The sequence below is a fragment of the Ornithorhynchus anatinus genome, chromosome 5 (assembly GCF_004115215.2).
Source record: "Ornithorhynchus anatinus isolate Pmale09 chromosome 5, mOrnAna1.pri.v4, whole genome shotgun sequence".
Taxonomy (NCBI): Eukaryota; Metazoa; Chordata; class Mammalia; order Monotremata; family Ornithorhynchidae; genus Ornithorhynchus; species Ornithorhynchus anatinus.
Window position 1 is genome coordinate 80,014,883 of NC_041732.1, and position 69,025 is coordinate 80,083,907.

The window sequence follows — 69,025 nt, forward strand, 5'->3', positions numbered from 1 at the left end:
AAACACTTAGAGCGTTGAATTCATGTTGCTTAATGCTACTACATTACTACTATTTCTAATCCCGGCGCCGCCACTTGTCTGCTGTGTGACCTTGGGCAGGTCACTTTGCTTCTCTGGGCCTCCGTTACCTCATCTGGAAAATGGGGATTAAGACCGTGAGCCCCACGTGGGACAGGGACTGTGTCCAACCTGATTTGCTTGTATCCACCCCCAGTGCTTAGAACAGTGGCTGCCACATTTTAAGCATTTAACAAATACCATCGCCATTATTATTATTATTATTATTATCATTATCATTATTATTGATAACACTCAAACCACCAGGGATCTGTTTTGCACACTGCCGCAATGGACTTGGTTGGACAAGAAGCAGCGTGACTCAGTGGAAAGAGCCCCGGCTTGGGAATCAGAGGTCATGGGTTCAGATCCCAGCTCCGCCGCTTGTCAGCTGGGTGACTTTGGGTAAGTCACTTCACTTCTCTGTGCCTCAGTTACCTCATCTGTAAAATGGGCATGAAGACTGTGAGCCCCACGTGGGACAATCTGATCCGTTTGCATCCTCCCCAGCGCTTAGAACATTGCTTGGCTCAAAGTAATGGCTTAACAAAATGCCATCCTTATTATTATTATCCCTGTGGATCATTATTATTATTATATGCAGTTGTACTTTTACTCTATATTTTTTAATGGTACTCATTAAGTGCTTATTATGTGCGAGGCACTGTTCTAACCCCTGGGGTAGAAACAGGTTAATCAGGTTGGATACAGTCCCTGTCTCAGAAGGGATTCACAGTCTACGTAGGAGGGAGTAGGATTTCATCTCCATTTCACAGATGGGGTAACTGAGGTTGGGTTAGGTTTCTGGAAAATGCTTAAATGAGGCTCTGTTCCAGAACCTCTGGAAAAGTCCAGAGTCCTTTACGTAAAAGTCCTTTACATGCTACACACTGAATTGATAAACATCACTAGACTATGGTTTCACTTAAAAGCACATCGCAGTGTTAAGTGAGTCACGGGGTTTCGATTATGAGTCAGTGAGACCTCGTGATTTCAGTCTATTCCCCTTGACTGTAAGCTCGCTGTGTTCTATTTTCTGTTGTTTATTTATTACTGTTTATCCTTCTATTGTACTCTCCCAGATGCTTAGTACACTGCACGCAGGAAGTGCTCAATAAATCTGACTGAGTTTTTGCCAGAGGCTGATTAAGTAGTTTGTTCTACTGATGTGATAATGGTTTGCAACTTCGGCGAAGAATTTTTACAGCTTATCTCGCACAACAATCGATTTGTATGTATTGAGCACCCCTTTACTGAACACTCTTTACCGTCAGCTTTAAAGCACTCAATCACCTTGCCCCCTCCAACCTCACCTAACTACTCTCCTGCTACAACCCAGCCGGCACACTTCGCTCCTCTAATGCCAGGCTTCTCACTGTACCTCAGTCTCGTCTATCTCGCCGTCGACCTTTCATCCATCCGCATCCTGCCTCTGGCCTGGAACGCCCTCCCTCCTCATATCCTACAAACCGCCCCTCTCCCCACCTTCAAAGCCGTATTAAAAGCACACATCTCCTCCAAGAGGCCTTCCCTGACTAAACCCTCATGAAGCAGCGTGGCTCAGTGGAAAGAGCCCGGGCTTCGGAGTCAGAGGTCGTGGGTTCGACTCCCGGCTCTACCACTTGGCAGCTGTGGGACTGTGGGCAAGTCACTTATCTTCTCTGGGCCTCAGTTCCCTCATCTGTAAAATGGGGATTAACTGTGAACCTCACGTGGGACAACCTGATCACCCTGTATCTACCCCAGGGCTTAGAACAGTGCTCTGCACACAGTAAGTGCTTAACAAATGCCAACATTATTATTATTATTCATTCAGTCGTATTTATTGAGCGCTTACTGTGTGAAGAGCACTGTACTAAGCGCTTGGAAAGTACAATTCAGCAACAAATAGAGATAATCCCTACCCAACAATAGAGAAGCAACACAGCATAGTGGATAGATCCTGCCTCCGCCACATGTCAGCTGTGTGACTTTAAGCAAGTCACTTAACTTCTCTGTGCCTCAGTTACCTCATCTGTAAAATGCGGATTAAGACTGTGAGCCCCACGTGGGACAACCTCATTACCCTGCATCCCCCCCAGAGCTTAGACCAGTGCTTTGCACATTGTAAGCGCTTAACAAATACCATTATTATTGGTAAGCATTACTATTATTGGGAAGCATTATTATTATTATTGGGAAGCAGCGTGGCTCAGTGGAAAGAGCCTGGGCTTCGGAGTCAGAGGTCATGAGTTCGACTCCCAGCTCTGCCACTTGTCAGCTGTGTGACTGTGGGCAAGTCACTTCACTTCTCTGGGCCTCAGTTCCCTCATCTGTAAAATGGGGATTAACTGTGAGCCTCACGTGGGATGACCTGATTACCCTGTATCTCCCCCAGCGCTTAGAACAGTGCTCTGCACATAGTAAGCGCTTAACAAATACCAACATTATTATTATTATTATTAACTTCTCTGTGCCTCAGTTACTTCATCTGTAAAATGGAAACTAAGGCTGTGAGCCCCACTGGGCCCCGATCACCTTAATCGCTTAACAGATACCATCATTACTATTATTATTACTAAGCGCTTGGCCCATGTGAGGCAGGGACTGCTTCCAGCCCAATTTGCTTTATATCCCCCAGCGCTTAGAACAGTGCTTGGTACATAATCCGCCCTTAACGAGTACCGTCGTTATTATTATTTCCTTTCCTCCCACTCTAGAAGGCAAGACCGGGGTGGGCAGGGAATGTATCTACCAACTCTGCTGTTCTATCCTCTTCCAAGAGCTCAGTATGGTGCTCTGCACATGGCAAGCCCTCAATAAATGGAGAAGCAGCTTGGCTCAGTGGAAAGAGCACAGGCTTGGGAGTCAGAGGTCATGGGTTCTAATCCCGCCTCCGCCACCTGTCAGCTGTGTGACTTCGAGCAAATCACTTGACTTCTCGGGGCCTCAGTTATCTCATCCGTAAAATGGGGATCGAGACTGTGAGCCTCACGTGGGACAACCTGATTACCCCGTATCTACCCCGGTGCTTAGAACAGTGCTCGGCACGTCGTAAGCGCTTAACAAATACCAACATTATTATTATTATAATATGATTGATTGATGGTTGGATGGATTGAGTGATGGATTGATTGATGGACTGATTAGAGCAGCAGCGCGGCTCAGTGGAAAGAACCCGGGCTTGGGAGTCAGAGGTCATGGGTTCTGATCCCGCTCTGCCGCTTGTCAGTTGTGTGATTTTGGGCCTGTTACTTAACTCCTCTGGGCCTCATCTAATCCCAGCTCCACCGCTTGTTAGCTGTGTGGCTTCGGGCAAGTTACTTAACTTCTCTATGCCTCAGTGACCTCATCTGTAAAACGGGGATTAAGACTGAGCCCAAGTGGACAACCTGATCACCTTGTATTCCTCCAGGGCTTAGAACAGTGCTTCGCACATAGTAAGCACTTAATAAATGCCATTATCATTATATTGAAATGGGGATGAAGACTGTGAGCCCCACGTGGGACCTGATCACCTTGGATTGCCCCAGGGCTTAGAACAGTGCTTTGCACATAGCCTTAGTAAATGCCATTATTATTATTATTAAAATAGGGATGAAGACTGTGAGCCCCACGTGGGACAACCTGATCATCTTGGATCGCCCCAGGGCTTAGAACAGTGCTTTGCACAGAGTAAGCGCTTAGTAAATACCATTATAATTATTAAAATGGGGGTGAAGACTGAGCCCCACGTGGGACCACCTGATCACCTTGGATCGCCCAAGGGCTTAGAACAGTGCTTTGCACACAGTAAGCACTTAATAAATGCCATTATTATTATTGAAATATGGGTTGAAGACTGTATTGCTATCTTGATTCTATTTACTGCTATTTTTTTTGTCCGTCTCCCCCGATTAGACTGTAAGCCCTTCAATGGGCAGGGACTGTCTCTATCTGTTACCGATTTGTACATTCTAAGCATTTAGTACAGTGCTCTGCACATAATAAGTGCTCAAAAAATACTATTGAATGAACAACCTGATGACCTTGGATACCCCCCAGCGCTTAGAACAGTGTTTTGCAAGGAGTAAGGGCTTAACAAATACCATCATTATTTTTATGGACTGATTGATGGACTGGTTGATGGATTGTGGTTCGCTCCCCTCCCTGCTAACGGTAGGGTAGCATGGCTCAGTGTAAAGAGCCTCGGCTTGGGAGTCAGAGTTCATGGGTTCGACTCCCTGCTCTGCCACTTGTCAGCTGTGTGATTGTGGGCATGTCACTTCACTTCTCTGTGCCTCAGTTCCTTCATCTGTAAAATGGGGATTAACTGTGAGCCTCATGTGGGACAACCTGATGACCCTGTATCTACCCCAGTGCTTAGAACAGAGCTCTGCACCTAGTAAGTGCTTAACAAACACCAACATTATTATTATTACTAACTGTGAGCCTCACGTGGGACAACCTGATGACCCTGCCTCTCCCCCAGCACTTAGAACAGTGCTCTGCACCTAGTAAGCGCTTAACAAACACCAACATTATTATTATTAACTGTGAGCCTCATGTGGGACAACCTGATGACCCTGTCTCTCCCCCAGCGCTTAGAACAGAGCCCTGCACCTAGTAAGCGCTTAACAAACACCAACATTATTATTATTACTAACTGTGAGCCTCATGTGGGACAACCTGATGACCCTGTCTCTCCCCCAGCGCTTAGAACAGTGCTCTGCACCTAGGAAGCGCTTAACAAATACCAACATTGGTCACACCCTCGATCTCGTCATCTCCTACCGCTGCACTATCTCCTCCCTCACCAACTCTGAAATCCCTCTCTCTGACCATAACCTTCTCACCTGCCTCATCTCTCACACTCCCTCCCCCTGCACATCTTCGCTACTGCCCCACAGAGACCTCCGCTCTCTCGATCCCATCCGTCTTTCCAATAGCATCTCGCCTCACCTTGCCGCCCTGTCCTCTCTTCCCACTCTCGACGATCGGGTCTCCGCTCTCAACTCCACCTTCTCTACTCATCTCGACTCTCTCGCCCCCCTTTCCCTCCGCCGCTCTCGCTCCACTAACCCACAGCCCCGGATCACCTCCTCCGTCCGCCTCCTACGCTCCTATGCTCGAGCTGCCGAGCGCCGCTGGCGAAAGTCCAAGCACCGAGCCGACCTCACACACTTCAAATTTATCCTTTCCTGCCTTAACTCTGCCCTCTCCTCCGCCAGGCAAAGCTTCTTCTCCTCCCTCATCGACACCCATGCCCGTCACCCCCGCCGATTGTTCCGGACCTTTAACTCTCTCCTTAGGCCCCCTGTTCCTCCCCCTCCCCATCTCTCACCCCTAATGATCTGGCCACCTATTTCCTCACGAAAATCAACACGATCAGGTCTGAGCTCCCCAAAGTCACCCCTCCGCCTCTCCCCTCCCCCCCAACAACCCCCTCCCCTACTTTCCCATCCTTCCCTGCAGTATCCTCAGAGGAGATCTCCTCCCTCCTCGCAAGTGCCACCCCCTCCACCTGCGCCTCGGACCCCATTCCCTCTCACCTTCTTAAAACCATCGCCCCTGCCCTCCTCCCTTCCTTAACTTCTATTTTTAACCACTCGATCTCCAAGGGCTCCTTCCCCTCTGCCTTCAAACACGCCCACGTCTCCCCCATCCTAAAAAACCCGCTCTTGACCCCACTTCCCCCTCCAGTTATCGTCCTATCTCCCTACTACCCTTCCTTTCCAAAATCTTAGAACGAGTCGTCTACAATCGATGCCTAGAATTCCTTAACTCCCATTCTCTCCTAGACCCCCTCCGATCTGGCTTCCATCCCCTCCACTCTACCGAGACTGCTCTCTCTAAGGTCACCCGTGACCTCCTTCTTGCCAAATCCAATGGCTCCTACTCCATTCTGATCCTCCTTGACCTCTCTGCTGCCTTTGACACTGTCGACCATCCCCTCCTCCTCCATACCTTATCTCACCTTGGCTTCACGGACTCTGTCCTCTCCCGGTTCTCCTCTTACCTCTCTGGCCGATCATTCTCGGTCTCCTACGCCGGAGCCTCCTCCCCCTCCCATCCTTTAACTGTTGGAGTTCCTCAAGGGTCAGTTCTTGGCCCTCTTCCGTTCTCCATTTACACTCACTCCCTCGGTGAACTCATCCGCTCTCACGGCTTTGACTACCATCTCTACGCAGATGACACGCAGATCTACATCTCCGCCCCTGTCCTCTCCCCCTCCCTTCGGGCTCTCATCTCCTCCCGCCTCCGGGACGTCTCCACCTGGATGTCGGCCCGCCACCTAAAACTCAACATGAGCAAGACTGAGCTCCTCATCTTCCCTCCCAAGCCCGGTCCTCTCCCAGACTTCTCCATCACCGTGGATGGCACGACCATCCTTCCCGTCCCGCAGGCCCGCAATCTCGGTGTCATCCTTGACTCGTCCCTCTCGTTCACCCCACACATCCTATCCGTTACCGAGACCTGCCGGTTTCACCTCTACAATATCGCCAAGATCCGCCCTTTCCTCTCCACCCAGACGGCTACCTTACTATTACGGGCTCTCGTTATATCCCGGCTAGACTACTGTGTCGGCCTTCTCTCTGACCTCCCTTCCTCCTCTCTCGCCCCGCTCCGGTCTATTCTTCACTCCGCTGCCCGGCTCATCTTCCCGCAGAAACGATCTGGGCATGTCACTCCCCTTCTTAAACAACTCCAGTGGTTGCCTATCGACCTCCGCTCCAAACAAAAACTCCTCACTCTAGGCTTCGAGGCTCTCCATCACCTTGCCCCTTCCTACCTCTCCTCCCTTCTCTCTTTCTACCGCCCACCCCGCACGCTCCGCTCCTCTGCCGCCCACCTCCTCGCCGTCCCTCGGTCTCGCCTATCCCGCCGTCGACCCCCGGGTCACGTCCTCCCGCGGTCCCGGAACGCCCTCCCTCCTCACCTCCGCCAAACTGATTCTCTTTCCCTCTTCAAAACCTTACTTAAAAATCACCTCCTCCAAGAGGCCTTCCCAGACTGAGCTCCTCTTCTCCCTCTACTCCCTCTGCCATCCCCCCTTTACCTCTCCGCAGCTAAAGCCTCATTTTCCCCTTTTCCCTCTGCTCCTCCACCTCTCCCTTCCCATCCCCACAGCACTGTACTCGTCCGCTCAACTGTATATATTTTTGTTACCCTATTTATTTTGTTAATGAATTGTACATCGCCTTGATTCTATTTAGTTGCCATCGTTTTTACGAGATGTTCTTCCCCTTGACGCTGTTTATTGCCATTGTTCTCGTCTGTCCGTCTCCCCCCGATTAGACCGTAAGCCCGTCAAACGGCAGGGACTGTCTCTATCTGTTGCCGACTTGTTCATCCCAAGCGCTTAGTACAGTGCTCTGCACATAGTAAGCGCTCAATAAATACTATTGAATGAATGAATGAATGAATATTAACTGTGAACCTCATGTGGGACAACCTGCTGACCCTGCGTCTCCCCCAGCGCTTAGAACAGTGCTCTGCACCTAGTAAGCGCTTCACAAATACCAACATTATTATTATTATTATTATTAACTGTGAGCCTCCCCTGGGACCACCTGATGACCCTGCCTCTCCCCCAGCGCTTAGAACAGTGCTCTGCACCTAGTAAGCGCTTCACAAACACCAACATTATTACTATTATTAACTTGGGCTTGGCAGGCCCTTGCGCAGGTCCTTCTGCGCCTGCGCGACCGCGGACGCCTACCCCCCCCCCAACCGTGGGCGTCCGCGCGCGCCCGAGCCCCGTGCGCGTTCTCGAGCGGCTCGCTCCCCCGCAGGCCGAGGCAATCGATTTCCGAACCCCCGATCGGCCGGTCCTTCTCCTTCCCCTCCTCCTTCCGCCGCCATTTTGCACCCGAGGTGGAAACCCAGGAGGTGGGAGCCACCTCGCCCGTGGGGGGCGGAGGGAGAGAGAGACGGGGTGGGCGGCGAGGGCGGGACGACGGCAGCTCCAAGGCGGTCGAAGGGGAGGCGGAGTTGGGCCCTGGAGCGGCCATTGACGGGGAGAAGACATTGGTCCCAGACGCCTTTGCGGCCCCTGTTGGGCCCCAGGCCTGACCTGCTTCTCCTCAGGAGGCCGCAGCCGCCTTCTCCCCCCCTTCGCGTCCACCCCAAGCCTCGGGATCGGTGGGAAAGAAAGGAGGGAATCAGTCGGGTCCTTCATGTGATATTAATTAAACGCCTTCCTGTTTTCTGATGTTCCCCCCCCCCCCCAGTTCTGCTGCGCTCCCACCCGGCTGTCGCCAGGAGCCATGGATCCGTCAGTGAGGAGGGAAAAGGCCAAAGCCAAGGAGCCCGTGAACCGGCTGGAGAAGGCCAAGCAGAAGTCAGCCCAGCAGGAACTAAAGCAGAGACAGAGGGCGGAGGTGAGACTCGGGAGGGAGGTGCACGGCCCCTTGAGTCTGTTGATCTTGGTGATGTTGTTTGGCTTCTCTTCTGCCGTCTGTCTCCCCCCCATTATTCATTCAGTAGTATTTATTGAGCGCTTACTAGGTGCAGAGCGCTGTACTAATAACAATGTTAGTATTTGTTAAGCGCTTACTAGGTGCAGAGCACTGTTCTAAGCGCTGGGGGAGAGACAGGGTCATCAGGTGGTCCCACGTGAGGTTCACAGTTAATAATAATGTGGGTATTTGTTAAGCGCTTACTAGGTGCAGAGCACTGTTCTAAGCGCTGGGGGAGAGACAGGGTCATCAGGTGGTCCCACGTGAGGCTCACAGTTAATAATGTGGGTATTTGTTAAGCGCTTACTAGATGCAGAGCACTGTTCTAAGCGCTGGGGGAGAGAAAGGGTCATCAGGTGGTCCCACGTGAGGCTCACAGTTAATAATAATGTGGGTATTTGTTAAGCGCTTACTAGGTGCAGAGCTCTGTTCTAAGCGCTGGGGGAGAGGCAGGGTTATCAGGTGGTCCCACGTGAGGCTCACAGTTAATAATAATAATGTTGGTATTTGTTAAGCGCTTACTACGTGCAGAGCACTGTTCTAAGCGCTGGGGAAGAGACAGGGTCATCAGGTGGTCCCACGTGGAGGCTCACAGTTAATCCCCATTGTACAGATGAGGGAACTGAGGCCCAGTGAAGTCCGCTCAACTGTATATATTTCCATTACCCTATTTATTTTGTTAATGAAATGTACATCGCCTTGATTCTATTTAGTTGGCATTGTTTTTATGAGATGTTCTTCCCCTTGACTCTATTGCCATTGTTCTTGTCTGTCCGTCTCCCCCGATTAGACTGAGCGCCCGTCAATCGGCAGGGACTGTCTCTATCTGTTGCCGACTTGTTCATTCCAAGCGCTTAGTACAGTGCTCTGCACATAGCGCTCAATAAATACTATTGAATGAATGAATGAATGACTTGCCCACAGTCCTACAGCTGACAAGTGGCAGAGCCGGGATTCAAACCCATGACCTCTGACTCCAAAGCCCGGGCTCTTTCCACTGAGCCACACTGCTTCTCTATTATTCAATAGTATTTATTGAGCGCTTACTATGTGCAGAGCGCTGTACCAAGCGCTCGGAATGGACATTTCGGCAACAGAAAGAGACAGTCCCTGCCCGTTGACGGGCTCACAGTCTAATCGGGGGAGACGGACGGACGAAAACAGTAGCAATAAATAGAATCAAAGGGATGGACATCTCATTAACAAAATAAATAGGGTAATAAAAATATAGACAAATGAGCAGATGAGCACAGTGCTGAGGGGAGGGGAGAGGGGGACAGGGGGCAAAGGAGATTAGACTGTGAGCCCGTCGTTGGGCCAGGGTGGTCTCAATCTGTTGCCCAATTGTCAATTCCAAGCGCTTAGCCCAGTGCTCTGCACATAGTAAGCGCTCAATAAATACGATTGAATGAATGCTGTGCACATAGTGAGCGCTCAATAAATACTGTTGAGCGAATGAAAGTGGGAGGCGAATTAAAAGTTTCCTTGCTGACCCCTCCCTTCGGGTGACAGGGAGAAGCAGTGTGGCCAAGTGGGAAGAGCACGGGCCGGGGAATCCCAGCGCTTAGAACAGCACTCTGCACATAGTAAGCACTTAATAATGTTGGTATTTGTTAAGCACTTACTGGGTGCAGAGCACCGTTCTAAGTGCTGGGGTAGATACAGGGTCATCAGGTTGTCCCACGTGAGGCTCGCAGTCTTCATCCCCATTTTACAGATGAGGTCACTGAGGCACAGAGAAGTGACTTGCCCACAGTCACACAGCTGCCAAGTGGCAGAGCCGGGATTAGAACCCACGACCTCTGACTCCCAAGCCCGTGCTCTTTCCACTGAGCCACGCTGCTTATACCAACATTATTATTATTGGAAGGACTTGGTTTCTAATCCCTGCTCTGCTACTTGTTTCCTCCAAGAAGCCTTCCCAGACTGAGCCCCCCTTTCCTTCTGCTTCTCCCACCCTCTGCTCTTCCCCCTTCCCCTCCCTTCAGCACTGTGCATATTTGTACATATTTATCATCCTATTTATTTCGTTAATGATGTGTATATCTCTGTGATTCTGTTTATCTTGATGATGATGTTTTGTTTTGTTCTGTTTTGCTTTGCTGTCTGTCTCCCCCGTTTAGACTGTGAGCCCGTCATTGGGCAGGGATGGTCTCTATCTGTTGCCGAATGGTACACTCCAAGCGCTTAGTACGGTGCCCTGCACATATTAAGCGCTCAATAAATACTATTGAATGAGTGAATGGAAGTGACCTTGTGCCTCAGCTACTCATCTGTAAAATGGGGATTAAGACTGCGAGCCCCAGGTGGGACATGGACAGTGGTCAATCGTGTATCTATCCCAGTGCATAGCACAGTGCCTGTCACAGAGTAAGCGCTCAACAAATTCCATTTAAAAAAAGAGAAAGCTGGAAGTGGAAAATCAAAAGAGAGTGTGTGTGCCTGGGGGAGCCTTGGAGAAAGGGAAGAGCAATAAGAACAAAACGTACGTGTTTTACATGTATCGAAATGTGTGTTTGTGTACTTCACCTGTGGTTGTGGGTGTGGGTGTGGTTGTGATCTTAACATCTGTCTGACTGTGGGCAAGTCACTTCACTTCTCTGTACCTCAGTTCCTTCATCTGTGAAATGGGGATGAAAAATGTGAGCCTCAGTGGGACAACCTGATGAGCATGTATCTCCCCCAGCTCTTAGAACAGTGCTCTGCACATAGTAAGTGCTTAACAAATACCAACATTATTATTATTAACATGTAACAGGTCAGTCATGAAATACCTCTGCCAGAAGAAGAAAAAGGTAGAGCTAAGGGACTCTCCCAAAGTAAAACTGTGCTGTCTGAGCTCTGTCAAATTAAGGGACAAAAAGTGTAAGTATAATATAAATTTCCTTAACAAGGACCAGCTAGGAAAACCGGGAAAGGGGAGAGTGCTTTGCAGAGGGCAGTAATGGTAGACCTAGTCATTTTTTTTCTAACTGAACCCCGTATAGTTTTTAAATGCTTTTTTTTTTCAGAATTTATCACCCAACGAAAGCCCGTTGGCCTTAAATACAAGTTAGCTAACGCTGGCAGCACAACCAGCAGGCATGCTTCTCCAGCTGAACAGTTGAGAACAGTTGTCCATTCCAGCAAGTGTTCTCGGCCAGGAATGTAAGAAGAGTCTCTCTAGGAGGTTTCATCAGTCAATCGTTGGTATTTATTGAGTGCTTAGTGTACGCAGAGCACTATTCTAAGCGCTTGGGAGAGTACAATATAATAGAGTTGGTAGACACAGTCCTACCCATAGTGAGCTTACAGAGTAGAGGAGCAGACAGACATTAATATAAATAAGGGTGATGAAGTACTAGCTAGGACTAAATGGTGTTTTTTGGAAAATGGGGAAGACTTAAGAGTGCTTCATTGTAGAGAATAAGTAGTTGGTAATGGTGAAGAAAAGGAAGTCGGTGCGGATGGAAGAAGGGCTTCCCGCCAACATGCTAGGCAAAAAACGGGTGGGCAGTTATTTTGGCTGGGGGTCACTTTGGCATTTTGGGGCCCGCAAAGGGCAGAATCCTCCTGGCCATCATGGGGGGAGTGAGGGAAAGATTTAAACCCCTGAAGTGCAGCCGCTTCCATCCACAACTAACTGCTCCGATCGTGCAGAAGATGTGATGAGTGACTCCAGCGTGCTGGCACCCGGAGAGCAACGCTGCGTGGGGGTTACCGACAAGCCACCGACGGTTTGGGGGCAAGCAGGTGGCGAAGTGGGAAAAAGAGGGTGCTCTGCCACAAAGAGGTTGGTAGCCCAGATCCAGCTCACGGGCCGAAGTCCATTGGTGGGTCGAATCTGGCCTGCCGACCCCCAGAAACAAGGGGAATGAAGTAAGAGGAAAATAAGGGGCTCAGGGAATGGAGTAACCGGGCAGGTCCAAGCCATGTGATCTTGATCTTTTGGTGGAAGAGTCTTCAGCGGGGAGATGAAGGCAAAAATGGAGCCAGTGGTTTTAGAAGGCTGCTGATAAGACCCAAAGATGACATGGGACAGACACCAGAGAATTAATGAGTAATACTGGTGTCTGCTTAATCACTGCAAAGGGAAATGAGTTCAAGTGTGTAATAGACAATAATAAACATTAAAGAGTAGAACTAGAACTTAAAGATCTTATCAGGACTGAGGCTCATCTGTCATACCTGATAGGAGGGAGACTCCCTCATCAATGCGAATCCAACACAAGTCCCGAGGCTGTAAACTCATCGTGGACGGGGAGCGTGTCTACCAAATCTGTTGTGTTATACTCTCCCAAGCTCTTAGTACAGTGCCTTGCACGTAGTAAGCACTCGAACACATAAAGTGATGACCAGAATGGAGGGAGGGAGTGGGATTATACTAGACCATAAGCTCGTTGTGGGCAGGCAATGTGCCTGTTCTATTGTACTGTCCCAAGCGCCGCACACAGTAAGCGCTCAATAAATACAGTTGACTAGTGGGCAAGAGGATGGGTGAGGTTAATGATGGAAAACTTTCTGGGGGGGTATGGATCTTAAACTGAGACAACTGATCAGGAGGGAGGTGGTGTGGCGGGCAGGAGGGCAGTTTCTGCATAAAGGGTGGCTTGGACAGAGAGGCGGCTTGGAGGCGGGGGGGAATGACTGAGCCGTGCAGACCGAACAGAACAGGAGCTAGGAGTAGACAGGTGGGCGAATCCAGCTGGTGGAGAACTTTGAAACATTTGAATTAGGAGCTGGAGTTGAATCCGAGCACAAAGAGAAAGACAAGTAACGTAGCTGCAGGCTCTAAGTGCTTAGTATGGTACTCTGCACAAACAGTGCTCAGTAAGTACTACTGATTGTAAATACAGGGGAGAGCGAAAGACCCACCAGGAGAAGAGTGGGGATAGGGAAAGCTAGGCATTTTGTGAGACATTCAAAATAAAACATTTTTAAAAGTCCATTCGGTAAGACTTTATTTTTCTCCTGCACCAGATTTTCAGTGACCGCTTCTCTCCCGGCCAATTCGGTCTGTGTTTATGAGGTAGATAGGCCTTTCTTTGTGGAGCGCTAAAATCTGGCCTGGAAGACAGTCTACCAGAACACATGCTTCCTCTCCTTCCCATTCTTAGAGGTCCGTCTGGTCCAGCCAACTCTGGCTCATCTCTGCCCCGAACCGTCCCCACCCAGAGGATGCCCAAGAGGCCGGGGGCCTTGGGTAACCAACCCAGACAGTTGGTCAATTGTATTTATTGAGCACTATGTGCAAAGCACTGTACTTAGCACTCTATAGTAGAACTCTGGGTGCGCCTGAGGGGCCGTCGAGATCTTGGCTGGCATCAGTGGAGGGTAGGACCTCCAGGACTATACCACAATAGAGCAGGCAACTGCCCCTCCGTCTGCCTCTGGACCTGCCCTTGATTAGACTCTCTCCGTGTCCCCACCCAGGACTGAGCCAGAGCCAGCCTAGGAATAAGAAGGCAAGGGAACATTTGCCCAGGTGACCTTCTTGAAAGACTGGATTTTCATTAAAGTGTGAAATGCAGATCAGAACATCTTTTACCAAGTATAGCCACCTATCTAATAGGATTTTTTATTTCTTTGTATGTTTTAATAGTATTTGTTAAAGCGCTTACTATGTGCTAGGCACTGTTCTAAGCTAAGCACCGAGGTAGGTACAAGCTACTCAGGTTGGACACTGTCCCTGCCAACATAAGGCTCATAATTTTAATGTGATTTATTACATATGATTGCCAGTAGATCAGTATAATCTACGTATTGATTACATACATGATGTGGGTGATTGCATATAGTGAAATAATCCTCGTTTGAATTTCAAATGTTAATTATTTTGAAGATAATGAATATGAGCCCGGGTGTATTTGGTTTCTTTGTGCCAGCTCTCAGATTTATTTCAAGCGCTGGCCGTAGGCTTTTTTTGCAAGACTGCACTAAGTGATCTGGTTTGAGCCCTCTGATCCCCATTTCAGAATATTTTGTCCACTCACAGGAAATGGGATCTCTGGATGCTTTTCTTAAGCTTTCTCACTCATCCAGAGTCTTCCCAGTCTGTCCGTCGTAGTTAGATTGCATGTGTTAGTTGTTTAGGCCACCTTTAAAATACAAGAAAAGGATCTAACTCCCTTTCCTAATAATCTTATTACCCAAAGATAAAAGAGGCAGCACGAAGAACAGATAGAACATGACACTTTCTGGGTACAAAGTGATGTGATGGCCAAAGAAACAGTTTTTCATATGCAAGTGAGGTGGGCGCAGCAGAAATATAATGCAGTGGGGTCTTCAAGAAGGCAACCCCGCTTTGTAGTCTCCCTGGCAGTTTTCTTCAAGCCTGTGGGTCAGCAGAAAATTCACCGTTCTTTTGCAAGCGTAGCAAAATTTGGAGAGCTACTATGCACAGTTTTCTGAGTAAGGAAACTATGGTGGGTTTCAGGTAGTCTCGTCTTATGCCGTCGAGTCGTTTCCGACCCATAGCGACACCGGGGACACATCTCTCCCAGAACGCCCCGCTCTCCATCTGCAATCGTTCTGGTAGTGGATCCAGAGAGTTTTCTTGGTCAAAATACGGAAGCGGTTTCCCATTGTCATCTTCCATGCAGCAAACTTGAGTCTCCGCCCTCGACTCTCTCCCGTGCCTCTGCTGCCCGGCACGGGTGAGTTTTGACTTGTAGCAGATGGCCTGCCACTCGCTAGCCACTGCCCAAACTAGGAATAATAATGTTGGTATTTGTTAAGCGCTTACTATGTGCAGAGCACTGTTCTAAGTGCTGGGGTAGATACAGGGTAATCACGTTGTCCCACATGAGTCTCACAGTCTTAATCCCCATTTTACAGATGAGGGAACTGCGGCCCAGAGAAGTGAAGTGACTTGCCCACAGTCACACAGCGGACAAGTGGCAGAATGGAATGGGTAGGCCTCTGCTTGACTCTCCGTCCTGTAGCCGAGACCGGTAGAGTACTGGAAACTCTCCAGGTGTGACCGGAGAGGGCGTTCAGGTAGTAGTAATAGTATTTATTAAGGAATTAATGTGTACAGAGCACTGTACTAAGCACCGGGAGAGATTATACAGGTGGAAGTGAGATACGGAATATGCAAAACACAAAAACGAAAGGCAATAGGGAGCTGAGGCTAGAGAAGCAGAATTTCTCATCGTGATTCAGCTGTTAGATCCAGGTGTTCGATCATATCCTTGAGAGTCTGTGAACCTGAAGCTTCTTGGCTTAGGTTTCCTGGACAACTCTTAAACTTGTGTTTCTCTCTCATTTCTTCCTCCTTCACCTTGGCTTTTAAAAACTTCAGCTGCAGTCTCCTCACTGGGTCTATCACTCACTCCTGCCCAACATCAACAAGCCCTGCAGAGTTCTCCTCGACTGTTTTTTCATAAGAAACACAATGCTCTGTAACCAGTTAAGCTCTCCATAAGTACCATCGATTGATGGTTTCATCTTTGTTTCTCTCTCCTGTCCAGATTTACGCTCTCAACCGAGTCATGACGGAATTGGAGCAGCAGCAGTTTGATGCATTCTGTAAGCAGATGCAGCCTTCCGGAGAGTAAGCCAACCCCAAGAAGGCCCCCGCGTCTTGGGACGAGCCCCATGGGCTAGTTTTCCTAATTCAAGATGGCCAGTTTGAGGCCGTAGAGAATTATAGGCTCAGATTCCTGAACTTTTAAAATCCGCACTCATTTCGTGTATCTACCTGTGATCATCAGACAGACCTCCTGCTCACCGATGGGTTTTATGTCATTCTCTGCAGATGATGGAGGTTTTTTTAAACATCGAACTTTTTGACTTTTTACACGATTGTTTGGATTTGAAAAAGGCAGCAGGAACTTCATCGGTTCTGCTTCTCCGGAGCGGCAACGAAAAAATCTCCTGCCCAGGCCTTAGCTTGGTTGCCCAACTGCAAAGAGTTGAGCCGAAACAAATTCTGGGTTAGAAAGCAGGTGAGGAAAACAGGGTCAAGTAGAGGGAAACTGAGGTGGCATTTTGCCCACCAGCCCTTCATTCCTGGGATGCTTCTACTTTCCCCACATTGTTGGCTCTGCGGATTTCTTGGGGGACGAGAATGTTTACCCCCCCCCCAACCCCCAAGCCAGCTGCAGCTGCTAGGGATGGGATCACTGACCGAAACTCCGGCTTAGAAACTCCAAAGCACCAATTCTTCTGTCTGCTTGGGACTCTAAATAAAGTGGCCACGGCCACAGACCAGTCATTAACACAGCAGGATAGATATTCCAGCTCTCACTTGTCTCTGCTTTTGGGATGACGGCAGCTGTCCCGGAAACCGGCCGGGGTTAGACGTCGTCGACCCGAAAGGAGGTTACAGGGGCGTCATTTTCAGGAATCCAAGCAAGTGTTGATGTGCATGCCCACCATTCTTTGTAGTAGAAACGACGTACTCTAGTTCATATTGCAACTTACAAATGCAGAAAGAAGCCAGCCCGGTCCAGATTTTCTGAATACATTATTGAAAATGGGAAGGCTGCATAATTAGCGTAATGAAAGGTATCGTTTAGCGTCAGGAGGGTGATTATTAAACCGCAAGGGACTAACTCTTCCTGGCGCATTGCAGTCAGGAAGCCCGTATTAAAACTATGAGCCGAGAAGCAGATTTCGTCCGACCTGTACCTTCAACGAGGTTAGGATGTTCGTTCATCGGTGCCACCCCTGGCAAGAACGGGGAGGTGAGGATGGTGATGAATGAATTGCCGGGGAAATTCCTTCTTTTTAAAGAGCTCTCCTGGGTGCAGTAACAAAGAAAGGGAGGCCCCAAACCAGAGTTGACCCCTTGGCCAGGCAAGAATGGCAGGACTCAGTCCTTTTGGGTTTTTCCCTTTCCACAAACAGCTAGCCTCCCTCCGCCAAGTGGCCCTGTCCCCCCACTTTCGACTGTCCCTTCTCCAGGACCCCATGCCCGAGGTAGTATCACCCTGGGTCAGGGTGCAGGCCCCGGCAGCTAATATCTGAGTAGTGAGCCCTCAGTACCGTTCCTTTCTGTAACTTAGCCACCCTAGACCCAGGTCCTCAATGGCAGTTTTTGAGGTCTCATCCCCCTGCCTCGCCCATAGTAGCAATGAAGCAGCCTGGCCTAGCGGCTAGAGCATGGGCCTGGGGGTCAGAAGGACCTGGATTCTAATCCCGGCTCCGCCACCTGTCTGCTGTGTGACCTTGAGTGAGTCACTTCTCTGGGCTTCAGTTTTCTTATCTGTAAAATGGAGATTAAGACAGCGAGTCCCATGTGGGACAAGGACTGTGTCAAACCTGATTATCTTTTATCTACTCCAGCGCTTTGGACAGTGCGTGGCACGCAGTAAGCGCTTAACAAAAACCATAAAAAACAAAAACAGCCCCAGCCCGCAGTGCTGCCACAAGCTGGGAACAGGGAAGGGCCAGTCCTAGATCCTCCCATCCCCCTGGCTCCTAAAAGGCTCAGTCCCTTCAGTTTGGGGGAGTTGGGGGAAAAGGACTGGAAAGTGGAGGGAAAGGCCATCCCTAGTAATGTCAGCTTAGCTATGGAGGCCGGAGATCTGCTCATCAATGTAATAATAACGATATTACGCACTTACTATGTGCCAAGCACTGTTGTAAATATACCTTCCAGTCGGATATTACAGTAATAAGCCTAAGGCCTTTCCCCTGGCTCTTGTCTTTCATGGTTTTTCAGTGATGTCAAAGAGACAGGACTTAAATGAGAGGAGTTATGCAGCTAAATCACCTCTCTGGTGCAGAGCACAAGGGAGCAATTCTATTTCCTCTGCCAAGGGTGACTGGTTTTCGGGTGCCCAGGCCTCAGCCACTTGCTCCTATTTGCCCATCTTAGCGATGAGGCACGACGGAGTCGGCAGGAGCCCTAGACTGGGGTGAGGGAGCCTGCAGTTAATAATATGATGATAATGTGGTATTTGTGAAGCGCGTACTATGTGCCAGGCATTGTACTAAGCGATGGGGTGGATATATGTTAATTGGGTTGGACACAGTCCCTGTCCCAAATGGGGCTCCCATTCTCAATCTCCATTTTACAGATGAGGTAACAGGCCCAGAGAAGGGAAGTGACTTGCCCAAGCTTACACAGGAGACAAGTGGGCCAGGAGGAGAATCCATGACCTGACTCCCAGGCCCGGGCTCTATCCACTATGCCATGCTGCTTCTATTCCTAGTTGGGGAACTGACTCACTGATATGCCTTGGACAAGTTACAGCTTATCCTATAAAAGAACCCCTGCCCCTTTTTTACCCAGAAGGGCACCCCTGGGGATTAAGACTGACTTCCGAAACAACCAGGGAAGAGCTCTGAGGTTCTAGAAAATTCACAGCTAGTGGGGGAAATGTCCAGTGATGCATCAGATCCTGATACACTAATTAAAGTTGATTGGGTTAAACCAATTCAGATGGCTTCCATTCTCTTCCCAGTGACGGGGGACCACCGACTTGGTTATTTCCACAGTTGAGATCTAGCCTAAAAGTGCCAACACGGTTCTTTATTGCTTTCGACAGGGTGGCCTGAAGGACGGGCACGCAGAAGGCCTGTGGGTGGTGAAGGGGAAAAGCCGCTATTCCCAACCCATGCGCTGCTCGGATTCACGTTTACAGAAACGACCTGAACGCCGCTTGTCCGGAGCGGGGGACGACCAGAGATTTAGTGAGGATCAGGAATGTGGTGGTGGTGACTGGCAGGTTCCCGACTGAGCCCAGGGCTGTCCATTCGCCCTAATCCCGGCTCCTCCGTTAAGCAAGCCTACCCCACAGAGCTGTTGGGAAGATGATGTAGGAAGTGGCCCAGGTCAGGAAGTAGAAGGAAGCCGTGTCCAAGGAAGACCAGATCAACATGAAAACACCTGAAAAATAAAGGTTCCACAAGTCACACCCGGAGATCCCAGGAGACAACAACCCTTCCTCCCCATCCCCAGTTCCCCTGGAGCTAGGCCTCGGAAAGTTTTGTATCTAACCCCGGGACAGATTTTCAGTCAATAAAATAAGGATTCCCCCAGCCCACAACAGAATAAACCATTTATCCCAGTGCTTAACCGGGTGCTTGACACATAGTAAGAACATAATATAGTAATAGTTATCGTTACTCTTGTGCCAGTCATTCAGCGGTGAGTCTTAGATGGTCGATGCTGACCTCGTGATATTCGAGACAGTTTATCAGAACCCCGCCTAGACCCCCTTTCAGAAATGACAGTTCACCAATGTCTCACTTCCCTGGGAATCTGGGACTTCTGAATTTTTATCTTGAATCTACCTCCTGACTCGTTGGCTCTGTAGTGCCATCCAGAAAAGGAGCAGAGTCAACTTGGTTCCAGACTCAAGACATTCCCGGATGCAGTTAAGATGTTAAGTTAGGAAAGAAGTTCCCTCAGGGAACCTGTTGAAGGTCTAGGCAGTAAAGGGAATGGGGGATTAATGTCCAATTAAGAAGGGGAGTCTCAGCATGAGAATTTTACTTAAAATTCAATTTATGAAAATACCCATTCTTCATAGAGGTTGGATAGATGCTGAACTTTTTCTTCTTTCCTGATTTTCCTTTTTTCTCTACTTTCTCCTCTCCCTGAATGTTCCCCTCTTCTTTCATTGTCTTGATCTTTCTCTTTCAACTTTGAATATGTCTCTGCCTCACTCCTCTTCTGTCCCTTTCCACTCTCCTATTTTTTGTTTCTTTGGTCACCTTACAGTGCTTCTCATTTCCCTCTTGTCCTTTCAAAGGATCTGATTTTTCCCTATCCTCTCCTTATATCCTTTATCCTGCCCTGCGATCATCTTTTCTGTCCCTTTCACCTTTATGCCAGGAAGAAAGGGAAGAGGTGGGGCAGGACGAGGAGGAAGAGGAGAGGGAGGAATAGGGTTGAGAGAAGGCTAGGATGAGACTGAAGTGAGAGTGAAGAAAGTGCTGAGTGAAGAGGAGGGCAAGTCCTGAGACATCAGGGTGAGAGTCAAAGAAGGGAGAAGGTGGAGAGGAAGGAAGAAAATTCCTGCCTCTAGTCTGGAAATATTCAGGCTCTGCCCTTTCCCCCAGCCTATTTATCCCATCCTACCCCCAACAGTCTTTCACTGAGTCCTCGGGCTGCCCCTTCCTTGAGAGGGTTGAGCCCGGCAAGTGGCTATTAGTTTCCTCCTCGGTTCTGTTTCGGGGCTTTCCCATCCCCCGTCACTCCTCCCTCCCACCAAAAACAACTCCTCAGTACCCCCAAAACCCCCCGGGAGCAGTCTATGGACAGCAAGGCTCCCCTGAATTTCTGGTCCTCCTTTCTGAACTTTAATCATCATCAATCATATTTACTGATCGCTTACCTTGTGCAGAGCATTGCATTAAGCACTTGGGAGAGTACAGTATAACAGAGTCGGTAGACATGTTCCCTGCCCACAGCGAGCCTACGGTCTAGGGAAGATTCTAGAGAGTTCCCTCACGACTGACCCTCCTTGCCAGAGCTCTTGGAGGACCGCTATCCCTCTCCCAGGTCCTTTCTTTCCCCGGGTGGACTCACCGCCTGCAAAGACCACTTTCTTCCACCTCTGTGACTCCAGGACCTTATCGTGGGGGTAATAACTCTGGTCGACCATGAAGAGCATCATGAGCAGGGCCAGGCTGCGCAAGATCACCACGTTGCTGCTCGTCAGGAGGGAGACTGAAGCCAAGAAGGAGCCGGCGTATGGGCAGGGCAGTCCCCGGTAGGTGAAGGGAATTCCTGTGTCCGAGGGAAAATAGGGATGGATTTACTATCCCCCTTCGCTCCAGCCCCCGGGATCCAAACCCACTCCAGGGAGGATCTGGGCTGGGGAGCGGTGGGGTGGAAGCTTGCTCCCCTCTGGGCAACCACCTTTCCGCGCCTTGGCTGGGAGCAGCTTGAGGGTAGGGAGTTCAACAACCTCAGATCAGCCATTGCTCAGTTGTACCTAAAACAGAACACGTCTGACACAGAACTCCTTATCTTCCCACCCAAACACTGTCCTTCCCCTGACTGTCCCATCACTGTAGACGGCACCATCATCCTTCCTATCTCACAAGCCCCGTAACCTTGATGTAACCTTGACTCCTCTCTCTCGTACAACCCACATATTCAATCCATTACTAAATGCTGAAGGTTTGACCGTCCAACATGGTTAAACCCTGCCCTTTCCTCTCCATCCAAACTGTTACCACGTTAGTCCAAGGACTTAGCGTATCCCACCTTGATTACTCTTATCAGCCTCCTTGCTGACCTTCCTGCCTCCTGTCTCTCCCCAAAATGTTCGGGCCATGTTTCCCCACTCATCAAGAACTTCTAGTGGTTGCCCATCTCCGTCCACATCGAACAGAAACTCCTCACCATTGGCTTTAAAGCGGTCAATCACCTCGCCCCCTCCTACTCACCTTGCTACTCTCCTACTATAACCCAACCCACACACTTTGCTCTTCTAATGCTAACCTCACTTTTCCATCTTTTCCATGATCTCGTCTGTCTCGCCGTCTACTTCTCACCCACCACCTGCCTCTGGCCTGGAATGCCCTTTCCCCCCATATTCTACAGACAATGATTCTCCCCACCTTCAAAGCCTTATTGCAGGCACATCTCCTCCAAGGGGCCTTCCCTGATTAAGCCCCATCCTTTCCTCTTCTCCCACTCCCTTCTGCGTCACTCTGACTTGTTCCCTTTATTCGTCCCCCTTCCCAGTCCCACAGCACTTGTATACACATCCATAATTTTATTTATTTATATTAATGTCTGCTCCTCCTCTAGACTGTCAGCCGGTTGCGGGTAGGGAGCGTGTCTGTCATACTGTACTCTCCCAAGAGCTTAGTACTGTGTCCTGTATGCAGAAAGTGCTCGATAAATACGACTGACTGACCGACTGCCCCAGGCATCCCCAAGATGCCTAAAGGGAAGGAGGAGGGTAGAGGAGGCAGTTCTAGTATTTTGGGTTTTTTGTATGGGGGTGGAGTGGAGAAGGAAGCAGAAGGCAGCCAAACCACCAAACTCATCAACCAAAATGCTTACACCAAAAACACACAACTATCCTAATGCTCTTGCCCACCTCGGGAGAAAAGGGAGCCGGAAATTCATGCGTTCATTCAATCAGATTTATTGGGCGCTTACTGTGTGCAGAGAACTGTACTAAGCGCTTGGAAAGTACAATTCAGCAATAAAGAGAGACAATCCCTGCCCACTACAGGCTTAAAGTCTAGCAGGGGAGGGAGGGAGGGAGATAGAATGCCTAACCAGAGGAGGTTAAATCTGTGACGTAGGGGTAGTTTTCTTACCAGTTGAATAGAAGCACAAGCGGAGAAACACAGCCAGGACATAGAAGATTGCCAGAAGTCCGCTGAGTAGGCCATCCACCTGCAGGAGGAGGGCCGTGGCAATCCCGAAGGTGGTGAAGTCAGCAAAGTCATCCATTTTGGCTCCTGCTCGGCACATGGAGAACAACGTGCAGCCGCGGGGAGGAAGCCACGGCAGAAGTTACCCAGGACCCTTTCTCCTCTCTCCCCAACCTGCTCAGCCTTGCTAGCCCAGGCCCATCTTGTGTCTCCTTCCGGTGGCTGGGGGCGACCCAGGGGCACCAAATGGCTAGGGCTGAGAAGTTTGAGTGCACTTCAAACTGAGGAAGGTCTGCCTAACCCTCTTACCCCGGAATCTTATTCCAAGAATTCCAGTCCCCCATCCCGGGTTCACTCACAACTTCTACCAACTGCATCATAGAGAGAGAGAGAGAGGAGAGGCTTTCAGCAGCACAGGGCCCGAGCCCACGACTCACCCAGGGTGGAGCAGGTGTTGAGCTGCCGAGCCACGGCCCCGTCGGCCAGATCCAGCAGGAAGCCAAGCAGGAGCAGCCAACAGGCCCCCTGGCATTTTCTGAAGTGTGGAAAGGAGAGCAACCGTGATAGGGAGCTGGCGCAGCCAGGCTTCTCCATAGTTCCCCTGAGTCCCGGGTCCAGCTTGGTCATTCTTACATGGGGATGGATGCTCCCCAACCCTGGACAGGTCCCAGACCCTATTCCCCACTCACGGGTCCTGGAAAACTGGGAAACCACTGGTCTTCCCCCCCCCCCCCCCCCTCAATTTTCCCAGACTGCTGGGCACATCTCTGGTCTACAGGGTCAGAGGCGTGGGCCGGGCAGTACTCAAAGTCCCTGGGGGGTGGGGTCTCTCTGGATTTTGTCTAGGGTCTCTGGAATTAGAACAGAGTTTCCCAACTGACTAAGGAACATTTCCAAATTTCTTTCTTGGGTCTCACATGGGTACTGTGATCCAACAGAACCATAAACTTTAAAGAACCTCAGGAGTTCCTAAATTGGAGTGCATTAAATTGAAAATCTCAACTGACACTGGCTCTGATTCATTCATAGGTAACTACTAAAAAATGTTCTTAAGGATGAACTGCATTATTATGGGGTGGGGGAAAATGAATCTACTGGGGGCTTTCTGACCGACTGGACTAAAAGTCCCACTTGAGCCTGCCCTCTGGATAACCTCTCCAACCCCTGTGGAGTTGAGGTTTCTAAGGTCAACCCCGTCTCAGCCCCCAAATGCCAGGGGGTGAACCCGACAGATAAGGAAAATACCCCTTCGCTTTCCTACTCAATTGGTGAGCCCCCTGTGGGTCAGGGACCAGGTCTGATCCAATTCTCTTGTACCCATCCCAGTGCTCAGTACAGTGCTTGGCACATAATAACTGCATAACAGATGCCACTGTCAGCATCAAGGCAGCTCTTTTCTCTGTCCCGGGGTCAAATCGGGAAGCAGCATGGCCTAGTGGGTAGAGCCCGGACCCGGGATTCAGGAGGAGCTGAGTTCCAACCCTGGCTCTGCAACTTGGAGACCTTGAAGAACTTGCTGTGTGACCTTGGGCAAGTCACTTAATTTCTCTGCCCCTCAGTTACCTCATCTATGAGCCCCATGTGGGACAGGGACTATGTTCAACCTGATTATCTTGTATCTACCCCAGTACTTAGCACAGTGCTTGACACATAATAAGTCCTTAAATGCCACGTTATTATTTTACCATTATTAAATCTGCCGGCCTCAGACCCAAACTCTCCTACTCAGAACATATCTGGGCAGTGATTGAGAAGAGAGGCGTCCTTCTTTCGAGACCCAAAATCAGGATCCCTCAAGATGGGGTCCTTGGGGGAAGAATCGGAGTGTCCATCCCCCCGCCAGCCCCAGCCCAAGGCAGAGCCTCCCCAACAGGCCACCCCCACCCAGAGCTGGGGAGGGGGCTTGGCGGTGGCCCCCCCATCCCTCGGGCTCCCAAGCACCTGAGATAAACACCGACCGCAGGGGGCCCCAGGCCGGCCCCACACCTACCCATTGAAACTGAAGAAGATGGAGGAGAGGCCTGTGATCATATTAGCAACGGATAAAGTATTGGCGACATTTTTCCTTGCAAACCTGGTGAACCGGGACTGGTTGTTCCAGAAGAGCTGCTTGATGCATAAACCCAGGTCTGAGAGACAGAGGCAGAAGTGAGAGGCAAGGCAACGGTGGGATTGGAGTAGGGGGATGTCTTGAGGGGGCGGTCCACTGGAGTGTGGGCCGCCAGGAGAGCCCGGTAGCTAACCATCGGAGTTACAGTTCTACAGCTGTGATCGAACCCGGGTTTTCCCATTTCCTGGGATGCGGTCCTGAGGATCCACGGGGAGGTCAGGTGAGGCAGGGTAAGGCCGCCATCAAGTCAACCTGTTTGGATTTCGGGTTTCCCCCCCCCCCCACCGTGGGCACCTGCCAACGAGGACGGCAAGGATCAACACTCTGTCCCTCCCGGCTTCCGAGTTTCAGGTCAGGGAGGCTAAGGACTGGCGGCTGAGGAGCGGCGGCCATTTCGGTCTAACGGTTTAGTAATGTGGGACTTGAAATCGCTACTGAGCTGCAGTTTCCTCTGTCGGCCCAACCTCCTCAGAGTAAACTCAGCGGCCTCGCTTCAGCTCCCCTGCCCCGACCCCGACACCTCCCTTCGCAGGGGACCCCTGCTCAACCAGCTCCACTCCCCGGCACGGCTTCCCTACGGCCTCCGGCTCAACCCCTGGATTCCCCAGGGGCCCTTGCCGGACACCCCAGTAGCTGCTGGAAGTTGGGGAGAGCAACGCCGGGAGCGGGCTTAGAGGTTCTGGAAGGGATTTTACAAAAGGAGCAAAAACCAGCCTCGGATGGTGCCATGTGAATTTCCAACTGGGCATTTGGGAGGCCCAGGTACGACCTGTGGCCATTAACCGCTAAACCCGGGATTGTAAAATACGCAGCCGGCCCTGCCTGCCCCTCCCAAGGGCCTCTCCATTGGTGGCTCCAATCAGGGATAGTGTTGGAGTGGTTTTCACTAAAAAAAAAAACGCTTGTGATTGGAGAAAAAGAAAATAGGTATAGATGTACAAGTTCTGGGCTTGGAGTCCAGAGGAGTTGCCACGGCTAAGCACACGGGGTAGTTATACCACGCACGTGTCCCCGCTGGGCTGAAGGAGATGCCAGTCCAACAACCCTGTGGCAACTGCGTAGGAGGAGCGACTGGCCTGGAGTCAGGAAATGACATCACAGCCAGCCCAGTTCCAAGCTTGGACTCTGGGGCATAAGGCCTGTTATCAGTCCAGCCCGGGGCAGACCAGGTCCCAGATTTTCTGGCCACATGAAGAGCTGGCCTTGAACACCCCCCCAAGACATCCCTGCTTCTCCTAGGATGTAAAGAAAAGTTCCCGGGAGCCTTTCCCCTGCAACCCTCTCAATGTGTCCGGTCCAACTCCCCGCCGGGCTCTGCCTCAGTTTGCCCGCTCTCCTGCGGCCCGGAAGGAGACCCCAAACCACCCAGGGGGAAGCACGTGGGGGTTAGAGGACGGAGTTGACTCTGTCCCCCTCCCGCCCGAGGTGGTCTGCCCTCCCTACAACCGTGAGGTAGAGAGAGGGGCTTTCCACGGGGAAGTTAAAATGGGACCCTGAAAATCAAAATGAAAGGCAGAGCCAGAGGGGCCCGAGGCCGACCCCCCCCACTCACCAAGACATGTTGCCACCATCCACATCTCCGCTGGATTCGGGTGACTCCTGGGACCTTCTGCCTCGGTTCATCTGAGTCAAGCAATCCAGGGAGGTACAAGGGACACAAGCCCCAGCATTAGGCTCTCCTTCCGAACCCCCGACCCCCAAGCCGTGTAGGCAGTCAGACCCCTAGATCCTACTAAGTTTTCATCTCCAGTCTTTAGAGGGGGACCAGGCGACCCTCTTTGGATTGTCCTCCAACTCCAGATTCCCCTCCTGCCTCCCTGTCCTCTTTTTCCAGACCCAGGACCCCGGCCCCATCCATCCCCTTCCCCCACAGCCTGGTTCCCCCCTTAAACTGGACTCTGCTGGGCAGGAGTGCCCGGCCTGAGCCCTATTATTATTATTTTGATAATAACAATAATGCCATTCGTTAAGCACTTACTATGTGTCGGGCACCGCACTAAGCGCTGGGGTGGATACAAGCAAATGGGGTTGGACACAGTCCCTGTCCCACTTGGGGCTCACAGTCTCAATTCCCATTTTGCAGAGGAGTTAAATGAGGCACAGAGAAGCTGAGTGACTTGCCCAAGGTCACACAGCGGACAAGTGGTGGAGGCGAAACCAGAACCCATGACCTTCCGCCTGCCGGGCCCACGATCTGTCCACGACACCATGCGGCTACGTTGGGTCCTGAAAGGTCCAGGCTCCCGTCTCCGGCGCTGCCCCGCTCCGAGCCCTGCAGACCCCGGGGGTCCCTGCCTGCGACCCACCTGGAGGTGGGGCATTCCTGGGGAGGTCGGGGGTCGCTCCTGATGGGGTGGTGGGCAGCCAAGGCGGCTCCGGGCCGCACCGTCCCTCACCCGCCTTGCCACCCCGAGCCTGCTGAGCTCACAATCCATCCAGGGGTGTGGGGGTCGAGGGCGGGGCCGGATGGACTCTCCTCCACCTCCCCCCCCACCACCCACTGCCGCAGATTCTGCTCCTCCCCATTTTGCAGATCGACAGACTGAGGCCTCCCGCTCTGTGCCCCAGGGGCCGAGCTGGAAACCTGCGGCTTCAGCCTCCAAGCCCCCGCGGGCTCTGGATTCGGGGACGGCGGGCCTAGACGCCCCGGCTAAGACCAGGGTCGGGGAGAGCGGAGCGGACTTGGGAGAGAGAACTCGAGGAAACGTGCGGTTATTGTATTCCCCCAAGCGCTTAGTCCAGTGCCCTGCCCACAGTAAGCGCTCAATAAATACTCAAGCAGCAGCTTGGCGTAGGTCTTGGGTTCTAATCCCGACTCCACCACTAGCCTGCTGGGTGACCTTTGGCAAGTCACTTCACTTCTCTGGCCCTCAGTTACCTCATCTGGAAAATGGGGATTGAAACCGTGAGCCCCACGTGGGACAGGGACTGGGTCCAACCCAATTTGCTGGTACCCACCCCAACGCTTAGTATAGTGGCCGGCACATAGTAAGCGCTTAATAAATACCATAATTATTGTAATACGATTGAATGAATGAATGACATAGTAAGCGCTCGATAAATACCACCGATTTCTAAGTCCTGGCCCAGCTATCTCTCCCACAATTGACTTTCACCTCCTAACCCGGCTACTCTTTTTTCCAAACAAGGAGACCTGCTCAGCCTCCCATCTCCTTCCCTGAAATAATTTTCCAAGCCATTCCCCACGCCTGGAATGCCTTTCCCTACTCTCCCTCACTGATCCACCTCCTTCTCTCCTCCTGTCTTATTTATTGTGTTTACTGGGTGCAGAGCGCTGTACTAAGCGCTTGGGAGAGTACGGCACAACAATAAACAGACACATTCCCTGCGCACAACGAATTTACAGTCAAGAGGGGAGGCACCACAGAAAACTGCCTCCTCGCTCCCCTTTCGCCAAGCTCTCCTTTACTACAAAATCAATGATTCGGTGGAATTTATTGAGTGTTTACTCTGCACAGAACACTGTATTAAGTGCCTTAGAAAGTATAATTTGAGTTGGCAGACCCGTCCCCTGCCCATAATGAGCTGACAAAACAGAGATTGACCTACGCAATTCCCAGGCAGACTGAAATAACCCCCATCTCCCTGAACGAGGCTGAGGCCTTAGCATCGTTTAAAGACCGATGTTCAGGGTTTATCCAGCCCTGAGCTTAACCAGCGCTTGGTACAGTGCTCTGCACACAGTAAGCGCTCAATAAATGATTGAACGAATGAATCCAGCCTCCCGTTCACCCTATAGTCTCTAATCTCCGAAAGCACTAATAATAATAATGATTATATCGTATTTGTTAAGCACTTACTGCGTTCCAGGCACTGTACTAAGTCGGCTTGTTTGAAAGGAAGAGAAGCTGGGTTAGGGAGGAGGTGAAAGCCAACTGTGGGAGAGACAGCTGGGCCAGGACTTAGAAATGACATAGGCTTACTATGTCATTCATTCAATCGTATTCCAATAATTATGGTATTAAGTGCTTACTATATGCCAGGCACTATACTAGCAGCGTGGTTCAGTGGAAAGAGCGCAGGCTTGGGAGTCAGAGGTCATGGGTTCTAATCCCGGCTCCACCGTTAGTCAGCTGTGTGACCTTGGGCAAGTCACTTAACTTCTCTGTGCCTCAGTTACCTCATCTGTCAAATGGGGATTAAAAAAACTGTGAGCCCCACGTGGGACAACCTGATCACCTTGTATCCCCCAGCGCTTAGAACAGCGCTTTGCACATCGTAAGCGCTTAAATACCACAATTTTTACTAAGCGTTTGGGGTGGGTACGAGCAAAATGGGTTGGGCACGGCCCCTCACCCACATGGGGCTCGCATCCCCATTTTACAGATGAGGTAACTGAGGCACTACCTTCCCCCACCTCACTCTCCCCCCACCAAACACACACACACACACACACTTCACAACCTCCTTCCACCCTCCGTCCAACGGGGAACGGATCTGACAAGAGAACCTTCCCGTGCTGTTCCTCTTTCCTCAGTCTTTCCAGAACGGATGGTGGGGCCAGAGCTTGGGTGGGACCGAGGAATGGGAAGGGCTAGATTAGGGTGCCCGGCGCCAGTATCTCCAGGGAGCCCCCCTCCCTCAGCCCCAGGGTTAAGACTTGGAACCTTAGGTCCGGGAAAGGCCTGTTGGTGGTACATTGCCCGGCTTGAGCGGTTCCATTTGGCCAGGATTTTTAACTCTGGTCCTGGAGACTCCTGAGAACAGTTGCTCCTTCAAACCAGAATTTCTGCAGCCCTAATAGGGAGGTAGAGAGAGGGCAGATGGAGCCCGGGGCCAGATCCTGCTGTGTGACCTTTGGCAAGTCACTTCACTTCTCTGGGCCTCAGTTACCTCATCTGAAAAATGGGGATTGAAACCATGAGCCCCACGTGGGACATCTTTCTTGCACTATCTACCTCTACTTGCCCCAACACAGCACCGTGGATAGCTCTGACCCTTCTCCTACCTGCCTCCTCTTTCCTCTGCCCCTGGTTTCCATGCTCTACCCAGGAACGAGACACCGAGGAATCTCCTAGAAACTTCCTTAAAGGGAGAAAGCTCCTCTAGACCGTAAGCTCCTTGTGGGCAGGGAACACGTTTCCCGGCTCTGCGACTTGTCTGTGGGGCCTTCGACAAGTCGCTTGTCTGTGCCTTAGCTACCTCGACGGTAATATGGGGATCACGACTTGGAGCCCCACGTGAGACAGGGACCGTGTCCAACCTGATTAGCTTGTAATGATCCCAGCACCCAGTACAGGGACGGGTACAAAGTAAGCATTTAAATACCACAAAAAACAAAACAAAAACCTGTTGCATTCTCCCAAGTGCTCCGTACAGTTCTCCGCCCACAGGAAGGGCTCAACAAATACCACTGAATGATTGATTGAGAAAGGAGGTCATCATTGGACAACTTTCCAAAGTGTCAAGCCAGGATTTGATGGGGCTAAGGAATTTGCACCTACCCAAGCATCTACTAGAAAATAACGATAACGATAAATGGAGAACTGCTCTTCAGGTTACAGCTGCCACTACCGTCAATCTACTTAATGGATAAGGACGAGGATGGTCAACCTGATAAATGTCCAAGTCTTTTCCACACTAGGCACACAGATTGTTCTTCGCTGAGCTGTCGTTGTAGCTGACTCAGTTTTCAATTCTTCTTCTTAGTAGCAGTCTTCCCAGATGGTACGTTCGGGGAAAGCCTCCCTCTCCTGTCGGCCGCTCACCACGCAAGTCCATCTTGCTGCCGTCGCTTTCCAGCGGGCCATTGTTTCGCCTCATCATTTGGGATTGTGATCGCATAGGGTGTTAGGGACCATCTCCTAGGAAACAGCTGGGCGGGTGCCCTTCTCCATTTGATTTTATTAACAATAAATCAGTGATCTAAAGGCGAACAGAAACCTTGGTGTGAGTGACCACATAATCGTATTCTAGAATCGAGGGAAACAGGGAAATTGGAAAGATCACGTAAACAGATTTGAGGAAGACAAGTTTTAGCAAGCATAAGGTACAGGTAGAAAGGGCCCAACTGTCTCTCTTTCCGGACAGTTCTGCGGACTCAGGGACAGATTCTACCGATGTTTAGAAAGGACAAGCTGGCTGGATGGTTTGGGGCTTTGGTTCGTATCGAAAGGGTAAATTGGCCGTGTGGGAAGTAGGGAAAAACTGTGAAGCCCCTGTGGGATGCAGACAGTGTCCAACCTGATTATCTTATACCTATCCCAGTGCTCGGCACATAATAAGTGCTTCGCAAATACCACAATTATCATTACTATTAAGGGGAAAGCAGCAAGAGGAAGGTGGAAGCTATAACTAATACCCCAGGATTGCCCCACCTTCTTGGAAATATCAGGTGACTTTGTCAACAGCCTTCTTTAATCCCTAGGCTTTCTCCTCGCACCGCAGCTCCCCAGATCTCAAGGGGGAGTCTGGGTTCAGGGCTGACCGGTTGGAACTTCTTCCAGGAATCAGAAATTAGTCACCAGTGGCAGTCCTATATTCAACCTCTAAATGTCCTAATGGAACCCAAGGCCAGTCAGAAGAGTTTTTCTTTCCATTGGGGGTCCTGCTGAGGTGAGCGGCCACTGGGTTTTCAATTAGGAGGAACCGCCTAAAGGGCAGGTGAAGAGAGGAAAAGAATGGGCAGAGGAGACGGAATTTGGGAGTGGAGGGAGAGAAGACAGCAAGAGGCTGAGCTGGGGTCACGGGAACTACGGTTAGGCTCCCCCAGCCACCCTCTTAACTATGCTCGACCACTTCGATGGTATTTTTTGGAGCACTTACTGTGCACAAAGCACCATACTCAGCGCTTCTGTTTCTCTTGATGATTCGTCTCGGAATCCGGGACTGAGGCTGCCAAGTGAAAGGGCCAAGGTGTACGCAGTGGCAGCAGCTTATGAGACTGGCATACCCGTAGTCAAGAACAACGGTCTTCACTGGCATAGGCCACAGCAGAACGGGCACTCTCGTGGCCTGTCTAAGGCCTACGACTAAGCTATCTCGGTATCCTCACTGGATTAAGCCTCCGGGTTGGCAAAGTCAGGTCCCAGTCTCAGGACTGAGCTCAGTTCTAGAAACAGATCTAGCTTCTCTGATCCCCTTCTCCAGCCTAAGACCTCACCAGGCCCCAACCAAGCCAGTCAACGAAACCTCCGGGACAAAACCCAAGGGGGTTTGGATGTCTCACCCCCTGCCCCCAGCCCCTTTCCCAAGCTGTTTGTCCTTGTCCCGCATTTTTGAAAAGAGTCACCACAAAATCCGGTTCTGGCAGAGAAGAGAAAAGCATGGAAGAGCTGGAGACACAGAGAATGAAGTGTCAAAAAAGAAGAGGGTGGGGACTAAACTAGAAGCAGCAGCACGGTGTAGTAGATAGAGCACGGACCTGAGAGTCAGAAGGTCACGGGTTCTTATCCCGGCTCAGTCACACGTCTGCCTGCATGACCCTGGGTAAGTCACATCACTTCTCTGGGCCTTACGAACCTCATCTGTAAAATGGGGATTAAGAGTGGGAGCCCCACGTGGGACAGGGACTGTGTCCAACCAGGTTAACTTGTATCTACCTCGGTGCTTAGAACAGTACTTGGCACATAGGAAGTGCTTAACAAGTACAGGGAATAAACAGAAATCCCTGTTCTCTCCTAGGTGCGCAGGGAGATCCACGAAAATGATCACACTTCACTCCCCAATCTGCCTGGAGAAAAGAGAGGAGGGAGGAGAGGGCCAGAAACAATCAATCACCGGGAGGGAGGTGGACGGGGGAGAGGAAGTGACTTGCTAGATGCCTAGAGTATCAGGGGGCAAGTGACTGTTCCCTGATTCCTTGGCTCCTTGCCCCAGGAGACTTTAATTAGCAATTGTCCCAGTCTTGCTCTCCTCCCCGTGGGGACCACTGGAATGGAAGTCCTCCCCCCGGGGCGAGAAGGTCTGAAGAGAATCGGTTCTGGGTGAGCTGCCGGAGCCTGGGCGGCTCTGGCTATCACTGGCTCAGTCCCTGGAAGTTGGGCTCTGTGCAAGGGGGCAGAGATGCCTGCTGGCTCAATAGCTTCTCCACCATGCTGATTTCAGCTTCTCGCTTCTCCACGTTTTCGTACGGCGTCCAGGACAGATCATGCTGAAGTTTGTAGGCCCCCAGGAAGTCGTGGGGGCAGCTGGCCCCCCACTCCTACAGAAGACGACAGAGAGGCTTCCGTTACAGCAACCGGCAGGCAAAACTTCTCCATTTTCTACCGGTCCCTTCCCCCTCCCCTCAAAAACAACATACTTCCCTATAAAAGAGTGGGATACCAACATTAATTAATGCATGGTCCACGGCTAGGGTCCAGAAAAGGCACAGTTTAGGTCCTTGCAGCCGATGTGAACTAAAGGACAGCACCGCAGATCCAAACTGCGGTTTCATTTACCTTCTTTCAATCATTTCCACAAACTCCCTCCCCTTCGGAGAGCTAAGGGATCTCTCAATAACGGCGAACGGTCAGTAGGAGCTAAACAATCCATCCGTGCTATTTACTGAGTGCTCAGTGTGTGCAGAGCACTGTACTAAGTGCTTCGAAGAGTACAATATACTCTCTGAGAAGCAGCATGGCCTGGTGGGTAGAACACGGGCCTGGGAGTCATGAGGACCTGGGTTCTACTCCCAGTTCTGCTACTTGTCTGCGGTGTGACCTTGGGCAAGTCACTTCACTTCTCTGTGCTCAGTTCCCTCATCTGTAAAATGGGGATTAAGACTGAGAGGCCCAGGTCGGACATTGTGTCCAACCTGATTAGTCTACCCCAGGGCATAGTATAATGCCTGGCACAAAGGAAGCGCTTGACAAATACCCTATGTGTGTGTGTGTGTGCAGAGCTGTGAATATACATACATATACACACCCATATTTATACTACTAATAATAATAATAATGTTAGTATTTGTTAAGCGCTTACTATGTGCAGAGCACTGTTCTAAGCGCTGGGGGAGATACAGGGTCATCAGGTTGTCCCACATGAGGCTCACAGTTAAATCCCCATTTTACAGATGAGATAACTGAGGCACAGAGAAGTGAGAAGCAGCGTGGCGCAGTGGGAAGAGCACGGGCTTTGGAGTCAGGGCTCATGAGTTCGAATCCCAGCTCTGCCACTTATCAGCTGTGTGACTGTGGGCAAATCACTTAACTTCTCTGTGCCTCAGTGCCCTCATCTGTAAAATGGGGATTAAGACTGTGAGCCCCACGTGGGACAACCTGATTCCCTGTGTTAACCCCAGCGCTTAGAACAGTGCTCTGCACATAGTAAGCGCTTAACAAATACCAACATTATTATTATTAAGTGACTTGCCCACAGTCACACAGCTGACAAGTGGCGGAGCCGGAAGTCGAACCCATGACCTATGACTCCGAAGCCCAGGCTCTTTCCACTGAGCCACGCTGCTTCTCTTATTTATATATATCTCTGACCCCGTGCCCGGACCCAATTTCCAGGGACTGAGCCAGTGAGTGAGCCAATATATATATATACACACACAAACACATATACATATGCATGTATATGTCCCACACTGCATGTCCCACATTGAGAAGCAGTGTGGCTCAGTGGAAAGAGCCCGGGCTTGGGAGTCAGAGGTCATGGGTTCTAACCCTGGCTCCACCGCTTGTCAGCTGTGTGACTTTGGGCGAGTCACTTAACTTCTCTGGGCCTCAGTGAGCTCCGCTGTAAAATGGGGATGGAGACTGTGAGCTTCTTGTGGGACAACCTGATGACCTCGTATCCCCCCCAGCGCTTAGAACAGTGCCTTGCACATAGTAGGCGCTTAACAAATACTCCCATTTTAGAGTAGCAGCGTGGCTCAGTGAAAAGAGTCCGGGCTTGGGAGTCGGAGGTCATGGGTTCGAATCCCGGCTCTGCCACTTGTCAGCTGTGTGACTGTGGGCAAGTCACAACTTCGCGGTGCCTCAGTTACCTCATCTGTAAAAGGGGGATTAACTGTGAGCCTCACGTGGGACGACCTGATTACCCTGTATCTACCCTAGTGCTCAGAACAGGGCTCTGCAATAGTAAGCGCTTAACAAATACCAACATTATTATTATTATTATTATATGACAGAATTGGTAGACATGTTCCTTGCCTACCAGGAGCTGAGCAGCCCATTAGATAAACTATCTTCTGACACGCTGGTTGTGGGCAGGGAACGCGTCAGTTTGTCATCTATTTATTGTTTATTGTACTGTGCGCTTTGCAAATGGTAAGCGCTCAATAAATACAATTGACTGGACGACCCAGAGCTCTGCCCTCCCTCAGGAAAGCCGCCTCCTACCTTCGGAGAAAGGATTGAGAAGTAGCGTTGACCACTCTCCCGCTGATACAGGAAGTAGATGTTGCCAGGTTTCTTCACCAAACTGCAAGCCGCGTGGTGCAGGTCGGCATCTCTGCGGGCCTCTTCTAACACCTTGAGCGAGCAGGCCGAGACACGGTGGAGGGGAGAACCCGAGCGCACCACCTCCGCCCTACCTCCTGCCAGAAGGCCTGGCATTACATAGCGGGATCCAGACCTCCTTGACCTTGTCGCTACGGCCACGCTGACAAGTCCCTCTGCCCTAAATTGGAATACCTGCAGCTTCTCTCCAAATTTCTCGGCCCTTTCTCCCTTCCCGGAGGGAGAAGTTCAGCACACTCTCCCCATCCCCACCCCACCCCCTGCTACTCTTACTGTTGAGCTCTTGAACCGCGAGGGACCTAACTCCCCTAGACACAGTTTGTTAATGTTTTAATTCGACCTTTCATTGTCACTGTCCCTTATGTTTTTGTTTTATCATTTCCCCTTTCTTTAGGCACCTGTCGCCCGCTGTCCCACCCCCTCTATTTACAGACTATTAATCACTTGGGGAGCCAGGACCGTGTCTCATTCTCATCGATGTATTTTTTGCCAGCATTCAGCACGGTACTTCAGCCGCCACTTAACAACTGTTATCATTTTGGGTAAGCAAGATCTGAGAAGTGCACAAAGTGGACCGATCCCAATTGAGGTGGTATCTGAGCAGTGGAAGATCAGGGGACTCCCAAAATCCAAAAAACTAGTTCCGCCCCCTCCAAAGTCACTCTACTTTCCCGTGGCTTTTCCATTATTTCTCCTAGCTCCCTGGAGTCATTTTAAAGAGCAGTACGTGATATCGGAGTATGCACTCGGGCGAAGCGAGACGCCCAGTCTGGTGTCCGGCTTACCTTTCTGGCCTGGGCTTGTAAATGTCGGATCTGCTCAGCTATAGCGGTCAACCTGTTGCTGGCATTAGCGCGGACAAATTCGTCGGCCTGTAGGAGACAGAACACAATCCCATGAAGGTAAGCGAAGCCACTCTCTAGGGCGCTCATCTATCTGGTCCTGGGAATCGGGTTAGGCTGAGAGGCTGATGGAGAATAGTAGCAGTAATAAAAATAATGATTATGGTGCTTGTTAAGCACTTAAATGAAGTGACTTTCCCAAGGTCACGCACCAGACGAGTGGCGGAGCCAGGATTAGAACCCATGACCTCCCAGGCCCGTATTCTGTCGGCTACGTCCAACTGACTCACTAGCAGCAGCAGCATCTGAATGCCCACTTTGGGTGGTGCACTGTAGTAAGTGTTTGGGAATCGGAGGACAAAGAAGCGATACTCTCCCTGCCCACAGAGGACTTACATTCTAACGGGGCAGACAGAACATAAAAATATTTACAAACTAGAGTGGCCGAAAGAGTACCCCAATAATTAGATGAGCGCTTAAGGGGGAGTGTAAATAAGTTCATAAAGGAGATATGGCTCAAGGCGCTGGAAAATCAACTGGGGAAAGTTTATTGAAGGAGGTGGGGGATTTTAAGGGACTTTTGACTGTGGGGAGAGCTGCGGCTTGTCTGATGGGGAGAAAGTGTTCCAAGCTGGGGTAACGGCTTGAGTGTATATTGTACATTCCAAGCGCTTAGTACAGTGCTCGGCACATAGTAGGCGCTCAATAAATACTATTGAATGAATGAATGAGGGAGGGGACAGACGTGGGAAGAGTTGAAAGCACGATACCGCTGGGATGCCCTGGGAGGAACAAAGACAGCAAGCGGGGCAACAGTGGATGAAGACAGCAGCCAGGCATGGAGAGTACAGATCATAGATTTGTGCATCAGGAAATGACTCCTCATTTGTCTGCTTTGTGACCTTGGGCAAGTCACTTCTTAGATGCCTCAGTTGCCTCATCTGTAAAACAGGTATTAAAACTGTAATCCCCAGGTGGGATATGGACTGTACAACCGATTTGCTTGAATCTACCCAACGCTTAGTAGTGTCTACCCCAGAATTTAGTACAGTGCCCAGAACAGTCAGCACTTAAATACCAATTTTTTTTAAAAAAAAAGGTTGAATAGAGTCCAAACAGGGTGTGACCATAAGGGATAAATGGAGGGTGTCTAGAGATCAAAGGGTGATGCCGTTAATGAAAGATTTCCTCAGGAGAAAGACTGTGGTCTAGAGGATAGGTCCAGGAGTCGGTAGGATCTGGGTGCTAATCCCAGCTCTGTTGTGTGACTTCAGGCAAGTCACTTAAATCATCTGTGCCTCCGTTACCTCATCTGTAAAATGGGGATTAAAACTGTGAACTCCACGTGGGACGGGAGTTATGCCTAGCCCGATTACAAGGTAATCATAGTAGGACACAGTAAGTGCTTAACAAATATCACGATTATTATTCTTTGTTCTGAGTTATCTCAATCACTCATATTTACGGAGCACTCACTGCGTGCACAGCACTGTACCAAGCGGTCATAACTGAGGCACAATGAAGTAACTTGCCCAAGGTCACCCAGCAGATAAGGGGCAGAGCCAGGATGAGAACCCAGGTTCTCTCCCTCTGCCTCCCAGGCTTTTGCTCCATCCAGGGTAGCAGCGTGGTTTAGTGGAAAGAGCCCAGGCTAGGGAGTCAGAGGACGTGGGTTCTAATCCCGGCTCCACCACTTGTCTGCCGGGTGACCTTGGGCAAGTCACTTAACTTCTCTGGGCCTCAGTGACCTCTTCTGTAAAATGGGGATGAAGACTGTGAGCCCCATGTGGGACACCCTGGTTACCCTAGATCTACCCCAGCACTTAGAACAGTGCTTGGCACACAGTAAGCACTTAACTGATACCGTAATTGTTATTATTAGAGTTTCTGAAGTCCAGGGTACCTAATGATAGTAATTGTGTTATTTGTTAGATGTTTACTACAGGCCAAGCAACGTTCCAAGCACCAGGGTTGAACTCTGTGCCTGTGCTACACAAGGCTCAAAGCGTAAGTATGAGAAAGGACAAGTATTTAATCCCATTTTACATATGAAGTAAATGGGGGCACGGAGAAGTTAAGCAACCTGCCCAAGGTACCCCAAAGAGCGAGTGGAAAAGCCAGGATTGGAATCCAAGTCCTCTAATTCCCACGTTCTTTCCACTAGGCCATGTCGCTTCCCGCTATATCCTTTTCATTCACTCAATCGCATTTGAGCACTTACTGTGTGCACAGCACTGTACTAAGCATTTGGAAAGTACAATTCAGCAACAAATAGAGACAATCCCTGTCCAACAATGGGCTCAAGTCTAGAAGGGGGGAGAGAGACATCAAAACAAGTAAACAGGCATCAATAGCATCTCTTCCTAATAATAATATTGAATAATAACGATGGTATTTGCTGAGCGCTTACAATGTGCCAAGCACTGTTCTAAGCACTGGGGGAGATACAAGGTCATCAGTTTGTCCCACATGGGGCTCACAGTCTTCATCCCCATTTGACAGATGAGGGAACTGAGGCCCAGAGAAGTGAAGTGACTTGCCCAAAGTCACACAGCTGATAGGTGGTGGATCCGGGATTAGAACCCACGACCTCTGACTCCCAAGTCTGGGCTCGTTCCGCTAAGCCACGCTGCTTCCTACTGCTCCCTTTACTGGTAAATCCTTTTTTTCTGCCTGAGATTGTCAATCTCTTGAGGACTGGGAACGTCCCCGGTTTCTGTTGCTTAATCACTGACTAATTGAGGGCTATTAATTCTAATAACTGTGGTATCTATTAAGCACTTACCACATCCTAAGCATTATTAAGTACCGTGTCCCAAGCACTAATCTAAGTGCTGGGGGGAGAACAAGCTCCTCAGGTTGTCCCACCTGGGGCAGTGTGGCTTAGTGGAAAGAACCCGGGCTTGGGTGTCCGAGGTCATGGGTACCAATCCCAGCTCCGCCACTTGTCAGCTGGGTGACCTTGGGCAAGTCACTTCACTTCTCTTTGCCTCAGTGTCCTCATCTGCAAAATGGGGATGATGACTGTGAGCTACAAGAGGGACAACCTGACTACCTTGTATCTAGAGAAGCTGAGCCCCATGTGGGACAACCTGATGGCCTTATATCTACCCCAGTGCTTAGAACAGTGCTTGGCACATAGTAAAGATGGGGGGAAGGGATCTCTTTCCCTCTTCAAAGCCTACTGAGAGCTCACGTCCTCCAGAAGGCCTTCCCACATTGAGCCCTCCCTTTCCCTCTGCTCTTCCCCCTTCCCCTCAGCACCGTGCTCATTTGTATATATTACCCTATTTAATAATAATGAATGTTGTTTATTAAGCGCTTACTAATGTGCCAGGCACCATTCTAAGCGCTGGGGGAGATACAGGGTCACCAGGTGGTCCCACGTGAGGCTCACATTCTTAATTCCCATTTTACAGATGAGGTCACGGAGACACCGAGAAGTGAAGTGACCTGCCCAAAGTCACACTGCTGACAGGTGGCGGAGCCGGGATTAGAACCCACGACCTCTGACTCCTAAGCCCGGTCCCTTTCCACCGAGCCACGCTGTACAGTCCCTTGATTCTACTGACCTTGACGATGTTATCTTGTTTTGTCCGTTTAGACTGTGAGCCCGTCATGGGGCCGGGATGGTCTCTGTCGCCCAACTGTCCATTCCAAGCGCTTAGTCCAGTGCTCTTCACATAGTACGTCCCCGGTTTCTGTTGCTTAATCACTGACTAATTGAGGGCTATTAATTCTAATAACTGTGGTATCTATTAAGCACTTACCACATCCTAAGCATTATTAAGTACCGTGTCCCAAGCACTAATCTAAGTGCTGGGGGGAGAACAAGCTCCTCAGGTTGTCCCACCTGGGGCAGTGTGGCTTAGTGGAAAGAACCCGGGCTTGGGTGTCCGAGGTCATGGGTACCAATCCCAGCTCCGCCACTTGTCAGCTGGGTGACCTTGGGCAAGTCACTTCACTTCTCTTTGCCTCAGTGTCCTCATCTGCAAAATGGGGATGATGACTGTGAGCTACAAGAGGGACAACCTGACTACCTTGTATCTAGAGAAGCTGAGCCCCATGTGGGACAACCTGATGGCCTTATATCTACCCCAGTGCTTAGAACAGTGCTTGGCACATAGTAAAGATGGGGGGAAGGGATCTCTTTCCCTCTTCAAAGCCTACTGAGAGCTCACGTCCTCCAGAAGGCCTTCCCACATTGAGCCCTCCCTTTCCCTCTGCTCTTCCCCCTTCCCCTCAGCACCGTGCTCATTTGTATATATTACCCTATTTAATAATAATGAATGTTGTTTATTAAGCGCTTACTAATGTGCCAGGCACCATTCTAAGCGCTGGGGGAGATACAGGGTCACCAGGTGGTCCCACGTGAGGCTCACATTCTTAATTCCCATTTTACAGATGAGGTCACGGAGACACCGAGAAGTGAAGTGACCTGCCCAAAGTCACACTGCTGACAGGTGGCGGAGCCGGGATTAGAACCCACGACCTCTGACTCCTAAGCCCGGTCCCTTTCCACCGAGCCACGCTGTACAGTCCCTTGATTCTACTGACCTTGACGATGTTATCTTGTTTTGTCCGTTTAGACTGTGAGCCCGTCATGGGGCCGGGATGGTCTCTGTCGCCCAACTGTCCATTCCAAGCGCTTAGTCCAGTGCTCTTCACATAGTAAGCGCTCAATACGACTGAACAAATACCACCTTTTTTTTTTTAACCCCAGGGTTTAGAACAGTGCTAGGCACATAGCGCTTCATAGCTGCCATCGTTCTTATGCGTGGCTAAGTGGAAAGAGCCCGGGCTTGGGAGTCAGAGAAAAGCAAAAAGCAGTATTTGTTAAGCGCTTACTACGTGCCAAGCACTGTTCTAAGCGCTGGGGTAGATACAAGGTAATCGGGTTGCCCCCCGTGGGGCTCAGAGTCTTCACCCCCATTTTCCAGATGAGGTCACTGAGACCCAGAGAAGTGAAGTGCCTCGCCCACAGTCACACAACAGGCAAGTGGCAGAGGCGGGATTAGAACCCAAGACCTCCGGCTCCCAAGCCTGGGCTCTTGCCACTGAACCACGCAGAGGTTATGAGTTCGAATCTCGGCTCTGCCACTTGTCCGCTGTGTGACTGTGGGCAAGTCATTTAACTTCTCTGGGCCTCAGTTCCCTCATCTGTAAAATGGGGATTAACTGTGAGCCTCACGTGGGACAACGTGATGACCCTGTATCTACCCCAGCGCTTAGAACAGTGCTCTGCACCTAGTAGGCGCTTAACAAATACCAACATTAGGATGATGATGATGATGATGAAGAATCATCCCCCTTTTCCAGCTGAGGTCCGTGAGGCCGAGGGGAGTGAAATAATAACGTTGGCATTTGTTAAGCGCTTACTAGGCGCAGAGCACTACGCGCTGGAGTAGATACAGGCTCATCCGTGAGGCTCACAGTCTTGATCCCCATTTTACAGATGAGGGAACTGAGGCCCCGAGCAGTGACTGGCCCCCAGTCACCCAGCTGACAAGTGGCAGCGCTGGGATTCGAACCCAGGCCCTCTGACTCCCAAGCCGGGTGGGGAGGAAGCGGCGGGTGCTGCCCCTCACCTTCTGCACCTGGTGGGCCAGCTCCACGAGGTCCAGGGGGTCGGCGGCGCGGTGGCCGTCGGGAAGGTTGACCAGACCCAGGCCCGAAGTGGTCAAGCCGCGCTCCACCAAGGCCCCTAGGACACACGGGCCCTTAGCATAAGCCCGGGGGGGGCGTCCCCCCGACCCCCCCGACCCGCAGGGGGTGTCTGCCCTCCCCGCCTCGGGCGGAGCCCCCCACCCCCAGCCCCCCACAGCGATGTCTGGTCCCTGAGGCCACCCCCGCCTTGGCCTCCTCAGGCCTGAGCCCCCCCGCGGGGCCGTGCTGCCCCCCGACAGGCCCCTCGGAGGGCCCCTGAGGAGAAGCGGGGATGGCGGGCGAACGTGCGCCTCGGTGCCGTGCCCCCGCCGGGCCGCGGCCTGTCCTCACCGGGGGGCCGCTCCCCCTGGGCCGAGCCGGCCATGGGGCCCTCCGCCCCGGGCTGAGGCGGGCCCGCCGCCATGATGATGATTGACAGGCGCGCGGACGAGCGCGCGACCGGGCAGCCGGACGGCAACGGCGCATGCGCCGGACGGCAACGGCGCATGCGCCGGCCCAAGAGGCGGTGGCGGGGGGGGGCGGGGCTGTGACGTTCGCCCTCCCGATTGGCGGGAAGGCCGGGGGGGGGGGAGAGCTGAGGGGCCGGGGAGGTTCACCTCCTCCAGGAGGCCTGCCCAGACTGCCCCCCTTCATTCAATAGTATTTATTGAGCGCTTACTATGTGCAAAGCAATGGACTAAGCGCTTGGAATGGACAATTCGGCAACAGATAGAGACAGTCCCTGCCCATCGACGGGCTTACAGTCCAAACGGGGGAGACAAAAACAATAGCAATAAATAGAATGAAGGGGATGTACATCTCATTAACAAAATCAGTAGGGTCATAAAAATATAGGCAAATGAGCAGAGTGCTGAGGGGAAGGGAGAGGGGGAGGAGCAGAGGGAAAGGGGGAAAAGAGGGCTTAGCTGGGGGGAGGTGAAGGGGGGGCAGAGAGGCAGCAGAGGGAAAAGGGGAAGCTCAGGGTGGGAAGGCCTCTTGGAGGAGGTGAGATCTCGGTAGGGCTTTGAAGAGGGGAAGAGAGTCGGTTTGGCGGAGGTGAGGAGGGAGGGCATTCCAGGACAGCGGGAGGACGTGGCCCAGGGGTCGACGGCGGGACAGGCACGAACGGGGGACGGGCATGAACGGGGGACGGTGAGGAGGTGGGCGGCAGAGGAGCAGAGCGTGCGGGGTGGGCGGTAGAAAGAGAGAAGGGAGGAGAGGTAGGAGGGGGCATGGGATGGAGAGCCTCAAAGCCTAGAGTGAGAAGTTTTTGTTTCATGCGGAGGTCGATAGGCAACCACTGGAGGTTTTTAAGAAGGGGAGTGACAGGCCCAGAGCGTTTCTGCAGGAAGATGATCCGGGCAGCGGAATGAAGAATAGACTGGAGCGGGGAGAGACGGGAGGAAGGGAGATCGGAGAGGAGGCTGACACAATAATCCAGTCGGGATATTATGAGAGCCCATAACAGTAAGATAGCCGTTTGGGTGGAGAGGAAAAGGCGGATCTTGGCGATATTATAAAGGTGAGACCGGCAGGACTCGGTGACAGATCGGATGTGTGGGCTGAACGAGAGAGACGAGTCAAAGATGACACCGAGGTTGCGGGCCTGAGAGACGGGAAGGATGGTCGTGCCATCCACAGTGAAAGGGAAGTGAGGAAGAGGACAGGGCTCGGGAGGGAAGATGAGGAGCTCCGTTTTGGCCATGTTGAGTTTTAGGTGTCGGGCAGACATCCAGGTAGAGACGTCTTGGAGGCGGGAGGAGATACGAGCCTGAAGGGAAGGGGAGAGGACAGGGGCAGAGATGCAGATCTGCGTGTCATCTGCGTAGAGATGGTAGTCAAAGCCGTGAGAGCGAATGAGTTCACCAAGGGAGTGAGTAGATGGAGAACAGAAGAGGGCCGAGAACTGACCCTTGAGGAACCCCAACAGTTAGAGGATGGGAGGGGGAGGAGGAGCCTGCAAAGGAGACCGAGAATGACCGGCCAGAGAGATAAGAGGAGAACCGGGAGAGGACCGAGTCCGGGAAGCCAAGGTGAGATAAGGAGTGGAGGAGAAGGGGATGGTCGACAGTGTCAAAGGCAGCTGAGAGGTCGAGGAGGGTAAGGATAAAGTAGGAGCCACTGCATTTGGCAAGAAGGGGGTCACAGGTGACCTGTGAGAGAGCAGTCTCGGTAGAGTGGCGGGGAAGGAAGCCAGATCGGAGGGGTCCGGGAGAGAATTGGAGTTGAGGAATTCTAGGCAGCGAGTGTAGATGACTCGTTCTAGGAGTTCGGAAAGGAAGTCTGCTCTACCCCCCCTCCCCATATCACTGGTGTAATAATAATAATAATAAATAATAATGGTGGCATTTGTTAAGCGCTTACTATGTGCCAAGCATTGTTCTAAGCACTGGGGGGATACAAGGTGATCAGGTGGTCCCACGTGGGGCTCACCGTTTTCATCCCCATTTTACAGATGAGGGAACTGAGGCACAGAGAAGTTAAGTGACTTGCCCACAGTCAAACAGCTGACAAGGGGCAGAGCCGGGATTTGAACCCAAGACCTCTGACTCCAAAGTCCAAGCTCTTTCCATTGAGCCACACTGCTTTGGTATTTGTAAAGCGCTTACTATGTGCCCAGGGCTGTTCATTCATTCAATCATATTTATTGAGCACTTACTATGTGCAGAGCACTGGACTAAGCGCTTGGAATGGACAATTGGGCAACAGATAGAGACCATCCCTGCCCCACGACGGGCTCACAGTCTAAACGGGGAAGACAGACAGCAGAGCAGAACAGAACAAAACAAAAACAAGGCAACAATGTCAAAATAAATAGAATCAAGGGGATGTATACCTCATTAAGAAAATCGATAGGGTAATTAACAATATATACAAATGAGCACGGTGCTGAGGGGAGGGGAAGGGGAGGAGCAGAGGGCGGGGGGGAAGGAGAGGGGAGGGGGAGCAGAGGCTCAGTCTGGGAAGGTCTCTTGGAGGAGGTGAGCCCTCAGTAGGGCTTTGAAGAGGAGAAGAGAGTTGGTTTGGCAGACGTGAGGAGGGAGGACATTCCACACTGTTCTAAGTGCTGGGTGGGGATACAATCTGATCAGGTTGTCCCACGTGGGGCTCACCGTTTTAATCCCCATTTTCCAGATGAGATCACTGAGGCCCAGAGAAGTTAAAGTGACTTGCCCAAACTCACACAGCTGGCAAATGACGGAGCCAGGATCAGAACCCACGACCTCTGACTCCCAAGACGGGGCTCTTTCCACTGAGCCACTATTATTTATGACTCTATTTTATTAATGATGTGTATCTATATCTATGATTCTATTTATCTTTTTGGATGGTATTGATGACTGTTTTGTTTTGTGGTCGGTCTCCCCTTTTTAGACTGTGACACCATTGTTGGGTAGGGATTGTCTCTCCTTATTGCACTTTCCAAGCCCTTACTACAGTGCTCTGAAAGCACCCAATAAATACGTTGTTGGGCAGGGATTGTCTCTATCTGTTGCCGAATTGTCCATTCCAAGCGCTTAGTACAGTGTTCTGCACATAGTAAGCACTCAATAAATATGACTGAATGAATAAATACCATTGAACGATTGAATGAATACGATTGAATGAATGCACGTTTTATGAATGCTGTGTCTACATTGATAATAATGTTGGTATTTGTTAAGCGCTTACTATGTGCAGAGCACTGTTCTAAGCGCTGGGGTAAACACAGGGGAATCAGGTTGTCCCACGTGGGGCTCACGGTCTTAATCCCCATTTTACAGATGAGGGAACTGAGGCACAGAGAAGTTAAGTGACTTGCCCACAGTCACACAGCTGACAAGTGGCAGAGCTGGGATTTGAACTCATGAGCTCTGACTCCAAAGCCCGTGCTCTTTCCACTGCGCCACGCTGCTTCTCATTGATAATTCTATCTATTTATATCGATGCTATTCATTCATTCAATAGTATTTATTGAGCGCTTACTATGTGCAGAGCACTGTACTCAGCGCTTGGAATGGACAAATGCTATTGATGCCTGTCGACTTGTTTCGTCTTGTCGTCTGTCTCCCCCACCCCCAGACTGTGAGCCCGTTGTTGGGTCGGGGTGGTCTCTATCTGTCAATGAATTGTCCTTTCCAAGCGTTTAGTCCAGTGCTCTGCACACAGGGAGCGCTCAATCAATAGGATCGAAGGAAGGAGTGAAATGCTGTAGAAGCCGGGAAAGGCGGGGCCCGGGGCCGGGGAAGCAGAGCCTGTGGAAGCCGGGACTGGGGGGTGGGGAAACTGAGGCAGGAGGGGGAGGGGAAGCAGGGAAGGGGCGGGGAAGCCGAGGCTGTGGAAACAGGGACTGGGGGGGGGGAACTGAGGCGGGAGGGGAAACTGAGGCGGGAGGGGGCCGGGGAGGCAGGGACTGGGGCCGGGGAAACTGAGGCAGGAGGGGGCCGGGGGCGGGGAGGCTGTGGGGTGAAGCCGAGCCTGTGGAAGCAGGGACTGAGGGGCGGGGAAACTGAGGCTGTGGAAGCAGGGACTGGGGGGCGGGGAAACTGAGGCGGTGAGGGGGCCGGAGGCGGGGAAGCAGGGACTGGGGGCGGGGAAACTGAGGGGGCCGGGGGTAAACTGAGGCAGGAGGGGGCCGGGGGCGGAAACTGAGGCAGGAGGGGGAGGGGAAGCAGGGAAGGGGCGGGGAAGCCGAGGCTGTGGAAACAGGGACTGAGGGGAGGGGAAACTGAGGCGGGAGGGGAAACTGAGGCGGGAGGGGGCCGGGGAGGCAGGGACTGGGGGCGGGGAAACTGAGGGGGAGGGGGCCGGGGGCGGGGAGGCTGGGGGGTGAAGCCGAGCCTGTGGAAGCAGGGACTGGGGGCGGGGAAACTGAGGCAGGAGGGGGCCGGGGGCGGGGAACCTGAGGCTGTGGAAGCAGGGAAGGGGCAGGGGAAGCCGAGCCTGTGGAAGCAGGGACTGGGGGCGGGGAAACTGAGGCGGGAGGGGCCGGGGGCGGGGAAACTGAGGCTATGGAAGCAGGGACCGGGGGGCGGGGAAACTGAGGCTGGGGAAGCAGGGACGGGGGGAGGGGAAGCTGAGGCGGGCGGGGCCGGGGGCGGGGAAGCTGAGGCTGGGGAAGCAGGGAGAGGCGGGCCCGGGGGCGGGGAAACTGAGGCCGGGGTGCGGAGGAGCGCGGAGGGGACGACGATGGGCGGACGGTGGCCGGGCCTCCCGCCGCTGCCGCCGCTGCCGCTGCTGCTGCCGCTGCTGCTGCCGCTGCTGCTGTCCGGGTCCGGGTCCGGGTCCGGGTCCTGGGAGGCTTCGGGGGAGGTTCCGGAGGGTCCGGACGGGCTGTTCGCGGCGGGCGTGGCGGCCTACGCGCGGCGGGACTGGGCGTCGGTGGTGCTGTACATGGAGCGGGCGCTGCGGGCCCAGGCGGCCCTCCGCGCCCTCCGCCTGCGCTGCCGCGGGGCCTGCGCCGCCCGCCACCCCTGGCCGCCCCCCGACCCGCCCCCCGACGCCCCCGGGACCCCCGAGCCGCCCCCGGCCCTGCGGGACCTCCGCTTCTTCGGGCCGGTCCTGGGCCGCGCCGCCTGCCTCCGCCGCTGCCTGGGCCCCAGCGCCAAACAGCTGCAGCCCCTCGCCGAACAGCTGGACCTCGAGTTCCAGAAGCGCAGCCCCTACAACTACCTGCAGGTCGCTTACTTCAAGGTGCGAGCCGGGGGGCCCCCCCCCCCGACCCATTTTAATCCTAATCCCCCTTGGACAGATGAGCTCCCTGCGGCCCAGAGAAGTGAAGTGACTGGCCCACGGTCGCACAGCTGACAAGTGGCAGAGCTGGGATCATCCTCGGCGGCCCCCCCCCCCCCCCCCCAGGGCACCCGTTCAGGGCTCGCTCGGGGCCCAGCCCCGTGGGGCTCCCCGTCCTCATCCCCCTTTCCCAGACGGGCTCACCGAGGCCCGGAGAAGCCAGCGGCCCGGAGTCACCCGGCTGACGGGATTCGAACCCCTGACCTCCGACTGCCCAGGCCGGGCTCTTTCCGCCCGGCCACGCTGCTTCTCTCGATCGCCGGACCCGACCCTGTGCCCTGGGGTGCGGACGGGGCGGGGGGATGAGCACGTTGGTATTTGTTAAGCGCTTACTAGGTGCCGAGCACTGTTCTGAGCGCTGGGCAGGGGAATCAGGTTGTCCCGCGCGAGACTCACAGTTAATCCCCATTTGACAGATGAGGGAACTGAGGCACAGAGAAGTGAAGTGACTCGCCCACAGTCACCCAGCTGACAAGTGGCAGAGCCGGGATTCGAACTCATAACCTCTGACTCCCAAGCCCATGCTCTCTCCATTGAGCCACGCGGCTTCTCCTGTAGGGCCGACGGGCTCCAGCCTCATCGTGGGGACGAGGCAACCGAGGCACAGAGAACCGAAGGGGCTCCCGGAGTCCGGGATTAGAACCCACATCCCCCGACTCCCTAAACCCGGGCTCTGGCCGCTGAAGCCGCGCTGCTTCGCAGGTCCTCCAGCTTCGACCCCCTGTGCTTGGCCCCGCCCCAGCACTTGATAATAATGGCGGTACCTGTTAAGCGCTTACTCTGTGCCAAGCACTGTTCTAAGCGCTGGGGGGATACAAGGTGATCAGGTTGTCCTATGGAAAGTCACACAGCTGACAGGCGGCGGAGTCGGGATTAGAACCCACGACCTCTGACTCCCCAGCCCGGGCTCTTGCCACTGAGCCTACAGGGCCCGGCACAGAGTAAAGGCTTTAAAAAAGTACCATAAGGGTACTCTGCCAAGCGGGTTAGTCCGGTGGCCGGGGCTCAGTAAGCGCTCAAGGAAGACGGTTGATTGAGCGCCCGGGAGGGGCCTGGAGAGACGGGAGAAAAGCGACCCCCAGAGCGGCTCCGGGAGAGGAGCCGAGCCCACCCGGTGGGAAAGCTCCCCCAGATCTGCCCGGAGACCCTAAGAAGCCCCCCTCTTCCTCCAGCCCTTCCCCCGGGGATGCTGGAAGCGTCGCCGGTGGGCCCAGGCTGAGCCGGCGCCTGCAGTAACGGGTTCGGGAGTTGCCCGTCTGGCCCCCGTGGGCGTTAGCGAGGTTGGCATTGGGACGGCCCCTCGCGCTCGCTCCGTCTCCTCCCGGCATCCTAGGGCCTTTAGGCCTCATCTCCGTTCCTGGCTTCCCACTGCCTCCTCCTTTTCCTGCGAAGGGATTCCAGCACCTCCCATTTGGGGGCTGGAATGCCACGTAGCGAGTAGAGCCCCTTTCCTGACCGGGAGAAATATGCGGGGCCGGCCTCTGCGGCTGCCCGGCAGAGTTACCCTGCGGTTGGAGAAAATCACAGAGCAAGGCTGAATCGTTCATCAGCGCCAGCGGGCGCGTTCCGCTCACCGGACTTAAACCTATTCCTTTTATAGCTCTTCTGAACGTTAGCAGGAATGCGCCGGGAAGAAAGAACAAGACTGCGTGCAACCGGGAAAGAGGCGGCCCGCCTGCCGGTGTTGAGAAAAACCGTTCTTCTCCAAACCGCCTCGATTAAATCTGCCTCGCAGATGAGGTCCAGATGGACCTGGGACCCTCAGACATCAACCGGCCCTCATTTTCTATTCCGTCGCTCTCCCTGCTCCTAGCCGTACCTGCCACAAAAGTGCATTTTCTTTTTTAAATCTAGCCCAAGAATAGAACAGAGCTAGTGCTAATACAGAGGACAGCATGTTTCTTGGAGGGTAAATTCTCTTTCCGGTGAGCTGGGTGACAGAGCGGCTCTCTTGGGTCTCATTCGTAGATAAACAAGCTGTCCAGGGCCGTAGCAGCGGCTTATACCTTCTTCGTGGGGAACCCCGAGCACGTGGAGATGCGCCAGAATCTCGACTATTACCGTACGATGGCCGGAGTAGAAGAGTCAGACTTCAAGGACCTCGAAGCCAAACCCCATATGGTGAGAAGTCCCGTTTCCCCCCACGCCCAATCTCCTTTAACCTCTTACTTACTTTCTCTCTCTTCTCCATTAATCGGTTGACACCCCGTCCTCGTCTCCTGCCCCGGGTTTTATTCCTGCTGGAGGTTTTTGGTAATCCAGTCGTGGGTTTGGGTTTTTTTTATTTTTAATGGTTTTTGTTAAGTGCCTGACTATGGGCCAGACACTGTACTAAGCGCTGAGGTAGATAGCCCTTCAAAGCCGTATCGAAGGCACCTCCTCCATGAGGCCTTCCCAGACTAGGCCCCTCCTTTCCTCTTCTCCCGCTCCCTTCTGCGTCGCCCTGACTTACTCCTTTGGTTCTTCCCCCCTCCCAGCCCCGTGCACTTACGTACATATACATGTACATAAATAAATTTGTGGTGATGTTTGTCTCCCCCCACTTCTAGAGTGTAAGCTCGCTATGGGCAGCGAACGTGTCAGGTTATTGCTGTACTGTACTCTCCCAAGCACTTAGTGTGGTGCTCTGCACACAGTAAGCGCTCAATAAATAGGACTGAATGAATGAATAGAAGATAAGCACTGGGGTAGAGTGGGGTGGCATTTGTCAGATCCATTCGTGCATGGAGAACTGCCCCTCTTCCGTCCCCTACAGCACGAATTCCGGCTGGGTGTGCGGTTCTATTCGGAGGAGCAGCCCGAGGAAGCCATTCCCCATTTGGAGGCGGCGTTACGAGAGTACTTCGTGGCCGACGAGGAGTGTCGGACTCTGTGCGAAGGGCCCTATGACTACGAAGGGTACAACTATCTGGACTACAACGCTGACCTCTTGCAAGCCATCACAGGTGGGTGCGCGGAGACGGGGGAGGCTCGTCGTGGGCGGGGAATGTGTCTATCGTATCGTAGTCTCCCAAGCGCTTAGTCTAGTGCTCGGCTCTCAGTAAGCGTTCAATAAATACGTTTGAATGAATGAATGGAGGTGGAGCACTGAGCCAAGCCTCGTCCGCTGCTGGGCACTCTCTTGCCTTCCAAGGTGCCGCTGCTAATATCCCCGCAGTTCTGGGGAAAAGGAAGGGCAACCTCCAGAAGTGTCTGTCCCGCGATCCTCCCCGGTGGATGTTCTTTAAACGGCCCAACCCCCTTTACCTTACCCTCACCCCAACTTGGCAACGCAGAGTAACGTAACCCAAAAGGGCCTGGCGAGTCAGAGGACCTGGCTTCTAATCCGGGCTCTGCCAATTGTCTATTATCTAACCTCAGCCAAGTCTCTGGGCCTCAGTGACCTCATCTGTAAAATCAGAGAAGCAGCTTGGCTCAGTGGAAAGAGCCCGGGCTTCGGAGTCAGAGGTCATGGGTTCAAAGCCCGGCTCTGCCACTCGTCAGCTGTTTGACTGTGGGCAAGTCACTTAACTTCTCTGTGCCTCAGTTACCTCAGCTGTAAAATGAGGATTAACTGTGAGCCTCACGTGGGACAACCTGATTACCCTGTATCTACCCCGGGGCTTAGAACAGTGCTCTGCACATAGTAAGCGCTTAACAAATACCAACATTATTATTATTATTATTATTATGGAGAGCAAGACTGGGACCCCTATTTGGGATAGGAACTGTGTCTACCCGATTAACGTGTACCCAGCACTTAGTAAGTTGCCTGGAAAGCACATAGTAAGAGGTTAACAAATGCAAAAACAAAACACACAAAAGAACCCTAGCATCAAGGAAAAAAAGTGCATGCTAAAATCTCGTACTATCTGACCTTAATACAGTGCTTAGTACTGTGCTCAGTACACAGTAAGCGCTCAGTAAGTACAGTTGTTTGATTTGACTTCAGTTTCCCCCCATCCCCTTTACTTGGTACCAAAAAGAAATGTTTTGTTGTTGTGTTGGCTTGTTAAGGGTATCTGTTAAGTGCTTACTCTGCCGGACACTGCACTAGGCACTGGGATAGATTCAAGCTAATCAGGGTGGACACAGTCCGGGGCTCACCTGGACTAATCCCCCTTGTACAGATGAGGCAACTGAGGCACAGAGAAGTTAAGGGACTTGGTCAAGATCACCCAGCCAACAAATGACAGAGCCAGGATTAGAACCCAGGTCCTTCTGATTTCCAAGCCCCCCTTCGATCGACTGGGCCACGCTGCTTCTCAGCTGCCCAAATGGTCGGGTGTCTGCCCGCGGCGTCAAACACGAGGTGAGGAGTACTCCAGCATGAGCTTCGCTTCAAAGATGGGGTTCGGCAAGAGTACGGCCCCTCCCCGCCCCGGTTTTAGGGGAACCTGGTGCGTTCACCGGGAGTGCTGGGATGAGATCGCCCATATTGACAGCCAGAGGCATGGCCAAGCCACCTAACTGATGTTCTTTGTCATACAGCCAATCAGTAGTATTTATTGAGCACTTAATATATGCAGAGTACTGTAATAATAATAATGATGGCATTTGATGATGGTATGACGGTATTTGTTAAGCGTTTACTTTGTGCCAAACACCTAGCTGAGCGCTTGAGAGAGTACAGTACAATGGAGGTGGTAGACAGATTCCCTCTATGAGAGGTATTTGTGCAGACAAGGATGAAGCAGAGTCCCCACACAGGGTCCTGCAGAAATCGAACTGGACCGTCCTCTAGCCCCTGCTGGATTCTGAGCCCTCAAAGGCTCTTGGATCGTGATTCCACACCACAGGACTGCATTTAGTGAATTGCAATTGAATTTAGTGTATTGGAAAAGGACCCCGAGGAGTTCAGAAGAGCTACCGACATTTCTCCAACTCCAGCCAGGTCTGGATGAACCCTAGTGCCCCACCAGAGCCCCCGAATTGGGCAGCGGGCATCACGGTAGATTGTAAGGCTTGGGGCTTAAAATTTTCCAATGGAACATCAAACCATCCGATTCAGCGTTGCCTCGTGGATAGAGCATGGGTTCTGAGTCAGAAGGGCCTGGGTTCTAATCCCAGCTCTGCCGCTTATCTGCTGTGTGGCCTGGGGCAGGTTACTTTGCTTCTCCCGGCCTCAGTTACTTCATCTGTCAAATGGGATCAAAGTCTGTTACCCCGTGTGGGACATGGACTGTGTCTCACCTAATGAGCTTGTATCTACCCCAGCGCTTGGTAGAGTGTCTGGCACATAGTAAGTGCTGAACAAATACCATTAATTATTACTATTATTACTATTATCAGTGGCAGAGAAGTGGTCACCCAATTCCCCAGTGAGTCTGGGAAGTAGGGACCTCTGACCTGTGGGGATTTTAGTTCCCAGGCAGCGACATTTCAAAAATAAATTTTCTTACTTCTCCTTCAGCCCCTCGGTCACAGTTCTCCCTCAGGTAGGGGCCTGACCATTTTCACCAGCCGTGCCAGCCCAGCATGGGCAGAAGAAATGGTTTAATGACACGAGCACAACTTCAAATAATGCGCCTAGTTGTCAATTGCTTACAATGACCATACCAGTTGACGTACAGATTTGTAGAGCGGTCAGGAGTGAGGTGGCACTTTAAAAAAAAAAAATAAGCAAACTTTCAGGCCAGCAAAAAGTTAGAGACAGTCACAAGCAGCGTCCCACCTGGGTTCTCATCCCAGCTCTGCCACGTGCCTGCCGTGTGACCTTGGGTAAGTCATTTCACCTCACTGGGCCTCAGTTCTGTCATCTGCAGAATGGAGAATCAATAACCGTTCTCCTTCGTACTTAGTTGGTGAGCCCCAGAAGGACCTATCTTGTACCTATTCCTTGGCACATAGTAAACACTTAAGAAGTATCTCTGTTATTAACTACCGTAGGTAGCTGGCACAGCAAGCCGAGTCAAATATCTATGCGGTACAGAAGGGTCTGTTGTACAAAAGGAGATTTCACTCCACCTTTGAATAGGAGAGATAGACATATAATTCAGATGCAGTCCCACAGATCAGGAATTCTCAAAATGTTTCATTCAGTAGTCCGACCCCCCACAAGTTCTCACCACTCTTTTCAGTCAATCAGTGGAATTTATCTGTGGTATTTGTTCATTTGTGGTGGTGCCAAGCGCCCTTCTAAACACTGGAGTAGCTTCAAGGTTAGCCGGTTGGAGACAGTCCCTGGCCCATATGGGGCTTGCAGTCAAGGTAGGAGGGAGAAGGATCGAATCCCCATTTTACGGATGAGGAAACTGAGATCCACAGAAGTTAAATGTCTTGCCCACGGTTACACGGCAGGCGCATGGCAGCGCTGGGATTAGAACCCATGGCCTCAGACTCCCAGGCCCGAATTCTTTCTTCCAGGCAGTGCTGCTCTTCATTTATCGAGTGCTTGCTCTGTGCAGAACACTCTACTAAATTCATTCAGTGGTATTTATTGAGCGCTTACTATGTGCAGAGCACTGTACTGAGCGCTTGGAATGGCCGATTCGGCAACCCGTAGAGACAATCCCTCCCCAATAACGGGCTCACAGTCTACACTGGAGAGACAGACGGCAGAACAAAACAGAACAGAACAAAACAAGTAAATGCTTGGAAGAGTTACAATACAATAATGTTGGTAGACCCGATCCCTGCCCACAGGGACATTGCAATCTAGTGGTGGAGGCAGGGCATTAAAATCAATTACAGACAGGGGAAGGGGCAGAATAGAGGAATGGGTACATAATTACTGGGGGGATGAGTGAGTATCAAAGTGCTTAAGGGGTGCAGAAAGGAGAGCAAAGAGGTTGGGCCAAAGAGAGGCTAGTCAAGGAAGGCTTCTTGGAAGAGATCTATGATTTTAGTAGGGCTTTGAAGATGGGGAGAAGCGTGGTTTGTCAACTGTGAAGGGGGACGGAATTCCAGATCAGAAGGAGGACGTGAGCGAAGAAGGGGTCGGGGGCGGGAGAGAGATGAAATCAAGACACGCTGAGTAGGTCGGAGCCAGAGGAGCAAAGTGTGCAGGCTGGGTTGTAGTAGGAGATCGGCGAGGGGAGTGGAAGGGGGCAAGCTGACTGAGGGACTTAAAGCCGATAATAAGGGGTGTCCGTTTGGTAGGGGAGTGGATGGGCAACCACTGGAGGTTTTTGCAGGGAGGGGGACGCGAGCTGAATGTTCTTTTAGAAAAATGATCGGGTCGGCAGGGTGAAATGTGGACCGGAGCGGGGAAGAACAAGCTGCAGGAAGGTCAGCGAGGAGGCTGATGCAGTTGTCGAGGGAGATATTTCCCTTGCCATCCAGAAAACTGCTATTTGGAACAGCTCGACCCTCCCCCCCCATTCCCACCCCCCATACATCACCTCTAGCTTTTAGGCCTGGAGAAGTTGAATTCCAAAACAACTGATTTAAAGTATCTTCCATTTGGTTTTATTCACTTTTGAACCGGAGTTTACAATCCAGACATCCCTCTGATGGTCATTCTGTCTCTTGAACCTACACAGATCATTACATCCAGGTCCTGAACTGTAAGCAGAATTGTGTCATAGAGCTTGCCTCCCATCCCAGTCGAGAGAAGCCCTTTGAAGACTTCCTCCCATCCCACTTCAATTATCTGCAGTTTGCCTATTACAACAGTAAGACCCATTTTTATGGTCCTCTCTCTCCTCTCCTTGCCACCTCAACCGAGAGACTCTTTGAGCCGAGTGGGCCTCGAGCTGGAGTCGCCATTTTCTTGATAAATACGGATTGAGTGTTCACTGGGCTGGGTGGGTTGCCTCGCATGTTTTTTCCCTTACTTGGACTCCTGGGTCACGGTGCTTTTGAGGCCGCTGCAGCATCTCTGTCCTGTCATCGGCCATGTGACTTAGAGCAGCGCCGCGAGGTAAAAACCAGGAGCGGAGCAAACACCCCTTCCCTCAAATGTACTCACCTGTCGCCACCATCTTTCTTCTTCATCATCTAGGGAAGCCGGAATCGGGTTTACATCCATTGATTGAACTATTTATGGAGCATCTGCTTTGGCAGAGCAGTGTCCTGGCCACTATGGGGATTGACAAAGAGATTTCAAGACACGGTCCCTCCCTAGCAGAGCTCTCAATCCAGACCAAGTGCCGCAAACTGGATTTTCATCCCCCGGCCATTTTGAAATGTCTCATCAGTAGCAGTGGGCTAGCGTGGGGAAATCTAGAGCTCTAGGGTGGCGTTCGAATTCCCCAACTGCAGGGGGTGGATTTGCGACGGGTGGGGTTCAGGGAAAGATGGACCCGTGTCTTTAAAGGGGACAGCTGTCCCCACAGAATAACCGTTCCAGGGCCGTCTTGTGCTTCCGTCTGGCCCGTTGTTGCTGGTGCTTTGGGTTTCGTTGCATGGGATTGACGACTGATTGTCCCGGAGCTGTTGGGGAATCATTCGAAGGTATTGAGCACTTACTGGGTGTAGAGCACTTGTACCAAGTGCTTGGGAGAGTACAGTATAGCAGAGTTGGTGGTCTCGAGCTTACAGTCTCTAAGGGGAGGACAGTGGACAGTGTTTCCGAACAAAGTCCCAGAACACTAGTGAGTGAATTTTCATTACCACAGCTTCTCCAATTCCCCTACCCAGCTATGGTCCCAGCTCACTGTCCCACTCTGTCCTCTTCTATTTGACCGGTTGGACTGGAAAAAATCTTAAAGAGGCAGCACTCCGGAGCTCCCCATCAGTTCCAGCCAGCGGCTCAGCCCTTCTCGCCCCGTCACGGTTCCCCGTGTCGTGGCTCCCCCAGCCACGGCTCAGCAGGGGCAACCGTGGTCCTTGGCTCCGCCGAGGCGGGGCCGGACCTTCCGGCCCCGTGATCTGGAGCCGCAGAGCCCAGCCGGGTTTCTCTTTGCAGCCGGAAATTACACCCAAGCCATCGAATGCGCCAAGACCTACCTGCTCTTCTTTCCCAACGATGAGGTGATGCAACAGAATCTGGCCTACTACACAGCCGTGCTTGGAGAAGAGCAGGCTGGACCCATTGAACCCCGGGAGGTGAGTGACTCCCCTCAGATACGGTGCTTGCCTCTGGGCTCTGCAGGGAAGAAGGGAGACGGGACTGAAGAGCAACTGAGAGTGAGGCGATGGTGCCCTGATATCTTGAGCGTTTGGTATGGAAGAGGTGTTTGGATTAGTGGACAGCGTCCCCCTCTCGGCTGGCTCTCAGTGACACAGAGACCCTGGGAGAGCGTGATATTTGGGTCGGGTGCGGAGCCGCCTGGATGGCTGCTGCTCTGCGTCGGCCCGGAAAAGCTCTGAAGCTTCTCCGTCAGAATACACGTTTTCTTTGACCCCTTTTCGTCGGGAAACCGGAAGCAGCTGCTTCCTCATAGTTTTCTTGCGAGGTAAAGAACAAAAGCCCTTATCTCCATCTGTAATGGGGCCGGGGAGATGGCGGGGGAGGCGAAGTAGAAGTAGCTGGCCAAGAGCTGTGGGTCCGATTCCCTCCTTGAGAAGCTCTCTGGCCTTGGCGGAGCAGCTATCTCCAGGCAGGGGTGGAGGCGAGGACTCCCCAGGGTTCATGGCTTTATGCCCTCTCACTGGGGAGCAGAGGGAGATGAGGGCGCTTTAACCATTTGGCTTTCACCAGGACTAGTTTCCTGGACTCACAGGAGCCGGAAGAGTCCCGAGCAATCATCTGGTCCAGTCTTCTGCCTCCAAGGAGATGAAATGTCTAAAACCGGGGTCTGCCAACCTATGGCTCGGGAGACACGTCTGGATCTTTTTGAAAGCAGCTGTGGCTCTCGAGCTGGAAGGTGTTGGAGGGGGCAGTTAAACCTATTCATTCAGTCAGTCAGTCGTATTTCATTCATACATTCATTCAATATTATTTATTGAGCGCTTACTATGTGCAGAGCACAGTACTAAGCGCTTGGAATGTGCAATTCGGCAACAGATAGAGCCCAGTGACGGGCTCACAGTCGAAACGGGGGAGACAGGCAGCAGAGCAAAACAGAACAAAACAAAACGTCAAAATAATAGAATCATGGAGATATACACCTCATTAACAAAATAAATAGGGTAATAATATATACAAATATGCATAGTGATGAGGGGAAGGGGGAAGAGCAGAGGGCGGGAGAGGGGAGAAGGAGAGGGGAGGAGGAGCGGAGGGAAAGGGAGCCCTCAGTCTGGAAAGGCTTCCTGGAGGAGGTGAGCTCTCAGTAGGGCTTTGAAGAGGGGAAGAGAGTTAGTTTGACGGAGGTGAGGAGGGAGGGCGTTCTGGGACAGCGGTAGGACATGGGCCAGGGGTCGACGGCGGGACAGGCATGAACTGGGGACCGTGAGGAGGTGAGCGGCAGAGCAGCAGAGTGTACGGGGTGGGCAGTAGAAAGAGAGAAGGGAGGTGACGTAGGAGGGGGCAAGGGGATGGAGAGCTCTGAAGCCAAGAGTGAGAAGTTTTTGTTTCATGCGAAGGTTGATAGGCAACCACTGGAGGTTTTTGAGGAGGGGAGTGACATGCCCAGAGCGTTTCTGTAGGAAGATGATCCGGGCAGCGGAATGAAGAATAGACTGGAGTGGGGAGAGACGGGAGGAAGGGAGATCAGAGAGGAGGCTGACACAGTCATCCAGTCGGGATATTATGAGAGCTTGTACCAGCAAGGTAGCAGTTTAGATGGAGAGGGAAGGGCGGATCTTGGTGATATTGAGTGCTTCCCATGTGCAAAGCACTGTACTAAGCTGTTGGGAGAGTACAATACAATAACAAACTGACACATTCCCTGCCCAAAATGAGCTCACACCCCCAGGACCTCAGGCTAAAGGTGGGTGGGACCCCGCCAAACACCTCACATCGTTCAGGGTGATCCCAAGTGGAGCCGGACCGTGCCGTTCAGACCATTCAGCTGCTGAATCCTTGCCTCGGGCCGCTCGAGGGAAGAATCCCTGCCCACTCTGGCCCAACAGCTCTTGGGAGCCGGGGGACAGGAAGAAAGAGGGGGACTGTGGGTTGGGGCGAGAGCAGGAGCGGGTCTTAGACAACCACCAAGTGGGCCTGGAAAACAGCCTCCCTCAACCCGCACTCCCGAGCGGCACTCAAGGGAGAGCCGGGCAGTGGCTGGCACCAAGCTGGGAAGAAAGTAGGACCCACCTGGCTGCAGCCCCTCTGGGAGATGGGGAGGGGGTCCTGTCCTCCACTGGCGGGTCTAGGTGGTAAGGGAGGGGCCGGGCTGCTGCTGCTGCCAATGCCTGGTGGAACGGGTACTGCCCTTTCACATCCTTAAGGGCAAGGAGAAGGGCACAAGGGTGTTTAGAACTGTTAGTGTCAAAATGAAGCGAACTACATTAATGTGTGTTTAAGTCGTATGATTGGCTCTTTGCTCACCAACTGCCCAAAGGGTTGGCTCTACCATGCAGAAAGGCGGCCAACCACAACTGTAAACGATTCAGATCAGTTGACCGTGTGGCGACTTGACCACTTCCTCCGGGAGTCAGTGCCCAGCAGAGATCGGCGAGCAGGGCGCCGCTGACGGATCCTCTTTGCTTTATCAGAGTGCCCGGGCCTACAGAGAGCGCAGCCTGATGGAGAAGGAGCTCCTTTTCTTCACCTACGACGCCTTTGGAATCCCTTTCGTGGACCCGGTGAGCAGGGACTCCGAGAGCGGGGTGGTGTTGGTTGGCTGTGGTCCTGGAGTAGGGAGGGGGCACGGAGAAATTGCTGGCTGTGGGAGAAGGGGAGTGGGTTTATGGAGACTGTGGCCATTTAGGAAGGAAAAAACGGCTAACGAGAGGAGCATCCTGGGTGTCCTGGTGGGATCCAGCGCTTAGAACAGTGCTCTGCACATAGTAAGCGCTTAACAAATACCAACATTATTATCCAGAGGGAACACCATTGTGTGGTCCACAATGCTGAGGATCGCTTTGAGACATGAGGATGATTAGGGTACTTCATCATCGTCGTCAATGGTATTTATTGAGTGCTTACTGTATGCTGAGCACTGTACAATAAAACAGAGTTGACAGATACCTTCCCTGCCCACAGCGAGCTTACTCGTTAAGCACTTACTATGGATCAGGCACTGTCCTAAGCGCTGGCGTGGATACATGTCAGTCGGGTCGGACAAAGTCCCTGTCCCACGTAGGACTCAAAGTCTGAGGAGGGAGAACAGGTATTGAATCCCCATTTAATAGATAAGGAAACTGAGGCTCTGAGAAGTGAAATGTCCGACCTGAGTAACTTGATCGTACCCTGGCACTTAGAACAGTGCTCGACATACAGTAACCGCTCAACAAATATAATAATAATGAGCTACTCGAGGTCACACGGCAGGCAAGTGGCAGACCCGGGATTAGAACCCAGGTCCTCCGACTCCCAAACTCAGGCTCTTTCCACCGGACCACACCGCTTCTACGCTCACGCCCTTGACTTTTTCCTACCCTTGTTTTAGGACACGTGGACTCCAGAAGAGGTGATCCCGAAGAGACTGCAAGAGAAACGGAAGTGAGGACCCTGAAAAGGCTGCTTAGTTGGGTTTTGGCCCTGGGGTTGCACTAAGAGACTATGCCGGTCCCTGCGGGATTTGGATTCCGGTTTGGTGAGCTGGCCGGGCCAGGCTGGGATGCTCAGAGCCCTCGTGTCCTTCCAGGGTAGAGCGGGAGACAGCCGAGCGAATCTCCCAGGAAATCGGGAACCTCATGAAGGAGATTGAGACACTCGTGGAGGAAAAGACGAAGGAGTCGGTGGACGTGAGCATGCTGGTCCGAGAAGGTGAATAGGAGAGGAGGGACTTTGGGGGCGAATCGTTCTCGTTCTCGAGCGAATCGCTATCTCGGTGGCCTGAAAGTTTAGAGTTAAGTGCCGGCTTGTGGGAAGCATATCCCCGGCTGCGATGGCTATCTGTGTAAAAAGCAGCATGGCTTAATGGATAGAGCGTGGGCCTGAAAGTCCGAAGGTCATGGGTTCGAATCCTGGCCCCTCCCACTTGTCTGCTGTGTGACTTGGGGCCAGTCGCTTCACTTCTCTGTGCCTTAGTTACCCTACCTGTAAAATGGAGATGGAGACTGTGAGCCCCACGTGGGACAGGGACCGTGTCCAGCCCGATTTGCTTGTGTCCACCCCAGCGCTTAGTACACTGACTGGCACTTAGTAAGCGCTTAACAAATACCACGATTTTAGCCTCAGTTGTGAGATAAAAACTGAGCGGCGTCCTCAGCTCCCAGGGGGTGTGTCCCCCCTGGAGTCCGCTGACCCAGAAGGAGCTGGTCCCCCTATCCCTCGAGGCCAGACGGGGGGGGCAGTTGGCGGGCTGAACTGCCACTGCGGGTGGTCTCACTGGGGATCGTTGGGACTCCAGGTGGCCCTCTGTTGTACGATGGGATCGAAGTCGCTATGAACTCGAAGTCGCTGAACGGATCCCAGCGGGTGGTGATGGATGGAGTCATCTCTGCCGAGGAATGTCGGGAGCTGCAGAGGCTCACCAATGTGAGTACCAGCCCAGTGACTCCGGGTCCGACCCCCGAGCCCGCTGGGTCCGGGAGCCCACCTGTCCCCTGCCGTAGCGTCGGGCGGGCGGACCTCACGCTTGGCTTTGTGTCCCGCAGGCAGCCGCCACGGCCGGGGACGGCTATCGGGGACGCACCTCCCCTCACACCCCCAGCGAGACGTTCTACGGGGTCACCGTCTTCAAAGCCCTCAAGGTAGGAAGAGTCCGGAAGGAGTGGGAACGGAGGGGACTAGCGGCCTTTCTCGGAAAAACCCTACCGTATGAAACTCGTTACCTATGTAATGAACAAATCAGAGGCAGCCGCACGACCGCCCGAGGATGGTGGATGTTCCTCCGTTGGCTTAGCACGCCTCCCGGAGATGGACGGAAGGGCCGCCCATTGGGCCATCGGGGTCTGCCACGGTCTCACCACAGACTCAGTCTGCCCACAGCGCCTCTGTGAAACACCCCGGCAGGGGCCAGGCCTCTGGAATGGGTCCCTCAGGTCTTGGATTCGGCCTCAGGGAGCCCCAACTGCAGTTTAGCCCCACAGTCAACCACCAGGGAGTTGCCAGGCTGAACAAGGGGGTGGGAGGACGTTGGAGGGAGCATTCTGAAGGAGACCCGGGGCACGGCTGGAGATGAGGAGAGCGTGGTCGGGGCATAGAAGTGTGAGGAGCTGAGACTGGACTGCCGTGGCTCAGAGGGAGGGGGAAGAGGACGGGGAGGGGAGCCCCCCCATCCTTCTCTGAGTCTGCCTTTGAGGGCAGAAAGTGTGGTATGTCTCTTTGGTGCCCCGCGCACCCCTTCTCCTTTGCCCAGCTGTCCCCCGGGCCCAGCTGACCCTGCGTCTCCTTGGACAGCTGGGACAGGAGGGCAGGGTGCCCATGCAGAGTGCCCGTCTGTACTACAACGTGACGGAGAAGGTGCGACGCGTCATGGAGTCCTACTTCCGTCTGGACACCTCCCTCTACTTCTCCTACTCTCATCTGGTGTGCCGCACAGCCATCGAAGGTGGGAGCCTGCCCCGCTCACCCCAAGGGTGCCCCGGCCACGCGGGGGCATTCCACGCCCTCCCAAGGGTGGACCGCAGGCCAGCCGGGCTTGCTCGGTTTACTGGCCGTGGTGCAGCTCCACAGCCTACTGGCAATTCCTCTGGCGTGCTCGACTGGGTCCTAATCCCTCTAGTTGTCGTCGGCTCCCCTCCTTTCCCCTCCCTTTGGCCAGTCCCCGCATTCCCGGCAGTTTGGAGTGCCCCGAGCATGTTACTCACTCTGACTTTTTTTCTTTTCCAACGGTATTTAAGTGCTTACCATGGGCCAGACACAGAATTAAGCACTGGGGTAGATACAAGTTAATCAGGTTGGATTCAGTCCGTGTTCCAGGTGGAGCTCACGGTCTCAAACCCCATTTTACAAATGAGGTAACTGAGGCACAGAGAAGTGAAGCGATTTGCCCGAGGTCATAAAGCGGACCGGTGGCGGGGCTGGGATTAGAACCCAGGTTCTCTGACCCTCAGGCCCATGCTTTATCCACTGGGCCACACCGTAGTGTCCTCTTCTGTGACTGGCCGGGGGTTCCCAGAGGGCTCGGGAGTGTTCCACGGGGACTTCTGGGGGCAGGGGACTGGGTTGCTGGGGGGGTGGGTATCAGCATTTTGTCTTCAGAGAGCTCCGAGTTTGGAGCAGAAGGGCTCCCCCCCTCACCGGGGGTCAGTGGGGTCAGGGCCGCCCCCGGCCGCTAACGCCCACTGGCCCTCGGCTCCAGAAGCCCAAGCCGAGCGGACGGACAGCAGCCACCCGGTGCACGTGGACAACTGCATCCTCAACGCCGAAGCCCTGGTGTGCGTGAAGGAGCCCCCGGCCTACACCTTCCGGGACTACAGGTGCCAACCCCCTGAAAGCTCCCTCGCCAGATGAATAACGATAACAATTTTTAGGATTCGTTAAGCCCTTACTATGTGTCAGGCACTTTTTTAAGCGCCGGGGTGGACACAAGCAAATCAGGTTGGACACAGTCCCTGTCCCACCTGGGGCTCACAATCTTAATCCTCATTTTACAGATGAAGTAACAGAGACCCAGAGAAGCGAAGTGACTTGTCCAAGGTCACACAGTAGACGCGCAGAGGAGCCGGGATGAGAACCCAGGTCCTCCTGATTTCCAGGCTTCTCTGGGGACCTCTGCCCGGGCACAGTGCTGGCCTTGTTGGCCAAAACGGTGTCCCCCCAGTCGCCAGAGCCGGCATCCCGGCAGACTGCTTCTTGAAATCTGCCCGGGGCTCATTCTGTCGGTGGGCAAGGGCCCCGGGCAGGAAGCGGGCACCTGGCTAAGTAGAGGCTGTATCTTCTTCCCAGTGCCATCCTTTATCTAAACGGGGACTTCGATGGAGGAAACTTTTATTTCACCGAACTGGATGCCAAGACCGTGACGGTGAGTGGACGTGGGAGGCTTTGTTGGGGAGCTGGAGGCTGGGGACCCCGTTCCTAATTATTGTGGTATCTGTTAAGTACTTACTACGTGCCAGGCACTGTACTAAGTGCTGGGCAGCATGGCTTAGTGGATAGAACATGGGGCTGAGAGTCAGAGGGACATGGATTCTAATCCTGGCTCCGCCATATGTCTGACATTGGTCAAGTCACTTCATTTCTCTGGGTTTCAGTGACCTCATCTGTAAAATGGAGATTAAGCGTGAGCCCCGTGTCAGTTTACATACTGATAAACTTGTATCTATCCCAGCACTTGGAACAGTGCTTGGCACATAGCAAGCGCTTAACGGGTACCGTAATTATTATTAGATACAAGCAAATTAGGTTGGATACAGTCCCTGTTGCACATGGGGCTCACAGTCTCAATTCCCATTTTACAGATGAGGTAACTGAGGCACGGAGAAGGTAAGTGACTTGCCCAAAGTCACACAGCAGGCAAGAGGCGGAGCTGGGATTAGAACCCAGATCCTTCTTTCTCCCAGGCCTGTTCTCTTTCCACGAGGCCTCGCTGTTTGACTCCCATGGAAGCCAGGGTTCCCGCTCACGATGGCGTCGAGCTGGGCACCGTGAGGCTCTTGGACGCCATGTAGGTGTCGCATCCAATCACCTTCCCCCCTCTTACCTCACCTTGCTACACTCCTCCTACAACGCAGCCCGTACACTTTGCCCGGCTAACACTAACCTTCTCATTGTGCCACGATGTCATCTTTCTCGCACCCAATCTCTCCCCTCCGGCCTGGAACACCCTCCCTCCTCAAATCCGACAAACAATGACTCGCCCCCTCTTCAAAGTTTTATCGAAGGCACATCTCCTCCGAGAGGTCTTCCCAGGCTAAGCCTCCCCTTTCCTCTTCTCCCATTCCCTGCTGCGTCGCCCTAACTTGCTCCTATTATTCTCCCCTGCTTCAGCCCCACAGCACTTAGGTCCATATCTGTCATTTATTTATATTAATGTCTATTTCCCCCTCTAGACTGTAACCTCCTTGCGGGCAGGGAATGTGTCTGTTTACTGTTACGTTGTACTCTCCCAAGCGCTTAGTTCAGTGCTCTGCACTCAGTAAGTGTTCAGTAAATACAATTGAATGAGCTCGAGGGTCAACCAGCCCCAGGGTCTCTCCGGCACTTTGCCGCCCGGTATCTTCTGAGCTCCAGAGCCTCCGGCCCAACTGTCCACGCTTGCTTGTCGAGCCTAACTGAAGACTCACCTCCTCCGGGGGGCCTTCCCCCTTTTCCTCTGCTCCCCCTCCCCTCCTCCTCGCTCCCTTGGCTCTACCCCCTCTCCTCCCCAAAGCACTTGTGCATATCTGCACAGATTTATAATTCTATTTATTTCCATTCACGTTTTGTTAATGAGCTGTACATCACCTTGATTCTATTTATTTGCTGTTGTTTTAATGAGATGTTCTTCTCCTTGATTCTATTCATGGCTATCGTCTTGTCTGTCCGTCTCCCCCGATCGGACCGTGAGCCCGTCAAAGGGCAGGGACTGTCTCTGTTACCGATTTGTACATTCCAAGCGCTTAGTACGGTGCTCTGCACAGAGTAAGCGCTCAATAAATACTATTCAATGAATGAATGAATGTGTAGATATCTACAATTCTATTTATACCGATGCTACCCAGGCCCGGTTACTTGCTCTGATGGCCTAAACCGCGAGTCCGTTGTGGGCAGGGACTGCCGCTCTTCGTTGTCGAATCGCCCTTCCCAGGCGCTCGGTCCAGTGCTCGGCACCCGGTAAGGGCTCAATAAAGAACGAGAGAATGAACGAAGAGTCGTGCAGCTCCTGCTGTTTGTTGCCCTTAGGCCGAGGTCCAGCCCCAGTGCGGACGGGCGGTGGGCTTCAGCTCCGGGGAGGAGAACCCCCACGGGGTGAAGGCCGTTACCAGGGGGCAACGCTGCGCCATCGCCCTCTGGTTCACTTTGGACCCTCGACACAGCGAGCGGGTAAGTTCAATAGTATTTAGTATTTATTGAGCGCTTACTATGTGCAGAGCACTGTACTAAGCTCTTGGAATGGACAGTTCGCTGCCCACTGACGGGCTTACAGTCTAATCGGGGGCGCCCTCTGACCCCTCCGGCCTCCTCTCGCCCACCGGGGCCAGAACCCACCCCCGTCTCGCCCCCCTGCAGAGCAGGGGAAAGGGTCAGAGTGAAGAGGCAGCACCCCCCAACATAATTACAATTATCATTGTACCGGTTAAGCGCTGGCTGTGGGCCGAGCACTGTTTAAAGCGCTGGGGTGGATGCAAGGTAGGTTGGACGCAGTCCCTGTCCCACATAGGGCTGACACTGTTAAAGCAGCGTGGCTCAGTGGAAAGAACCCGGGCTTGGGAGTCAGAGGTCATGGGTTCGAATCCCTGCTCTGCCACTTGTCAGTGGGACTGTGGGCAAGTCACTTAACCTCTCTGTGCCTCAGTTACCTCATTTGAAAAATGGGGAGGAAGACTGTGAGCCTCACGTGGGACAGCTGATTTTCCTGTATCTACATAGTAAGCGCTTAACAAATACCAACATTATTATTATTAATCCCTGTCTTACAAAGGAGGTGACTGAGGCCCAGAGAAGTGAAGTGATTTGCCCAAGGTCACACAGCAGACATATGGTGGAGCTGGGATTGGAACCCATGATCTTCTGACTCCCAGCTCATGCTCTGACCACTCAGCCATGCTGTGGGCAGAGATCGTCACTCTTTATCGTTGTATTGTACTTTCCCCAGCGCTTAGTACAATGCCCTGCACACAGTAAGTGCTTAATAAATACAACTGAATGAATGCTTCTCTGGGAGGGGAGATGACCTCTGGACTGTAAACCCATTATGGGCAGATAATGTGTCTGTTATATTATTATACTGAACTCTCCCAAGCGCTTAGTACAGTGCTCTGCCCACATTAAGTGCTCAATAAATACAACCGATCAGCCACCGATGGAGCCAGAGTGTGGATTAGTCAGGGAATTTCTTAAGTGCTATCTCGATTCCAGACACTGTAGCAAGCACTGGGGTGAACAGAAAATAAACAGTCGAGACACGGTGCCTGCCCCCGCAAGGCTCACCGTCTCGGTCGGGGTGGACGGACTCATAGAAAGAAGCTAAATATGTTACGGACGATGCAAGCGTTGGAAAAAATACTACAAGGCTACAGCGTCAAGTTGGAGAGGCCCTGGCTGGGTTCGGGCGGGCTAGATCTCTGTGGGAGCGGCGCCGGGGTTCTCCTCGGCCCCGGGTCCCCCGGCCCGCCGGGGAGGGTCGTGGGGACCCCCGGCCCGCCCCGGGAGAAGGGGGGAGGGCAAAGCGAGCACCTTTCCCGAGGATGCGCCACGGACCCGGCCTTTCCCTCCCAGGACCGGGTGCAAGCCGACGACTTGGTGAAGATGCTGTTCGGCCCAGACGCGGAGGAGGTGGATCTGTCCCGGGAGGCGGCGGGCCAAGGCCAGCCAGCCCCGCCGGAACCTCTGGCCGGCCCCCGAGCCGGGGACAAGGACGAGTTGTGACGGCACCGGAGCGAGCGGTTCCCCACCTTCGCCCAGGGGAGGGACGGTGGTGCTGCCTCAGGACGCCCAGTCTGCCCCGCCATCGCCCGGAGCCCTGCGAGGGACTCGCACCTGCTGCCGGGCCCCAGCCGGGTGGGACACCGCCTCCACGCCCCTCCAATCCCACCCCCCGGCCACATCTGCCAGCCCCAGTGGCACCGCCCCTCTTCCCGGGGGAGCCAGGTAGGACGATCTCGCAGGCTCGGGGGCCGGGCCTCTTTAGGCGGGTCTGGGCCCGGCCTCTGGGACCTGGTGACAAGTCCAGGTGGAGCCAGACCCCAGGCCGGGGCAGTGGAGCCAGCGGCCTACCCACACTACAGAACGGTATTGAAGTGCCTTATGGAGACAGTCAAAGAATAAAGATTTTTTTCTTTTCTACATTCTGGTTTGCTGCTAGAAGAAAAGAAGCCTGCTCAGCCCCGAGACTCCTCTGGAGAGGTGAGGGCAGAGCAATAGCTCGCTCTGAGCCAGCTGGCGTGGCTGACTCTGCCCCTCTGGGGTGGGAGAAGGGGGGGGACACTGGATATAATCATAATAATTGTGGTATTCGTTCAGCGCTTACTGCGTGCCAGGCCCTGTACTAAGCCCTGGGGTGGATACAAGCAAATCGGGTTGGGCACAGTCCCTGTCCCACGTGGGGCTCACGATCTCAATCCCCATTTTACAGATGAGGTAACTGAAGCACAGAGAAGTGAATTGACTTACCCGAGGTCACCCAGGAGACAAGTGGTGGAGCCGGGATTAGAATCCACGACCTTTCGAAGGTTGAGGCGCGCTTGAACTCTGGGGTCCGGGAGCCGAGCTGGCACGGGAATGTGAGTCCCCGGGTATCTGGCACTAGGTGTCCCTTTACTTTTCCCCCTCGCATCCCCCGCTTCACATTTAGGCGGGCCAGGAAGGAGGAGGGCTGAACATAGAATTGTGTCCCAGAGGCCCAGCAGAACTCAGTCCCCTGCCTCGTGCCCTGCCAGGGCCTGCGCAGGCAGTGAGGCATGGAGGAGATGCAGCCAGACCCAGATCAGAATGGACGTAAAACACAACACTTTACCACACTTGTGCCGGGATAGAAGATTAACACCACCAGAGCTCTGCGAGAAGCCGTGGGATGTCGGGGGACCTGGGTTCTAATCCTGACTCTCCCACTTGTCTGCTTTGTGGACCTTAGACGAGTCACTTCTCTGGGCCTCAGTAACCTCACCTGTAAAATGGGAATTAAAACTGAGAGCCCTGTGTAGGTCGGAGACGGCGCCCAACCTGATTTGCTCGTTGTGGGCAGAGAAGGCGTCTGTTTACTGTTGTATTGTGCTCGCCCAAGCTCTTAACAGAGTGCTCCGCACACAGTAAGCGCTCAAATACGATTGAATGAATTAGCTTGTATCTATGGATCATCAGTTGCGTTTATCGTGTGCAGAGCACTGTTCTAAGCGGTTGAAGGAGTGCAGTATAACAGATTTGGTGGACACAGTCCCTGCCCACAGTGAACTTATGGTCTAGAAGAATCTGTATCTACCTAGAGATATAGACTGTATCTACCCCAGTGCTTAGTGGAGTTCCAGGCACATAGTAAGTGCTTAATAAATACCATTTTTTTAAAAAAGCCCCCCCCAGTACTGTTGATGAGGGACAGTTCTGAGCTGACGGGCTCAAGGTGGCCTCTGTGTCCTCAGGAGAAAAATACATTTTTTTTTAAAATGGTATTTGTTAAGCGCTTACTATGTGCAAAGCACTGTTCTAAGCGCTGAGGGATACAAGGTGATCAGGTTGTCCCGCGTGGGGCTCACAGTTTTAATCCCCAATTTGCAGATGAGGTAACTGAGGCCCAGAGAAGTGAAGTGACTTGCCCAAAGTCACACAGCTGGCAAGCGGCAGAGTGGGGATTAGAACCCACGACCTCTGACTCCCAAACCCGGGCTCCTTCCACTGAGCCACGCTGCTTCCCAGGCTTCTTGAGAAGCTTTCAAGAGGGCCCCCTGGCCTCCACCATTAATTGGAAAGTAAATAACATGGTGGGCAGAACAGAGGCACCCGGCGATGAGATTGACCGTAATGGTTCGTTCATTCACTCGTTCAGTTGTATT

At 52.6% G+C, this 69,025-nt stretch overlaps 4 protein-coding genes across 7 annotated transcripts; 2 read left to right on the forward strand and 2 right to left on the reverse strand.

Annotated features, from left to right (window-relative positions):
• Positions 1–7,820: 7,820 nt before the first annotated feature.
• LOC114812219 (small vasohibin binding protein) lies at positions 7,821–17,068 on the forward strand. The gene is made up of 3 exons (XM_029066179.1): positions 7,821–7,908; positions 8,250–8,399; positions 15,929–17,068. Exons 2-3 carry the CDS (start codon positions 8,286–8,288, stop codon positions 16,013–16,015), a joined length of 201 nt encoding a protein of 66 aa, XP_028922012.1. The 5' UTR covers positions 7,821–7,908; positions 8,250–8,285; the 3' UTR covers positions 16,016–17,068.
• Positions 17,069–18,918: 1,850 nt separating this feature from the next.
• Positions 18,919–32,237, reverse strand: TMEM269 (transmembrane protein 269). 4 transcript variants are annotated; one of them, XM_029065436.1, is made up of 7 exons: positions 30,439–32,237; positions 26,417–26,487; positions 24,745–24,883; positions 23,192–23,289; positions 22,698–22,841; positions 20,944–21,144; positions 18,919–19,296 (listed from the first exon to the last, which is right to left on the reverse strand). In XM_029065436.1, the coding sequence occupies exons 2-7, from the start codon at positions 26,439–26,441 to the stop codon at positions 19,187–19,189; spliced, it is 717 nt and encodes a 238-aa protein (XP_028921269.1). In that variant the 5' UTR covers positions 26,442–26,487; positions 30,439–32,237; the 3' UTR covers positions 18,919–19,186. The 4 variants fall into 4 exon arrangements, with proteins under 4 accessions (XP_028921269.1, XP_028921270.1, XP_028921272.1 ...); XM_029065437.2 differs by lacking the exon at positions 30,439–32,237 and adding an exon at positions 30,330–30,432; XM_029065439.2 differs by lacking the exon at positions 30,439–32,237 and adding an exon at positions 29,493–29,656.
• Positions 32,238–32,691: 454 nt separating this feature from the next.
• On the reverse strand, positions 32,692–42,232 carry C5H1orf50 (chromosome 5 C1orf50 homolog). Its single transcript, XM_029064454.2, has 5 exons — positions 42,116–42,232; positions 41,707–41,822; positions 36,062–36,148; positions 35,157–35,288; positions 32,692–33,028 (listed from the first exon to the last, which is right to left on the reverse strand). Exons 1-5 carry the CDS (start codon positions 42,186–42,188, stop codon positions 32,843–32,845), a joined length of 594 nt encoding a protein of 197 aa, XP_028920287.1. The 5' UTR covers positions 42,189–42,232; the 3' UTR covers positions 32,692–32,842.
• A 4,664-nt stretch (positions 42,233–46,896) lies between these two features.
• Positions 46,897–67,325, forward strand: P3H1 (prolyl 3-hydroxylase 1). The gene is made up of 15 exons (XM_029066629.2): positions 46,897–47,437; positions 49,505–49,657; positions 50,292–50,481; positions 55,000–55,131; positions 56,367–56,506; positions 59,003–59,092; positions 59,899–59,951; positions 60,097–60,218; positions 60,805–60,932; positions 61,052–61,147; positions 61,797–61,947; positions 62,701–62,818; positions 63,288–63,363; positions 65,223–65,363; positions 66,759–67,325. Exons 1-15 carry the CDS (start codon positions 46,934–46,936, stop codon positions 66,906–66,908), a joined length of 2,244 nt encoding a protein of 747 aa, XP_028922462.1. The 5' UTR covers positions 46,897–46,933; the 3' UTR covers positions 66,909–67,325.
• Positions 67,326–69,025: the final 1,700 nt, after the last annotated feature.

Coding starts and splice junctions, on each gene's coding strand:
- LOC114812219 (XM_029066179.1), top strand. CDS start 8,286: ATGGATCCGTCAGTGAGGAGGGAAAAGGCCAAAGCCAAGGAGCCCGTG. Junction 8,400..15,928: donor AGCAGAGACAGAGGGCGGAG/GTGAGACTCGGG, acceptor TCTCCTGTCCAG/ATTTACGCTCTCAACCGAGT.
- TMEM269 (XM_029065436.1), bottom strand. CDS start 26,441: ATGTGGATGGTGGCAACATGTCTTG. Junction 23,290..24,744: donor ATCTTCTTCAGTTTCAATGG/GTAGGTGTGGGG, acceptor TCCACACTTCAG/AAAATGCCAGGGGGCCTGTT. Junction 22,842..23,191: donor CAACACCTGCTCCACCCTGG/GTGAGTCGTGGG, acceptor TGTGCCGAGCAG/GAGCCAAAATGGATGACTTT.
- C5H1orf50 (XM_029064454.2), bottom strand. CDS start 42,188: ATGGCGGCGGGCCCGCCTCAGCCCGGGGCGGAGGGCCCCATGGCCGGC. Junction 41,823..42,115: donor CCAGGGGGAGCGGCCCCCCG/GTGAGGACAGGC, acceptor CGTGTGTCCTAG/GGGCCTTGGTGGAGCGCGGC. Junction 36,149..41,706: donor TGGCCCACCAGGTGCAGAAG/GTGAGGGGCAGC, acceptor TGTCTCCTACAG/GCCGACGAATTTGTCCGCGC.
- P3H1 (XM_029066629.2), top strand. CDS start 46,934: ATGGGCGGACGGTGGCCGGGCCTCCCGCCGCTGCCGCCGCTGCCGCTG. Junction 50,482..54,999: donor CCTCTTGCAAGCCATCACAG/GTGGGTGCGCGG, acceptor GAACCTACACAG/ATCATTACATCCAGGTCCTG. Junction 60,933..61,051: donor AGCTGCAGAGGCTCACCAAT/GTGAGTACCAGC, acceptor TGTGTCCCGCAG/GCAGCCGCCACGGCCGGGGA.